The sequence below is a fragment of the Solanum lycopersicum genome, chromosome 1 (genome assembly GCF_036512215.1).
Source record: "Solanum lycopersicum chromosome 1, SLM_r2.1".
In the NCBI taxonomy this organism is placed as follows: Eukaryota; Viridiplantae; Streptophyta; class Magnoliopsida; order Solanales; family Solanaceae; genus Solanum; species Solanum lycopersicum.
Genome location: NC_090800.1, coordinates 69,113,428 through 69,185,516, shown reverse-complemented (window position 1 = coordinate 69,185,516; position 72,089 = coordinate 69,113,428). Strand labels below are relative to the sequence as shown.

Here is a 72,089-nt window from a genome sequence, read left to right as displayed (position 1 = left end):
ACCATAACTTTTTATACATGATGAGTTAGGTTGCCTATAAGACATTGAAGCAAAGGTATGGCAATTTTCTTTCCAACTCAAAAGAGTTTGCTAATTTTTGAGCTCGTATGAGAGAGACTGCCGCTTTGAAGTCAGGTTATGAATTTAAGGAAAATTACTCAAAAATATGAGGGATATTTTGGTCTTTTCCTTACCATATCATATTGAGACGAAATTTGGTAATATTTAGGGATCTAAAATTATTTGGTTAACTTTTCACAAATCCAATTTACGCTTAGGGTTTTGAGAGGAGTGTAGAAAGAGGAGGAAAAAAAGAAAAGTCAAGGCGTTCATCAAATTTTCTTGCGAATCGAATGTTCTCATAGTGTTGGATTTATTCATGTCACACCCCAATCCTACATCCTCGCTGGGACTGACACTCGAAAATCATTGATGGACCCTAGTGAACCCTTGGCATGAGCTACTTACTTAGTGGAAAACTTAAATACAAGAAATAGTCTAAAAAGGATTACTCATGCAATGTATTAAAGAAATATTAAACTTAGACAAAATGGCAACTCAAGTCTTAGAGGCATTCAACTGAAACGGTAAGACTAAAGAACTTAAACTATTCATCTATGAAGCCCCTAAAACAAAGAGTGATGTCAGCACAAGACCCCCGATCATCCTAACAACTAAAATACTAAACATAAAGTAAAAGGAGTCTTCCGGATAGCAAAGAGGCTCACCAACTGACTCTGAGTTCAACTGGATTAACGAGGTGCTAGATGTTGATCCTGATTACCTGTGTCTGAATTATACAACGATGCAATCCAAATGGCGTCACTACATTAAATATGAGTATTTGAGGAGAATACTAAAACATGACATGAGCTTGAAAGGAATTTGAAAAGGGCACTTATCTTGACTTTACTCAACTCAAAGGCAAATTGAAACACCAATAAAAGAGCACTTTATACAAAGCATTTAGAAAGTAAAAAAACAACTCATTTTGTTAAAGAAATGCAATAACAACTCAATTTACTCATATAATTAAGTAATATAATTACTGGAGGAATTTCTCTAACCGAAAATCACCACTATGAGCCTAAGTGGTGATACAAAGTCTGCCCACTCTGCCAGAATTTTCCTATACTTTGCCATCATATAAAACACCTTAACTAAGCGGATTGACTAGTTTATGCTAAAAACTCTACCTTTCTACCCGTGATGGCTTCATGTATTATGGAGAATTGAGTTAATATGAACTCACATCCCGATAACACTGCTCAATACTACTCTCAAATATTCTCAGATCATATATTTTAAAACAAAACTATTTATGTGATTTAAGATAATTACTCAAAAACTAGCTTAAGGGCTCTCTTGGAAATCAGTGTTTCCTTTCTTGCTCCAATGTGAAAATATTTAACTTGTAGGAATGCTTTGTTCTTTTAAGATCATTACTTTTTTTTACTCTTACTCTTTACTCAACTCAAATCTTAAGTCTTAAACGTTTTAACTTTGTTTTAACATTTAAGATTTGAGTTGAGTAAAGAGTAAGAGTAAAAAAAAAAGTAATGATCTTACAAGAACAAAGTCCTAGAGACTTACAAGAACAAAGTCTGTGATGCAGAGATTCATTTAAATATTTGGTCGTGAAATTAATTTTGAGTAAGAATGGTTCTTTCTCCTTGACGCGAGGAATAATATTTCCATCATGAGGAACAAGTCCGTGTCGCAGACCTGGTAAACACATTTGCCCAATTTTTCTTCTTCTTTGTTTTCTAGCCCTTATTTGCCTAAACTCGATTCTTTTTCCCAAATTATCTTTAGATCAGATACCCGTTAAATTTACCTAAGAGACTAACTCAAAAAGAACTCTATAATTTGACACAATAATCTAAAAAACTCCTCAATCTTAGCCCAATCAAAGAATGAAAACAATTTCAAGAACACATATCAAGAATATCAAACTTTCAACCATTTTAGGATGAATTCATGCAAAAATAAACATGTTTGGCACGTGGGTGAACGAATCCAACTTTATAAAAGTCTTACATACCTTGTAGGATCAATTACTTAATGAAACCCACAATCAATTCCTTACAAAAATGATGAAATCTTGATTTTTCTTCTCCTTTCCTCCTCTTTCTCTTCTCTCAAAGCCTAATAGAAATTCTCAATTGCATAATCTAAACTAACTCAGTTAAGACATCAAGTAATTTACTAAAAAGGATTTAATTAAATGGGTAATGAAAAGACTAAAATACCTTTTGAATCTAGTTTGAGTTTCCTTATCTAGACAACCCCACTTTAGATGGGCATATCTACCTCATACAAACTCGAAGTCGCACAAACTTGGCAGTGTTGGAAAAATAATCCAAATATATTTACTACGGTATCTTGTAGCAGACCTAGCTCATCCTTAGCTAGGAGTTATTACCGTTTGAAGTTGACCGAAAAGTCAAACCTAACATAAATTAACTAATTTTCTAAATTTTCTTTCTTTCCAAAAATGATTCATTCTAATTCTAGCTCTTTCTAGTCGTGGCGGTGTTACAATATATATCCCTTGAGAACATTAATCCTTAAATGAGATTACTCTAACTGGACTAAGGGTGTAACATCTAACATACAACTCTAACACCAAATAAGAAAATCTAACACATCCAATCTATGAATTAAGGAGTACTAAGAAGAGAATTAGTACCTAGGTCTGGAATTTCTCCAGGCTCAAAGATATGTAGATATCTCTTTTTCATATCCTCCTCAGTTTCCCAAGTAGTTTATCAAGAAACTGATTCCTCCAAAGACTTTGACTGATTCTACTTCCTTAGACCTTAACTTGCAAACTTAGTAATCTAGAATCTAAACCTGAATCTCCTCATAGGATAAGCTATCCTTGATACCAATATCTTATGTTTGTATGATAAGTGAAGGATCTCTCATTCACTTATTAAACATGGGAATATGAAATACCAGATGAACTGCTGCTAACTCTTGGGGTACTTTTAACTAATAAACTACATTACCAACCCTTTTGGATATTCTGTATGGGACGATTTATTGGGGAATAAGATTCCCCTTCTTACCAAACAACATAACACCCTTCATGTGTAAAACATTCAAGTATACCCAATCGTCTACCTCAAACTCTAACTACACCCTCCTAACATTAATGTAGGATTGTTTATGACTTTGTGTTATTTTCAGCCTTTCTTGAATTACTTTAACTTTCTCCAGAGCTTGATGAACTAAATCTGGTCCTATTAACTTTACTTTACTAATTTCAAACCATCCAATAAGAGATATGCATATTCTCCCGTAAAGAGCTTCATGAGGATTCATTTGGATGATACAGTGGTAACTATTATTAAGAAAATCCAATAAGAGGTAGGTGATCATCCCAATTACCTTTGAAATCAATCACACAAGACCTCAACATATCATTTGAGGTCTGAATAGCGTGCTTTACCTGAGTATCCGTCTGAGCATGAAATGCAGTAATTATGTTTACTTTTTGAAACCAAGCATTTCTGAAAAGATTTTCAGAACTGTGTAGTAAATTGCACACCTCTACCGGAAATAATCGAAACTGGAACCCCATGAAGTATAAAAACCTCTTGAATATACAACTTAGCATTATATTTTGTGAATGATTAGTCTTTACTAGTAACAAATGTGTTGATTATGCTATTCTATTATCATCACCCAAATAGAATCATCGTATTTGTGTGACCGTGGTAAACCTATGATGAAGTTCATAATGATAGACTCCCACTTCCATTCTGGAAGTTCTATATTATGAGCCTTCCCACCCAAACTTTGATGATCTACCTTAACTTGTTGAAAATTCAATCACTTAGAGACAAACTCTGCAATAACGTTCTTCATACTACTCCACCAATAAACCTCTCTCAAATTATGATACGTCTTTGTGGAACCCATTCGGATAGAATATCTTGAGCTATGAACTTCCTCCATGATCTTCTTTTGGATTTCGTCCACCCTTGGTACACACAATCTACCTTGATACCTCGGCACACCATCTCCCCCTTTTTCAAAAGCCTTTACTTTTTTGCTTATGAACAATGATCTCCAATTCAAGAAATCTGCTTTTCTTTCACTTCTGACATTAAGGATAATTCAACCAATTTCACCACCACTACTCCTCTTTCTGAGGAATCCATTAGGTGAACTCCTAGGCGTGCAAGTCTACGCACATCCTTTGCTAGCTCTTACATATCTTCAGCAAAATATGTGGTACTACCCATTGACAACTTGCTCAAGGCATCATCAACAACAGTAGCCTTACCGCAGTGTTAAGAATACTCATGTCATATTCCTTGAGTAATATTAACCACTTTCTTTGTATGAGATTAAGCTCTTTCTGGATAAACACATATTGAAGACTCTTATGGTCAGTGAAAAAATCCATATGAACATTATAAAAATAATGGCGACGCATTTTCAAAGAAAACATTCTGACAACAAACTCTAGATCATGGGTTGGGTAGTTCCTCTCATGAACCTTCAACTATCTTGAGGCATTTGTTATAACCTTTTCATTATGCATTAAAAACAACCCAAACCAAGTCTAGACGCATGACAATATATTACAAAACCTTGAGTACCTTCTGGTAAGGTCAATACTAAGGTAGTAGTCAACCTCTTTTTCAATTTTGGAAAGTTTCTCACAAGCTTTGGACCATTAAAACATCATTGTTTTCTGAATTCACTTGGTCAAGGGGATGATATAGATGAGATCCCCTCAATGAACCTTCTATAATACCCAGCCAAGCCAAATAAACTCTGAATATGGGTAGGATATGCGTCTAGGACAAATCTACATTGCCTCTATTTTTTTTAGTATCAACTTAAATTACCTCTCTACACAAAATGTGGCCTAAGAAGTCCACACACTAGAGAAAAAAGTCACACTTAGAGAACGTGGCATACAACTTTCTATCCTTTCGAGTTTGGAGAACTATTTTGAAATGGCTAGCATGATATTACTAATTCCTCGAATAGAGTAGTATGTCATTAATGAAAACAATAACAAATAAATCTAAAAAAGGCTTGAACAATATATTCATAAGGTCCATGAATAATGCAGACGCATTGGTCAAACCAAACGGCATAACTAGGAACTCATAGTGACCATAATGCGTACTGAATGTTGTCATTTTAATGTCACATTGCCTTACTCTTAACTGATGGTACCTTGATTCGAGGTCTATCTTATAGAAACATGTAGGACCCTAAAGTTAATCAAAGAGATCATTAATTCTTGTAAAAGGATACTTATTCTTGATGGTAACTTTGTTCAACAAACGGTAATCTATAAACATCCTAAGGGAACCATCCTTCTCCCTCACAAATAAGACCAGGGTGCAAAGGTGAGACACTTGGTCCAATCATAACTATATCTAGTATATGTTTCAACTCTTTTGACTCTACTGGTGCCATTCTATATAGCATAATAGAGATAGGATGACTATCTAGCAGAATACTTATGTCGAAATCTATGTCTCTCTCAGGAGGGACTCTAGTAGATCATTTGGATAAATTTCTAAAAAACTCACTCACAACTGGAACTAACTCAATAGGAGGTGTTTCAACACTAGAGTCATTAACTCAGGCAAAGTTATAGACACAAACCTTGGAATCTAACCTTCTCTCCTTAAGGTACGAAATGAAATGACCCTTAGGCACTAATGAACTGCTACTCTATTCTATAAATGTCTCATTAGGATTTTGGAACCTAAAAACTCATGTTTTACAATCAATGGCAGAAAGAACATGCATGAAGCTGGTTCATACCTAGAATGACATCAAATCTACTATATCACTTCAAAAATCTAAGAAGTATCTTGAATCCTAAAATAAGTGTCATGAGGTCTAGACATTGTTTTAAGGCTTATATTAATCTTTGTAAGTCATTTATAAAGTCTAGAGACCAAAATGTCCAAGAATGTCCAAAACTAGTTTTAGGAGGTACTAGCGTGCCTTAGCCTATTTGACTAGCTTTTAGGAGTCGGAAATCCATGGAAATTGGTGGAAGGGTAGCTAATATGTGTCTCAGTTAATTCATGGTCGAAATATGAAGAAGTACCAGGACCTAAAAATTAAAAAATGAGAGTTTATGGTTGGGTATCTGGTGCTTTTATACAATTCTAGGTTGCGCTTGTTTCTGGGCAAGCTCAAGTCCAAGTGGACAGGCCCTTACTTGATTACCCAATTATTTCCACCCAACTATTTCCTCATGGAGCAGTTGAGTTGGAAACCAAGGAGAGTGTGCGGTTTAAGGTGAATGGACAACGAATTAAAATCTATTTTGAGCATTCTGGATCGGCAAATGAAGTGATCGAGGCATACCATCTTGATGAAGTCTGAGTAATCAAGTGTGTGCAGTCGTACTGCGACATCAAATCAGGCGCTGGTTGGGAGGCAACCCAATACATATAGTTTTCTTTCTAGTAATGGTAGCATTTTATACTAATGGGTTTTAAATTTGCAGGTAGCACATCACTAGAAAATTCTGCAGAAAGTCACTCCGCAACAATCACTGTCAGATACATCGACGGACCATCACGCTTGCGACGGATCATCGCATGAATCCGTCGTTCCAGGATTTTTCATTTATTTTCAAAATTAGGGCACCCACGACGGAACCCATGATGGACCGTCGCATCTGAGATGGACCATCAGCGGGGACTCATTGCGTCACTAAAAAGGAACCCGACCCGACCCGGCTGGGAAATTTTTAAAAAAATTCAACCTATAAAAAAACCCACCCCTTCATTTGAATGATTTCTTTCCCTCTTTTCTCTTATTCCCTCCCTTTCCAACTTCCTACCTTTCTCACTATCTTCTATATCAAATGATCCATATCATTTCCCCAAATCCCCAATTCTTAAAATCTCCTTTCTACTGGTCGGAGTCTGCTGCTGTGTTTCTGCTCTTGATAACCAAGTGCCTCACTTGCTTGTTTTTCTCCTCTTCTCAGGTATGTGTCTCTGATTTCTACCCATTTACATTGCAATATTGTTTTTCAATTACTATTAGCCTATTTTTTTGGTGGGTCTTTGTTCTTTGATCAAATTTTGTCTGACCTAGGTTCAGTGTCCTCGAATTGCCTTGTTAAAACTATAGAAATCGGTTCTTTAACATTGCTAGTTTGATAGCTACTTGGGTTAGAAACATGTAGGTTAACATTAAGTATTCCATTTAGAGTCACAGGGGATGATTGTGGCATCCTCAGTTCTATCACTGAATGACAGAACGAGACCCCGATGACGAACCATCGTACCCACGACGGACCGTCACAGGGTCTGTTCCAACACCCCACTATTCATTCTCTCTAACTGTCCACCAACGGACGTCCTGCACAACCGTCATGATTGTCAGAGACCCTTGTCCTAAGGGTCTCTAACTTTCTCTAAGTGTCCACTAACGGACACAAGCGACGGACCGTCGTTCCCACGATGGTCTGTCTTGCACAACCGTCATGGTTGTCAGAGACCCTTGTCCTAAGGGTCTCTAACTTTTTGTAAGTGTCCTCTAACAAACATCTAAGATGAACCGTCATTATCCCGACGGTCCGTCCTGCACAACCGTCATGACAGTCAGACACCCTACTCCTAAGGGTCTCTATCTTTTTCTAAGTGTCCTCTGACAGACATCTACGACGGACTGTCATTACCACGATGGACCGTCCTGCACAACCGTCATGACGGTCAAAGACCCTTGTCCTAAAAATCTCCATTTTTTTCTAAGTGTTCACTAATGGACATCTACGACCGACCGTTGTTCCTATTACGGTCCAACGGCACACCTTCTAGGTCAACTACACAAGAAGAAGGAGCGTCTAGTTCCTTAGGAGTTTTATGGTCGGAGGAAGTCTCCAGGTCCATAGATGTCCTTGCACCCGCCACGGCCGCATAGTCTACCTCGTCTGATGCGGCTGACAGTCCAAATTCCACTCTAGGCTCACCGAATGGTGCTCTTGCCTCGGTTACCGACCAGCCCAACCGGTGGTGTGTCGACATGCAATACCAAGTGTATTTAGACGCCAAGTTTCTAAATGATAAAGGTGTCATGACACGGACCCTTACACTGGAGAGGTGGGTCCTTACGGGAAGTCTCCCCACCATGCCATATATCCACAATTTCTTCACTAGACACCAGCTAGAGTGGACAACTCATTTTTTGGGCCACTACAGTGAGGAGTTGCTCCGAGAGTTTTACGCCTCTTATGTGGCTACTCTCTAATCACAGATCGATAGGCGGGCTGCTCCTGCCAAACAGGCCCCACTTGAGCACGTCAGAGTACGCGGCATACAGGTTGACATCTCCCTGCTAGCCATCTGCCGGTATCTGTACGGCGAGGATGTTGATGCTACCCTGACCCCTCTCACTGCCGAGTTTGACTACCGGTGGCAAATAGTTAAAGATGACCAATCTTGCATGAGCCATAGTTGAGAGAGACCACCAATAGGTGGATGGCCATACACTTATATATTGATAGAGAGGGTGCCAACTGGGTCATGGATCCGAAGGGAGCCATCAGGAAGGCTAACTTGACCTTCACGGCTAAGTTTTTGTGATTGATTGTCCGCCACTGCCTCTCCTCCACGGCTGCTTAGCTTCTACAGACGGTCATGCACAAGAGGGCTTTCAAGGTCACCACTACTTACCCTTTTTCGTTCATGATATTTTCCTTATGCAGGTTCGCAGGTGTGCCCATCTGACACATTGATCAGCTCAAGACTCCGCTGGGCACTGTTCATATCGGCCTCATCAGGGATGAGGCCAATGAGTTGTCTCCACGCTGAGGGCCCCGTCCAGAGTTGCCTCCACTTGGTGAAAATCTGGCTGATACTGTAGCACATTCTTGAACGGCTATGCAGGCTACTTCAGCAACCACTGACACTAACTCGGTCGAGTCTATCCCGGGTAGTAGCAGTGCCCCTAGATCCTCTCGCTCAACCCCTTTCCCCGCTCTTGTCCCGCTTGGTAGGGTCCAGAAACTAGAGTCTCAAATGGCAATACTTCTGCATCACATCCAGCCTTGGATGCAGAGGTCTATTGCTGAGGCAGTGGAGAACATGGATCATAAAATATCAGCACACAGAGCGGAAGATCACTGAGGTTCATCAGCGCTTAGACGCTTTTGAGTTACGGGTGCTAGCCCGGCCAGCCCCTCCGGTGGACGTGTCGACCCTTCAGGCTGTGGTTAAGAGTCTGCGAGAAGATATTGATATGATCCTAGAGGCTAGGGTACCTGAGTATGAGACCCCTTATGTAGAGCCTGCTGAGGACACGGTGTTGGTGGATTTATTCGCCACTTCTGAGATTCCACCACCTCCCCTTCGAGAGCATACACCGAGAGGAGGATACAGCTAGAGCAAGGAAGAAGGAGTGTCGTGAGATGGAGGTTGCGAGGAGAGCCTCGATTGGTGATGAGTAGGCGCGTCAGATTAGGTCTGTAGAGTCAGCTTCTAGGGCATCTAGCTCCACAAATGTGGAGACAGTGGGAGGCACTACTGATAGTGTTGTTGCTGATGAGGACACTACTGAGGGTGTCCAGACTACATATGTAGTGGGTTCGGAGGAACCGGACCCACCAGCTTGCTGATCGCCAGTGCTTTGCGCCTCAGGTTTGCTTCACCTATCACTCTCGTATTTCAGTTTTTTATGCATTGGCGACAATTGCATATCTTTTTGTTGGAGGTGGGGTAAATGGAAAGTGAGTGCTAGAGTGAAGTCTGAGTATCCCAATTCACGATCCTCTTTTGGGGTTTTCTTGACTGTGTTCTTTTTCTCCAAGAGATTGATTATTTTTATTGTTGAACCGGCATGTTTATATCTTGTGTACATAGTATAACTTTGAAGCATGATGGCTAAAACAAAAATAATATCCTGATGTAATGAAAATGATGCATGGCTAGGCATGGTAATTGATAAATGTGTGTCTCTAAGCATGACATAGAGATACACCATTGCATGACCCTAAGTCTAAGACTCGAACTAGGTGTCTGATAATCTGGTAGAGTAATGAGATGTCAAGTGAGTGTGTGGAAAAATTGAATAGTCCACTATTTGTACTGAGCCAGAACTTGCCTGGTTAGTCCTGCTAAAAGTAAGTTGTAATAGACAATTAGGAAAGAATGATAGGCCCTTGTTCAATATAGACAATTTTTAGCCTAAATAAAAAAACCGAATGACATTAATACCTTTTTGATCTAAATAATCTGAGCTTATAGACCTTTCATTTTCACCCCAACTAATCTTTTCTGGGAATAATGTGTTGGCCCTGGTCCCTCCTTGGACATGTTCACCTCAGCTTATGCCAAAAGCATAAGTTGAGGGTGTCTAGTGCAGTAAAAAACATTTTTGTGGCCCTGACCCAATTTTGGATATTGTGTACTTTGACTCATGGCAAAGCCATGAGTTGAGAGTGGCTATTATGAGGAATGCTCTGGAAAGTGGGGTTGAAAGAACAAAAAGAGAGAAAGAACAAAATTAAAGTGACTCAAGAACCAGTTAAAATAAAAGTGAAACAAAAAAATACAATAAATACAAGCAAGAAAGGAAGAGAGTCACTTACACAAATGAAGAAAGAAGGGAAAATAGCAAGGTAAAAGAATATGAGAAATTGTGAGAAAAATGAGGATGTTGTTTTGAAATGAGGACACTAGTTGCAATACCGGGAATATTAGCACCTCGGTGAGAAATTAAAGAGGATAGGTGTCAGTGCGTGGTGAGTATATGTCATCGTCTGGTTCCACATAATTTAAGCCTAATAGTGATAACATGCATAAACATGATGAGACTGATAGCCAAATGATTGTGAAAGCTAAAATATGGATACTATTGTACAAAGATTTTGTTTGAGTCATAGTGCGTTGCTTTAGGACAAACAACGAATTTAAGTTGAGGGTGTTGATGTATCATGGTTTCATGGTATTTTTAATACTTTTTCCTTAAGTTTAGTGTGTGTCCAAAAGCCTTTTTGTATTGAATTTTATGTAAGTTTCTCCTTTTCTACAGGAAATCTGTCCAAAGATGTACGCGGAAGTTTTTGAGCGTGAAATGCAGAAGAGACCACCTATGGATATTTTGATGGTCCGTCGAGCTTGTGACAGTCTGTAGGTGACATCGTAGTGAGGAGAGAAGCTGCAGAAGGAAGATGGGGAAGTCTGACCTAGTGTGGGATTACAGAAGTCCACGACGGACCGTCATATCCACGATGGTCCGTCCTGCTGGTTCGTCGTAATTATAAGAGAGTAGTCCCAGTACCCAAATTCCAAGAAGTTTCAGTATTATGGAATGGAGACCTTCGATGGACAGTCATGCTTGGAATGGTCTGTAACACCTGTTCATTGAGGGTAATGAAGAAAGCAGAAGAAGAATTTTTGAAGTATGGGAAGACGGAGTCCATGACGGCCCATCGTGAACACGACAGACCATCACGAGGTCCGTCGACTCAGACGCACTTTGACAGATTTTCAGTAATTAGAATCCTTCTTTTATTAGATTTTTGTTTTTATTATTAATAGTTCGAAAAACCTCGTTTGGGGTTAGACTTTTTGATAGTTAGACCTTTGGATAATCTTTAGTTCTCTTATTCAAGTATTGATGGATTAATTTCAGTAATTGATACACTTTTTCTGGAATTGATTGTTGGTGCTTTTGTTGATTAATCAAGTAAAATTTTGGGTTTTATTGTTTCTCATTAAAGTAAGTTCATGATTTCTTATATTAAATATTGAATAGTGTGATTATGACCATGGGTAACTAAACTCCATAACTAGGATTGTGGGAACCATGGGTGAATAATGAAGTAAAATCTAACTAAAATAGCAATCCTAGAATAGTGTCTTGCATGTATTGATAATCCTTTCGTTTAGAAGTCTTTTTAACGGATGGCCAGCGTTAGAACTCGTCTTAATGCTACTTGCTGGACCAAGGAGGTAGATAATAGGAAAAGAATTATCAACAAAGATTTAGTGTACACTATCTAATAGGCTAGTGTCGATTGGTACGAAGTAATAACTTTGTCAAATATCAAATACAATGCTTAATATAAGGTAAAAGTAAGGGTTAGTATAGAAAACCACGTAGCCGGACCATGGTGCGGAGTAAAATTTTCTAGATGCCGCACCAAAGATTTAGAGATACATAACTTATCACTTTACATGCAAGATACTAGGAAAGAATTGTTATAGTTAGAATTATCAAGTTAGGAACCTGAAGGGAACACTTAAGCCCTAGTTACTGTTATTAATTGATTAAGCTCCAAGATTTGAATCTGTTAGTTATTTACTTTAATCTAGTTAATTATTTTCATTAATTTAGAAATAAAAACCCCCGTTTATTGTCTTCTTTTTTCTAGAGAAATAATTGACTAAATAATAGTAATAATAAAATAAAGTTAAGTCTGAACTACCTTCCTCGTGGGAACGATCCCAACCTCATTAGTTGGGTTCTTTACTTGATACGACCGCTTTACTTCTTATTTGATAAGTAAGTTTGAGCATATCAAGACACATCTTATCTAACTAGGCTAAGGACTATAAAGGTCTCCAAAGAAGACAACAGTTTCGGTCTATTGCAAAGAGTACCTTTGAATCTCAATTTTGAGGAAAAATGTTGCAAAAGATGAAGTTGCTTAGTCCAGAAAAAATGATTGATGATCTTATGTATTACAACATAGAGGTCTGGTGTAAGGTTTACTTTAATGCTCAAGTAAAATGTAATTTTGTAGATAACAATTTGTCTGAGTACTTTAATTCCTTAATCTTGGCACCTAGACACAAGACAATTGCCACTATGCTTGAAGAGATAAGAGTAAAGATGATGATAAAAATAGCCAAGTTAAGAGATTTCACAAATACTTGGATGTGTGATTTTTCTCTAATTTGTTTGAAGTTACTACAAGGGAATATTGATAGGCCAATGAATTGTGATATTGAATTTAATGGAGTTGATGGGTCTGAAGTGAGAGAAGGACCATTTCAACATAGTGTGGATCTTGGTAGGTGGATTTGTAGTTGTAGGGTATGGCAATTAAAAGGCATACCATGTGCACATGTTGTGGATGCCATTTACTTTAAGAAAGGTGAACCCCTTGACTATATTGACAACTGCTATAGTAAGGCAACTTATTTGAGGATTTATGACAATCTCCTTCAACCAGTCACAAACATGTGATGTGGCCCGAATCTACTAACCCATAGTTGCACCATCTAAAATAAAAGGCATGCCTGGCACGCCAAGTAAACTTATAAAGAAGGAAGCTGGTGAGAGTAAAAAGTCTGGAGTGCTACCTAGAACTGAATTTTCCATGACATGTAGTAACTGTAATGTTAGAGGCCACAACAATAGAGGATGTCCACAAAGGGTTGAGTCATCAACAAGGGAAGAACCACCAAATACAAACAAGGGAAAGGGCAAAACTTCAGGTTTAGGCAAACCAAAGGTAAAATGTTTAATTTTAATTTTGTATATGATATGAATCTCATATGTAATAATTACATTTATTTTAACTATATGTATATCGAAAGCACAAACAGAAGGTGAGCATTCTACAAAGAGGTCAAGAGGAAGACCACCTACAGAACCTAGTGCATCTCCAGGACCTGCAAAGTGGTCGAGAGAGACCATCTGCTGCAGCACCTAGTGCATCTCCAGGACCTGCAAAGAGGTCAAGAGGAAGACCACCTGCTGCACCTAGTGCATCTTTAGAACCTAATGCATCTGCGACACGTACAAAAGGTGCAAGAGGAAGACCACATGCCACATGTAGTGCAGCTAATGCATCCGCAACACCTGCAAGGAGTGCAAGAGGAAAACCACCTGCAGCACATAGTGCACCTCCTACATGTCCATCGCATGATAATAGTAACAAAGGAAGAGGAAGGGGTAGGGGAAACATAAACTCATATAAAAGGCAAGCAATCATTGGAATGGGTGTGTTTCAAGCTGAAGATGGATTCAAAGCTCTTAATGTAAGTGTTTTCTATTGATTCAGTTACACTATTTTTTTAATGTTTAACTACAAACTCAATTAGTATTATTTCATACTTCGAATACAGCCTGGGATGTCTAGTTGTAAGTCTTCTCTATTAGTTCAACAAAGGTGAAAAAATTTGCTGATTTTTTTTTGTGATATTGGTTACAAACCAAGTACTGCACCCAAGTTGAAATGGAATGGAAAAGCAGCAATCACAACAAGAAAACTTCAACAAATGAGAGAGGAACAGAGAAAATCAAGAATAAGTAGTTCAACCAATCCAATCTAGGAAGTAATGATATTGCAGAGTACTATTTTAAGTAGGCATGAAAACATTTCCCATTTTGAATGATGATGTATTAGTCTTGAACATCAAATTTTGTTTTTGTTTTGGTTTTTTTTTGTAATTTGACCATATGTGATACCTGTTTTACATTCGATTATGTCTATTAAAGGTCATTTCTCTTACAAAGTGTTTTATGCTTATCCTTATTCGTTGTAGTATAGAAACTCTTAAAAATGGTGTTAGGTCTATTAAAGGCATGTTTTACAATTGGAAATATTCATGTATTGATATACAAAATTTCTAATAATACATATGGCAATCAAAAGAGAGTTTCAACTCCTTTTATTACTAACTGCTCACATACGTTATGACAATTCAATTAGTTCAATACTTGAATGAACCCTACTTTGAAATAGGTTGTTCATGAACAAGGCTGCAAAACAAAATAATGTACATATAATGACCTTACAATTAAACGTACACCATTTCAAATTTCTTCATTTGAACTCTTCTCTTCTGTCAAATTATCAATCAGAACTTGTTACTCATTGATTTGAATCTGTCTATTCCAAACTTCATCTTCCAACTCTTTGATTTGTTCACCAATTTTGGGAGGATAAATTGGGATTTTGGATCGATTTTTTTTCATCTTCCAACTCTTTGATTTGTTCACCAATTTTGGGAGGATAAATTGGGATCTTGGATCGATTTTTTCTCTATCTCTCCATCGAAAAAAATTACAATTGTTCGACTGGAAAAATAAAAACAATATATTAACGTTATTAACATTCACATCAGTTAAACAAAATCAAATAACTGAAGAAAAGTAACATACACCATAGTAGGGGCATTACGAAAATAGTCTACCGGGATTCGACTTCGACCAAGAAGTTAGCATATGCTACAAACTTCCATGTTTGAATCGTACTATGGTTTTGAGCATTGGGTATGATTCTTCCATGCATAGTTTATTCAATTTCACGTTAGACATTACTAACCCTAATAAGAAAAAACGAAAAAAAATCAATCTGTCAAATTGGGGAAAAATCAAGGTGAAATTCGAGAAAATTGCAAACCCTAAAGTCAATCTAGTTGAAGAAGTTACGAAAACGTTTGTTAATAAGAGAAATGGTGGATGAAGAACAAAGAAGGAGGGAGCTTTTGTTCAAGATGAACAAAGAACAATGGTGGATGAAGAACAAAGTGAAAAGAATAAAAAAAATAAATGTATGGCTAAATAAAGAGCAAAGTTACCATTGGGAGGCTTATTTGGACTCCACGTGGACATTTTTTATCACGTTGTTACGCGCCTCACGGATTTGAGTTCACGCATGTGACCAAGTCAGCGTCTGAGGGTGAAGTAATATATTAAAAAAAGGTTCAGGGGGGTCATAGGATCCCCGCAAAGGTTAAGTGTGTAGTTAGAAATATGGCTAAAGCTTGAGGGGGCATTTGACCCTTTTCTCTACATTTCTTACATGCATAATGTTCATTATTATTTTTACTAGTAATATTTAAGGTAAGAAAAGTTTTTTTCTCTTTTCTCTCTCGGCATGTTAGTGTGCTTTAACTTTCACCTAGCTGGAAATGGGGAGGGGACGACCACGACGAGCAGCACAAAGGCTTCGTGAGGAAGAGATAAACCATGGCATTTCTAGTAGTAATAAAGAGGTGCAGGCAGCTATGAGGGTAGTAAATGTAGAACAACAACTACAAACACCAGAGGGACCACCACAAATTCTGATGACTGTTGCAAGCAAGGATATGGGGAAAAAGTAGTAGATGAACAATGGCCAAAGCTGTCACAACAAAAAGGAATTGGATTTGGGTTACAATAGGTTTTGTTGGGAAGCAATGTAACAGTAACACAAAGTAAACCAAACAATACGTAGATAAAGCTAGAACTGAATGGAGAAGATGGCAAGAAGCAGTGGGCATATTTGTCCTCTACCGATCGATTGGCGATTAGAGGTATGAATCTAAACTACATACCATTGGTAATTGTGGATGGGGGAGAATGTAGTGGAAATTTTACCTGAAGATGTAGCACAAGACGATGAGAAATGGGCTCCATCAATAGTAGTATATGTGGTGGGAACAACTCCATCTATTGGAGCCATGGAGAGGTTTATAATGGGACAAGGAACATTCCGCAACAAACCTATAATTTTATATCATATAGATGGTTATTTTGTTGTAAGATTTGTAAATGAGGAGAGAGGGACATGGTACTATGCTAAGGACCTCATCACTTGTTGAGAAGGCCTTTCATAATGAAACCATGGGTTCCGGAGTTCAATTTCAAGGAGGAGATACTCACTACCATTCCATTATGGGTAAAGCTTCCAAACCTACCTCTTAACTGCTGAAAATTATGTTGTTTTGAGTAAAATAGGTAGCAGTTTGGGGAAACCTTTGTATGCTGATGAGTGTACAACTCAAGCTAGCAGAATCTCATTTGCCTGAATTTTAGTGGAAGTAGATTTAACTAGACCCCTAGCAAAAGAGATTAAATTACAGGATCCAAAAGGAAGAATAGTGGAGCAGAAAGTGTGGTATGAATGGAAACCAATGTTTTGCCAGAAATGTCTACAAGTGGGACACTCATGTGTAGACAAACCAGTAGCTCTTATACAAAAGAAAGGTTAAGGACAGAGGCAGAGGAAAGAATGGATACCCATCGCAAAGAAGGAAAAAGGCAGTGACAAAGTCCAGGTTCAGGATAACCAGCAAAGAGATATCAGACCATGAGATTGATGGAGCACTACTCGGACAAAGAGAAAGACAGACTGTCAGGCATAGAACTTCTATCAGAAGAGAAACTAGGAACATTCAAGACATAAGAGGAGGATAGGAACTTGAAAAAGGGTGATGATCTATGAGGGAGGACAAATGAGTAGATAAGTAAGTGGTGGAATGGCGATACATCTATACAACCATCAGAATCATGATAGTCACATGAAATGTAAGGGGCTTTAACCGGGTGATGAAACACAAGGAACTGGATTGTTATAAGGAATAAAGTGAGTTTAATAGTATTATGTGAACATAGAGTAAGCCAAGATAGAGAAAAGCTTATTATTAATAAAAGCTTACCAGGATGGGAATGATGCACAAATAAAAACACAAATGTAAGAGGAAGGTTATGGGTGATCTGGAATTCCAAGGAAATAAGCTTCACAAAGGTGGCAGATGCAGAAAATATATACATGGTTTGGTAGGTATAAATAATACACAATTCCATCTAACTGTTGTGTATGGACTACATACTATAAGTGCCAGGATACCATTATGGACAACAATCCAACATATGAGCAGTAAGATTAATGAGCCATGATTGATTATGGGGGATTTTAATTCTGTACTAACACACGAAGATAGAATAGTTGGAAGCCATGTTCAAGATGTAGAAATAAGAGATTCCAAAGATTGTGTGACGGATTCTAATCTGGTGGAACTTCAAAAAGGAGGAAGGACTTTTACTTGCACTAATGGGCGTGCATATAGCAGAATAGTCAAAGAAATAGTTAATGATGAATAGGTGTACAAGATTGAAACACAAGTTATTTCTATGGAACCTTAATTTTCAGACCATTCTCCTATAGGCTTGATATTGGAGGAACAAAGGGATACAAGAAAGAGACCTGTGAGATTCTATAATTGTGTAGGATAACATCCAGAGTTCAGGTGTAGGGTGAAAGATAGCTGGAAAATTTTAGGAGGCATGAAAGTGTTATGGAGGAAAGAGATGCAACAATCAAACAAAAAAGAGTTTATGGGGGTTCCTGAGAAAGTACAAGAAATCAGAAGAGAGCTCTTAGATAAACAAAGGAGTATGGAAACATGTCCAATTCCACAAGACAGTACTGCTGACGAGAAATCACTAAATGAAATATTGGCGAAGTCGAGCATGATTGAGGAGAGTATATACAAGTAAAAATACAGGGTACAATGGCTCAAACTGGGGGGACGAAAACAATACTTATTTCTTTGCTAGTATGAAAGGTTAAAAAGCTCATAATCAAATCAACATGCTAACAAAAGAGGATGCCACTGTTATTAGGGAAGCAACATGTATCACAAAGACAATGTAACAACCGCATGCAAACTACACAACCAGACATATTACAAGATGGACCAACTCTTACAAGAGAACAACAATTATTCCTCATTCAACCATTCAACGATATTGATGTGAAGGCAACACTTATGAGCAATGGGGATCCAAACCACTAGGAGAGGATGGTTTTAACTCTTACTTCTTCAAAAAATCTTGGTCAATCATTGGGGACGAGGTAACAGCAGCTGTTTTGAAATTTCTTCAAACTACTGAGATGTATTTCCCTATAAATAGAACCTCTATCACATTTATTCCAAAGGTGAAACATCCTAATTCCATATAAGAAGATAGACCTATTTCTTGCTGCACTACTTTGTATAAGATCATTAAAAAGATGCTCACAAATAGACTTCATTGTGTGATGAATTATCTAGTTGATCCTGGACAGACTGCTTTTATACCTGGTAGAATATAATGTTGACTGATAATGTGGTTCTTAGTCATGAACTGGTAAAAAGGCATGGTAGAAAAGGAACCTCACCAATATGTATGTTGAAGATAGATATGCAAAAGTCCTATGATTCTTGGGAGTGATATTTTCTGGAGGAGGTTTTAGCTGGTATGCAGGTTCCACAAAAGTTCCTAGGATGGATATGTAGGAAATACGGAAGCAAAATAGTATCTTTAAAGAATGCTCAAGTTTATTATAGGTTACTTAAGGCCACTTGAGATGATTACAATCATCAACTACATCACTATTTATACTACTCAAAATAGAAAACAAAAAGTCTTGCACAAATAAGTAAATACATGTATCACAATTTACTAGATACATGTACTACGAAATTCTTAAGTTGAAAAATTAAGAAACAATTTTGGAAGACTAAACATTGATGCATTGATTCCAACACTCCACCTTAATGCATTTGCTTGATAACTCTAATGCATTCTCGAAGATAGCAAAATTTTTCTCTTGAAGTGTTTTGGTGAAGATGCCAGCAAGTTGTTCTCCTGTCCGACAATAATGCAACTGAATTTCACCTTTTTCTTGCGCTTCTCGGATAAAATGATACTTTATGGAAATATGCTTTGATCTTTCATGTCTGACTGGATTCTAGGCAATTGCAATTGTTGATTTGTTATTACAAGAACAATCCCTTTTTTTAGTTTTTACCAATGTCTTCAAATATTCTCCTAAGCCAAATAGCTTGGGAATTAGCCTTGGATGTTGAAACACATTATGCTTCGGCAGTGGATCGAGCAACAACACTTTGATTTTTTGATAACCAAGAACAAATACTTAATCCAAATAAGAAAGCATAACCAGAAGTACTTCTCATGTCATCTATACTTCCAGCCCAATCACTATCAGAATAACCAATTAAGTTCAAATCTCCACCAAATTTGTACATTATCCCATAATCTATTGTTCCTTACAAGTAGCGTAGAACACACTTTGCAGCTCCAAAATGCACTTGGCTTGGTCCTTGCATGAATCTGGATGATAAACTAGCAGCAAATATAATTTTTGGCCTTGTTGAAGTAAGATATAGCAAACTTCCAATCAAGCTCCTATAAAGTGAGCTATTAGCTTTCTTTTCTCCATCATCTTTTCTGAACTTCTCATTTGCTGCTAATGGTATGGCCACAAACCTGTAATCCATCATTTTGATTTTTGAAGAATACTTTTAGTATACTTCTTTTGAGAAATGAAAATTCCTTCTTTCACTTGAGAAACTTTGAAGCCCTGAAATAATTTAGCAACCCAAGATCACTCATTTCATAAGCTTGTATCATAGCTTGCTTGAAATTTTGCATCATCTTTACATCATTTCCTGTAAAGAGCAGATCATCCACATAGAGACAAACAATGATAATGCTGTCATGTTCTTTCTTCACATACAAAGTGGCTTTACTTTTACTTCTCTGAAAATTATTTTTTAGAAAGTATGTATCAATTTCATTGTACCAGGATCTTGGAGCTTGCTTCAACCCGTAAAGAGCTTTTTTAGACTGTACACCTTCTCTTATCACCCTTGAACAAAAAATCCTTGAGGTTTGTCAACATAAATCTCTTCATCAAGTTTTCCATTCAGAAATGTAGATTTAACATCAAGTTAAAATATCTTCCATTTCTTTTGTGCAGCAACAACAATTACAGTTCTAATTGTCTCAAGACGAGGAACTAGAGAGAAAGTCTCATAAAAATCAATACATGGTTTTTATGTGAAGCCTCTAGCAGCCAACCTTCCTTTGTACTTTTGAATATCTCCTTCCTGATTGAGTTTGATTTTGTAAATCCATTTTAGACTAACTTCTCTTTCCCTGGGTATAGTCACAAGCTCCAAAGTATTATTTTTTTCAATCATCCAAATTTCTTCTTCCATGGCTTTCTTCCAAACATCATGCTTTATTGCTTCTTCATAATTTTCTGGCTCAACACCGGCAAAGTTACATCTTTGATAAATGTCACTCAACATTTTTGTTCCTCCTGGAGGCGGTTCTTCATCATCTAAATATGGGATTTCTCCCCCTTGAGAGAGATCTTCATCTTTCTTATCCTCTTCTTGATTTGAAGATATGATAGTAGTATTCTCTATCTTTTTATCCTCACAATTCCATGTTGTTTTTTCATCAAAAATGATATCTCTACTAACAACAAGTTTGTTAGTTTTGACATCGAGAAACCTATATCCTTTTGTCACATCACTATAACCAAGAAAGATACATTTTTGACTTTTTCATCCAATTTTGTTCTTTTCTCAGCAGGTACATGAGCATAACAAATACACTAGAAACTTTTAAAATGACTTACAAAAGGTTTAATTCCATTCCAAGCTTCAATTGGTGTCTTGTCCTTTAGTTCCTTTGTTGGACACCTGTTAAGGATGAGAACTGTTGTATCCACTGCTTCTGCCTAAAAATATTTAGGCAGCCCTTTCTCATTCATCATTGTTTTGGCCATTTCAATAATTGTTCTATTTCTTATTTCAGATACATCATTTTGTTGAGGAGTATACCTTACTGTAAGTTGCTTCTGAATGCCTTCATTTTTGCAATATTCTTCAAATTCTCGACTTGTGTATTCACCTCCTTTATCACTACAAATGATTTTGATGCTGCAACATTTTTGCTTCTCAACAAGGGTTTTAAATTTCTTAATAGCAAATGCTTCTGACTTCTCTTTCAAGAAATAAACCCAAGTCATTCTTGAGAAATCATCAATCAAGATTAGAGAATTTTTGACTTCCAAGAGATGAAGTTTTCATTGGTCCGCAAATGTCGGTATGGATTAGTTCCAAAAGTACACTTGCTCTCCAAGACACCTATTCTCGAAAAGACTTCCTATGTTGATTTCACATTATATAACTTTCACATGGATCCACCTCAGTATGTATCTCAAAAAATCCTTGCACCATGTCCTTTTGCTTGAGAAGCTTAAAACCATGAAAATTCAAGTGACAAAATCTTTTGTGCTAAAGCCATGAATCATGTATAATTTCAGTTTTTAATGCATTGTAATGAAATTGCAAAGGGAAGTTTCTTTTTATCATCTTTACTTCAACAATGACTTGATTTGGCTCAATTTTATCATAAATCGTACAATAATTATATGTAAACACAAGAGAATAACCAATTTCCATTAGTTGACCAACAGTAAGCAAATTTTCTTCCAAGTAAGAAATATAAAGAACATCATAAATTTGCTTACAACTTTCTTTCATGTTGATCGAAATAGTACCTTTACCTTTCGCATCAACTAAGGCTCCATTCCCCATTCTCACTTTAGTAGTGATGCTATTATGAATTGAGAGGCAAACCTTTTCGTCTCTATTCATGTGATTACTATAACCACTATCAACATACCATTCATTGATTTTTGTTGAAGCATCATATTTAGATGCAAAGAAGAAGTTATTGATTTTTGTTGAAGCATCTTTCTTCCTCCTGTTTTTCACAAGAAATTGTTTGCTCCCATTTCTTATGCCAACAATCCTTTTTAATGTGGACAAACTTTTTACAAAATTTGCATTGGGGCTTGTATTTGTGACAATATTTTTTTAACAACCCAAAAAAAGACCATGCTAAGTAATGCCTAACCTATCTAGAATGCCTAGATTAGACCAGGTTCACACGGATTGCTGCGCATGGAACCAGACCTGTAAACCTATGCACCAGCCAAGCCAACCAACTTGGTGAGTTAGTTGAGCTAGGCAAGCTTGGGTACAACCATGTAGGACACCCAAATATTAAGATTCACTCGGATGAGTCTTAATCGGACTTGAAAGGGGTAATCTTAAGTTTAGAGGGTCTAGAGGTAAAATGGTATTTTTCAGACTAAGGGTAGTATCGTAATTACCCTAGAGATTTAATTAATGAATTAATTAATGTGAGTAATGGACAATTCGGGTAAGGTTGATTCAAATTTGACCCTTTTCGCGAGTTAAGTTTCACCTTGTTTCGATTCTGGGTGGAAGTAATGTTAAATCTAATTAATTTATACTAATTATTTGATTTAAGTAAGGGAATGATTATTCATTTCACCTAAGCCTTTAAAGACAATCAGATTTTTAATAATAAATGGCAAGGAGTCCTAGTTTGACTAAGTCTTCAACTAAAACTCCTACTCCTACACTTACTCCCATCTCTCTCCAATCTCATTCTCACGTCTCTCCACACTTTTTCTCATGCTCATCATAAGCAAAAATAACAAATATTAAATTTCATCACTCTTGAAGAACTTGTACACTAAAACTCAAAAGAAAAACTAAACTAAAAATGAAATCTTTTTTCAAACAGTTTGCGCGTGAATTTTTGTTGGAGAAGCATTTGTATTTCATGAGAGTTGGCAGCACGTGAGATCAGGTTTTAAAGGTGTTAAACTACGAAAAAGTTATGGGTTTTCTTCCTCTTGGTCCCTTTCCCAAGAGACCTGTAAGATTCAGTCGAATTCTAATCCAAAAACTAGGAATATTCCCCTTTGCATGTCCCTGTCACTAGCTCCCAAAGATTTTTGTAGGTTGGGTATGATTTCTTGAAGAAATTAGGAATGTAAAGTGTTTTCGTGATGATTATGTTCATGTACGTATGTTTGGAATTATGTGATGATAAACGTGTGCAAAATGTGTGTGCAGCCGTGTTCTTAGGCATGGTTTGGAACATGAAAATGGCATGTTCAAAAACCTTGTATTTTTGTATAAAATTACCTGGAAATAATGCATATAATAATGTACGAAATGATTAAAGAATTTGCCATAAAAATCCAATGTATACATGTTGAGAAAAAGTGGATTGAAATGATGACCAAATTTCCAGAAATCTGGAAATTGTTCTCGGCATGGGCAGCGTGGAGGAGTTTGATTTTTAAATTTTTTAAAGAGGTGAGCTCATTGGGAATTAAACCCAAGACCTCATCATATTCAAGCTACTAAAAATTCAATAATAAAAATGAGGTAAGGGGGATTCGAAATGGGGTAAGGCTCAAGTGAAAGAATGAAAGAGGCAGAGAATTAAAAATTGAGGTGTGTGGGGATCGAACCCACAACCTCTCGGATAGGGGATGAAGTTAGGAGAAAAATTTTAAAATGAGGTTGTGGGGGATCTATGCCACAACCTCTTTATCTCAAACGAAAAGGGAAAGAAAATAAAGGGAAAAAAAAGAAAAGAAAAAAGAGAAGTGTGGGCGTTGGGGCTCGACCTTCGGTCCCAAGCCCAAAATTTTAAATCAGAGTTTAGTACAAGACTAAGCGTTGCCCAAGGGATTTGAAATTGGGTTCCCTTGACCAACTCCGTATTGATACAAAATTCTTACGTGAATAAATATGTAATGAATGCTACCTATAGGAATCAAACTCAAGACCGTGGCATACTTACAAGATGCATAAGTCTTGTACCACATAATATTGGGTAAATATGAGTCACTTAGAAGAAATATGAACACAACCTCATGGCTTGTACGTATGGGTTCATAAGTCCAGCGTACTTTTAAAAATATGTGAACCTAAGATGTATGTGATGAAATGATGTGGCCCCAAGAGGGTTAAGAATGAGTGTGAAACACACTAAAGACCAAGTGCATTGACATATGACGAAATGAACATTCACGGGGGTGAGTAATTATGAAAATCTAATATGCTAAAGTTAATTAATGTGGTGACTATATGATAAGAGGCTAATATGAAAGACGAGATCAATCTCAAGTGAGCCTAAGTAAATGTTACCGAAAATCGTACTCACCTATGAGAGTGTAAGATTAATAAAGAGACCAGTCTCTGAGAAATACTCTAATGAAAGTATTGAAATTAAGGCACACTTAGTACTAATGATGAGATGAGAAATCATCTAATGAGCAATGATGCCCTCATGCTAGAATCCAGCTTTTATGATGTGTGAGATTAATATAATGGAACTTTATACGGAGCACCGATAGGCTAACTATGAGTCGCGATTCCCTCTTTGGGAAGGCAGAGGTTCATGTAAATCTCATGAGATAAGACTGTCCGTTTAGGCGGGTATGGGTCTCCTTATATCTCCTAGTCTTTGAACCTATGCAGCCAACATAGGGTTCTAGCAGGGTTCATTTCCGTATACACGCTAGCATGTTTTGGTTTCACTTTAGCCGATGATCCAACCTCTTTAGGGTGTGGGGTAGACATGGATTTCATGGAGATCACATGATCTATGTCGGTTAAGTTAAAGTTCCCAAATAAAGAATGAGGCGAACCTCAAGTAATGCACACAATGAAATGAATTATACCAAAGGTTTTTGGATAAGATAATCAAGAGGTAAACTAGAATAAAGTAATGACAATAGGTCATTCTTAGTCATTCCACAGTGAACCCGACGAAAGTCTTAAACAAAATCCTAGGTATATGAATGAATGGAAATGAAGTATGTATGAATGAATAAAGCAGACTCTGTGTTTGCTAAAGAAGGCTCCCAAGTTGAGGTCCCATATGTTGAGCCCTCAGTTGCGAAGTCCTAATGCTAAGACCGTGATTCCAAGGTCTCATAGAATAGAATGAATGATATGTGATGCATCTGTGTGCTATATGAAATATGTTATGTGTTGTGTACAATATAAAAAGAATGATAATGCATGTTACTCTCATAGCATGACTTTCCTAATCTGATTTGGCAAGTTCAACTGACTTAGATTTCCATAATTCATATCGTTAGGAGAGAGATATTCTTAATTATGCATGTCCTTGGTGTGTACTTGCATATACCCATACTTAGTACAAGTGTGTACTAATCCGATACAATCCTCTACTTTTAGGTGCAAGTACAGGTGGATGCAGGAGCTTACGAGACTATGTTAACACTATCCAGACGTGGAGCATTCATCCGGACTTGGTAGGACCTCATGCTTTCTAGGATGCTTATATTTTATATTATAGCTTAGATGTAGGCATGAGCTAGTGGAGGATGTTCCAGTAGCGTCTCTTTCTTACTTATTTCAGACATTGTATTGGTGCCATTTTGTCAACTTTATATTTATGAAGTTATGAAATATTTCCTCCATTTGAATATCTCATTAGTAGATGGTTGTTGTGAACTGATGTGATATACTGCAATTCTTACTATGAAGTCTATGTATACTTCGAAGCAACAAAAGTTTTAAATTTTCCGTTAAAATTAAAACCTATACTATGTAATGATGAAGTATGTAGGCTTATCTGCGACCTTCGAGAGGTCAACGATGCCGATTTTGACTAGGGTCTAGATCCCGATCGTGACAATTTTTCTGCATTGTGATTAGTGTTTTTGCAAACTTTACAAAAAAGACTAGAGTTTTTCTCAGTTTTTTCTTCAACCTTCTTAGAAGAACCATCATGATCCTGCTTCTTTTTTGGCTTGTAATTTTTCTTCTGTTGATTTTTTGAGAAATTTTGAGAAGTCTCATTTATTGTAGAATGAAAAGTCGTCTCTTTGGGTTGATCTTCACGAAAAAATATTCACTTATCGTGTGCACGAAATGATCCAACTAGCTCTTTGATGGAAAGCTTAGAAAGATCTTTCGTCTCCTCAGTGATAGCAACAATGTACTCATACTTTTCTGTGACACTAATTAGAATCTTTGCACAACTTGTTGGTCAGAAATTGTATCACCATGATTTCTCATTTCATTAACAATATCCATGACTCTTGTGCATTATTCATCAATTTTTTCAGGAATTAATTCCAACAGGATAATGCTGTGTTAGAACTCTTTCTTATTCTATAATAATTAATGATTGTCTAAGTACACCTTTCAAAGCAAAAAAAAAAGGTGGGGGGGGGGGGGTAAGACAGGGGGGTCCTCTTTCCCCTTATTTGGTTGTCCTTGCTATGGATTATCTCACAAGAATGATGAAAAAATTGAGAAGAAATCTAGACATAAGTATCAGCCTAGGTGCCACAGAAAACACATCATACAACTTAGCTTTGTTGATGATCTTTTGTTGTTTAGTAGAGGAGATGTGTCATCTACTACCCTCTTGTATGAGTGTTTTCAACAATTCTCAAAGGTGTCTGGACTCATAGCAAATTAGGCAAAGAGTTGTGTGTATTTTGGAGGTGTGTCAGAAGATATGCAACTATTAATCCTAGATCATACATGTTTTGTAAATGAACCATAACCTTTTATATACCTTGGAGTTTCTTTGAGCTCAAGGAAACTGTCACTAGGTCAATGTCAACCATTAATAGAAAATATATTGGGCAGAATTACAGCATGGACCGTCAAATTCTTATCATATGCAGGCAGGTTGCAATTGGTAAACAGTGTGCTAACATCTATTCAAGCTTTCTGGACAAAAATTTTCCTACTACCAAAACAACTACTGAAAATAGTTGAAACAATATGTAAAAGGTTTTATAGAATAGAGAGACACAAGTTAAAGGAAAGGCACTTATTTCATGGACACACTCTGCTGGCCAAAAGTAGTAGGAGGAATGAATGTTACAGATATATAAATGTGAAACGAAGCAGCTATAATAAAGCACTTGTGGGATCTAAACAAGAAGAAAGATAATTGTGGATTGTATGGGTTCATACCTTTAACCTCAACGGTAGGAAACCATGGGAAGTAAAAGCAAACCAAGCTTCATGGATAGTGAGGAAAATTATACAAGTAGGACATTGGTCGGAAGATAAGGGTTTGCAAATTGCAAAAAGCATGGAGACGGATGATTTTAGTATCAAGAAAATGTATAAGAAGATAAGGGGTGATTATACAAGGTTCCTTGGAGGAGAATGATTTGCAACAACCAGGGTAGTCCTAAGTGGATCTTCTCAATGTACTTGACTATAAATAGGAGACTATACACCCGACATAGAATGGAAAAATGGGGGATTACTAATGACATCTTATGTCCACTCTGTTAGGAAGTAAATGAAACTCATTAGCACTTATTCTTTACATGTACATTCTCAAGAAGGCTATGGCAAAAGCTTCTGAATTGGCTATCAATGAATAGAGTTAGCAATGGATGGACTGAGGAACTGAGATGGGTTGTAGAACATGATTCAAGCAAAACAATACAAGAAGAGATCTAAAGAATGACCTTAGCTACAACAATCTACTACATCTGGCAAGAAAGGAACTACAAGATTTTTCAAAACAATGAGAGGAATACAGATATGATCACTAGAGTAATCATCCAAAGCCTACATTGTAGAGCTCGTATCATACCTAGGTTTATAGATTCTATGCACAAGTTTAACTTCTATCCTTAGATTAGAGACTAGCAGGAAGGGCCTTTTTGTTTCAGCTGGACTCAGAGAGTAGAAGTTGTCCATATCAAGAGTTTCCAACATTGTACATATTGCAAATCTGGTAATACTAAATTACAGTTACCAAAAAAATATGTTAATTATTAAATGTATCAAATACTTTTTTTTACATTTTATGTTATATGTGATACATTAAAGACATGTGGTTTACAATCATGATGTATCAGATACATTATTTACCAAAATTCAACAAAGTTGTTCATTACATGTATATTCTGTCAGATTAACAAAAATGTTAATAATTTATAGTTTTATTAAATCATCATCACTAAGAAATGAACACAAATTTAAACAATTTTTTTGCTCTGATAAATTTTGAACTGGAAATATCATATAGACATTCATTAGGTTTCATCATTGAACTAAAATATTATTTCTCAGTCAGAAATAGATTGAATAAATTAATAAGGTAAATAGAATGACATATGAAACTTTACTCAACAAATTGTGAGCCTAGTTTATTTAAAACGGTAAGGTAATATCCTAACAATTCTTTTACGATTGAAAAAGCAAGACAAGTTGCATTGGATATAAATAACCAATCAAAAGCAATGAAATATCGGAAATTTCTTGGAAATAAAATTGTAATATGCACTCAATGGACCACTAAAAGTTGAAGTACAAGAATATAATGGTGGAAAGAAAAAAGAAGGGTAATTTCTTATTCACCCCAACACGACTTGACTTCATTCATTCATTGGTGATGAAAGGTAACATTCGTTCAATAGTAGTAGGAGACCCATCTAATTATTTAAATATTTTTACCATAAATACTACTTATATACATGGAGAGAGACGAGCGAAAGAGAGAGGTGAGCGAAAGAGTCAACATGTATCTATTGGTACTATATATATACACACACTAATTACATGCTAAAATGTAGATACACAAAGAGAGGGTGAGAAAGAGAGTCAGTAAATCCCAAATATATACGAGTCACACTTAAATACAATATATTTAAAATAAATTATATAAAATTTGATCCGCATATATCTGAGTGTGCCAAATACATATATCTGATAAATTAAATGTGTTACAAAAGGTAATTTCAAAAATTAAAATAAACACGAAGAGTTCTAAACTAGTACAATTTGTATTGTTTGCTCATAATATTAATATGATCCAAATTTTCTTTGTGCAGATGGATAGTGGGTCCAAATCCATAAATGAGAAGAACTAAATAATTACCTACACTAATCACTCCAACCACTGCCTTCTTTCCATTTTAGTTGTTATGTCATGCTCTTTAAAATTAAATTTAACTAATTTTTAAAAATAAATTTTATTATATTAATTTAATGCTTTAAAATAGTTTAGCTATTCAAAAATTCTATTAAAAGTATCCCAAATTGTAATTTTTTTCATAGTAATATAATGAAAAATTATATTTTAAGAAGCGGATGGAACTCTATTTAAAGGCTTTAAGTCGAGCCTCCTCCCTACAATAAAAAATGTTACTCAAAGTTGATATTTTTTGGCTCTAATAAAAAGATTGACAAGTAAAAAGTAAGAGAGAGTATAACAAGTATGCACTTTTGTCAAAATGTTGTGTTGAAACACATACCATATATGTGATATTTACTTAAATATTCGTGTTTACTCTACTCAACACACCCTAAATGTGTTTAACTCTATTTATTGTTGAGGCTGGAGTTTGGTGACCTTTTCCTAATTTCTGTTGGAATTCGTCACCTCCATGTCACAAGCCACAGATAAAGGTGCAGAGGCAAAAGAATCGTAATTTTTTTTGCCACCGACAACACGACTTGACTTTATTAATTCGTTGTGATGGACCCTCCTTTCAAATATCAAGTTAGATATACGTATCTTTGATATCAAATATCTTCTAAAATATAGATACATATATGGACAAAGCAAGCGAGAGAGGAGAGTTGCGACAACATATATCTTTTGATACTAGATACACATATCTTTGATTCTTGGTATATTTTGAAATACAGATACATAGGAAGATAGACGAGCGAGAGAGAAAAATTAAAAGGCGAATGAGCTAGATAGGAGAGAGGCGAGTGAGAGTGTCAGTATATTTCAAATACATACGAATTATCACATTTGGCTACAACGTATCTAGAAAAAACTGCACCTAATTTGACTCGTATATATCTGACGAAGTAAATATAGTACAAAAGATAATATCAAAAACTAAAATCGATACACATATTTAGACCCTAAACTAATGAGATTTATCTTGTTTGCTCATAACACTACTAAAAAAAGATCTTTAGTGGAAATTAATTCTTAATTGCCGCTAATATATACTTTTAGCGGCAATTAACACTCTATGTATTTATTCCTAAAGCCTTTAGCGACATTGAATCAAATGACACTTAACTAATGCCCGTAAAGACTTAAGCACTCTTTATAAATATGTTTATTTATTGCCGCTAAAAATTGTTTTTGTTGTAGTGTAATAGTAATATGGTCAATTACCATAAATGTGAAAGGTACTCATATATATTCAAGAGATAAGAGTCAAAAACATACATAAACTATTCACTTTTTTGAGTTTCATATCTAAACTATTGAGAATATGAGTTTCATACCTAAACTATTTTTTTTAGTTTGACAAACACACCTCACTGGTATGTGGAATGCAATCTCTCTTTTATTTGAAAAACCTTGACACATGGTATCCTACATAGACAAAATATTTTACCTAGATAAAAATTAAATAATAAAATATTAATATTAATTAAAAATTAAAGATTAATGTTTTACTATCCATATAAAAATTAAATTATTTTTCTTACCTCACTAATCAACTCCTCCGTACCCCCTCCCCGACAACCCCCATCCTTCTTTTTTTTTTTTAAATCATTTATTAAAATATTTTTAAAAATTTCATACTTCATCCTCCCTTCCACTTCAACAAAAAAAACCACCCATTCATCCCCTCCAAAAAAAAAAAATACATGTATATGGCTGAAAGGAATCCCATTGGATTTCTGGAGCTCAAACTTCTCAGAATAATTAATGCGTTGACTAGAGTAGGCATTAAGAAATTAAATTTCCTATTAATATTAGTAGTTGATTGGAATGCTCATTACAAGCTTTCATTTTTGAATTGGTACTTGTTTGTTTATACGTTCCTCTATACACCAGACTAATTAATCGAATCTATGGCATCATCTTCTTCTTTTGCGAGTAATTCACAGTACTCTCCTCAATGGAAGTACGATGTCTTTGTAAGTTTTAGAGGAGAAGATACTCGGAAAAATTTTACGAGTCACTTGTACCAAGGTTTGGAAAATAGGGGAATATTAACCTTTGTAGATGATAAAAGGCTAGAGGATGGAGATTCCATCTCAGAAGAACTTGTGAAAGCTATAGAAGAGTCTCAAGTTGCAGTAATGGTTTTCTCAAAGAATTATGCTACGTCAAGGTGGTGCTTGAATGAACTAGTGAAGATTATGGAATGCAAGGAGAAAGAAATTGGACACATAGTCATACCGGTCTTCTATTATGTGGATCCATCACATGTTCGATACCAAAGTGAGAGCTTTGCAGAAGCATTTGCCAAACACGAATCGAGGTATAAGGATGATGTTGAGGGGATGCAGAAGGTGCAAGGATGGAGGAATGCCCTTGCTGCTGCCGCAAATCTAAAAGGATATGATATCCGTGATTGGTGAGTTGAAAACACGTAAATTGAAAAGGAACCATATGTATGTTGTATTATTATAGGACAAACCTCAAAAAATTGAGTCAAAACAGAATCTTAATTATATTTTTTGCATATTTTGGAATTATATATTTATATCAGTAATTAAGAAGGAATACTATTCTGATTAATTAGGAGTATTCTACTAATTTTTATTCCTGATTCTTTGTCTGTATATATCAACAATATTCTTTTCTTTATATATAGGATTGAATCAGACTTCATTCAGCATATTGTTGACCAAATTTCGTCCAAATCATGCAAGACTTCAGTATATTATTTGCGAAATGTTGTGGGAATAGATACTCATTTGGGAAACGTAAAATCCCTACTAGAAATGGAGATCAATGATGTTCGGATTGTGGGGATCTGGGGAATGGGCGGAGTTGGTAAAACGACAATAGCAAGGGCTATTTTTGATACAAACTCAAACCGTTTTGATGCTGCTTGTTTTCTTGCGGATATTAAGGAAAACAAGTGTGGAATGCATTCTATGCAAAATATCCTTCTCTCAGAACTGTTGAGGATAAAAGGTAACCACGTGAATAATAAGGAAGACGGAAAGCACATGATAGCTCATAGACTTCGGTTTAAGAAAATTTTAGTTGTGCTTGATGACATAGATCACAGTGACCATTTGGATAACCTAGCTGGAGATCTTGATTGGTTTGGCAAAGGCAGTAGGATTATTGTAACAACCAGAGACAGACATTTGCTGGGAAAGGATGATGCAGTATATGAAGGGACTGCACTACTTGACGATGATGCTATTAAATTGTTCCATCAATATGCTTTTAAAGAAGAAGTTCCAGATGAATCTTTTGAGAAGCTCTCATTGGAGGTCATTGATCATGCTAAAGGCCTTCCTAAAGCACTAAAAGTGTGGGGTTCTTTCTTACATAAGAGGGACATAATTGAGTGGAGAAGTGCAATAGAGCAAATGAAAATTAAATCCAAGTCAGAAATTGTTGACAAGCTTAAAATTAGCTACGATAGACTGGAGACTGTACAACAAGACATATTTCTAGATATAGCATGCTTCTTACGAGGGTTTGAAAAAAAATATGTCATGAAAATTCTTGAGAGTTGTTATTCTGGAGCAAATATTGAATTGAGTGTCCTAATTGACAAATCTCTTGTGCTCATCGACTGTGATTGGATTCAGATGCATGACTTAATACAAGATATGGGTAAATATATAGTGAATATGCAAAAGGATCCAGGTGAACGTAGCAGACTATGGGACGTTAAAGATTTGAAAGAAGTGTTGGTCAACAATACAGTAAGTAGACTAAACAACACAATAATATTCAATTTCTAGTTTTCAATTATCAAAATTCATTTATATTATGTTATCAAGCCATGAATTTGTATAGTAGCCGCTTAATATGCTTAATCTAACTTTTATTCTTTGCATTAACTTGAAATTTGATCGATACATGGTACATAATAACTCAATTAGTAATCTTTTAAGAATACATTAACCAACTATTTACTCTGAGTAACATTTTGTAAATAATTATTACAATTTTGTTATATCACTGCATTCATGAAAAGGTTTTTGACTTGACTCTAAAAACTAAGAAATCTGATGAGAAGATTTGGCGTATTTTAGATGACATCTGAAGTTATAATTTGTGGCTTGTGATCTTTTTATCAGGGGACAGTGGCAGTGGAAGTAATCTGGTCAATTTATATTAAAAAACTATGGTTAAGCAAAGAGACACTGAAAAATATGAAAAGACTTAGGATATTAATAAGTCAAGATGTAAGTCATGAATGGCTCCAAGAGTACCCCTCCGAGAGTGATTCAGAAGACGTTTCCCATGATTCCAGTTGCCATGATGGCTTCATTGAGTACCTGCCCAACAATTTGCGTTGGTTTAGCTGGTATCTCTATCCTTGGAAGTCATTGCCAGAAAATTTTGAACTGCAAAGGCTTGTTCATCTTGAACTCCGGTTTAGTTTGTTGCATAAATTATGGACGAAAAGAAAGGTACATTTTATTTAAAATACTTTTTATTTTTGCATAATACTTGAACTCCCCTGAACTTGGAAAAGTTTATTTAGTGTAGACATAAATTTGTGTGGTATTTGTCGTCATTTGTCCTCCCCACGAGTCTCGGGTTGAGATCCACACTGCGACATGTAAATTAAACAATTTCCTTTTGTGTTTTGAATAGATACTTTTGCCGTCTCTACGAAGGCTAGATCTCCGGTACTCTACAAGCTTGATGGAAACACCAGATTTTACTGGGATGCCAAATTTGGAATATTTGAATTTGAGTGCATGTGTGAGTCTTAAAGAGGTTCACCATTCCTTGGGATGTTCCAGAAAACTCATCTCTTTAAAGTTGTACCATTGTGTAAACCTTGAGAGGTTTCCATGTTTAAACGTGGAATCTCTTCAAAAACTATGTCTAATAGATTGCTTCAGTTTAGAGAAATTTCCAGAAATCCTTGGAAGACCGAAGCCGACACTAGACATTTCTGTTGGAGGCTACGAGATAAGGAGGGGTTGGCCTACAGTGCTAAATTAAAGAAATTTGGGAAACCTTGTAGCTCTTCCAAGCAGCATTGGCATGTTGAAAAGCTTGGTGAAGCTAAATATATCGGGTTGCTCTAAGTTTGAAAGCCTTTCATTGAGTTTGTAGATGGGGTGTTCTTTGTTTTCCCTGACGTGAATGAAGGGTTACACTCATTGGAAGATCTGGATCTCCGTTACTGCAACTTAACAGATGGAGAACTTCTAGAAGACATTGGATGTTTATCCTCTTTGAAAGAGTTGCCTCTAATCATAGCCCAACTTGGTCCTCTTCGATATTTGGACTTATCAGAGTGCAGGAGGCTTAAAAAGTTTCTAGGTGTTAATGTAGCTGAATGATTACGCTCATTGGAAAATCTGAATCTCATGTGTTCCTGCAATTTAATGGAGGAATTCCGGAAGACATTGGATGCTTATTAATGAGAAAGGAGTTATTACTTAGTTAACTAAAATTAGTTATAACAAATTATAGTTAGGATTTGTTAGATTAGTTAGTTAGTATTTTAAGTTCTATATAATGTAATGTTTTAGTTGTTTTTCTTCTAAGAATTTTTGGATTCATTTCTAATAGAAGTAAAAGATATTTTCTTCCAAGTTTTCCTTTCTTCTTCTTCATCTTGCTCTTCTTCATCTCGTTTAATTGTTTCTACATGGTATCAAAGCAACCAGCCATTGATATGGTCTGAATTGAAAGTTTAGCAAGGCAGAATTAAGGTTGTAGATGAAGCTCAACAATGGCTGTTACTGTCGACAATGAGTTACCGGAAAAACTTAGTCACAATCATCCTCTTTTTTTGAGTACTGCGGACACTTCTGGAGTTGTATTGATCTCCATTCAACTTACAGGTGCTGAGAATTATTCCGTATGGAGCAGATCGATGAGAATAGCCATACTTGGAAGAAACAAGTTGGGGCTAATCAATGGAAAGTGTAGAAAAGATAGATTTGGTCCTAATTTGAGTGATTTGTGGGAGAGATGCAATGCAATTGTCCTCTCATGGATCATGAATTGTGTTTCAAAGGAATTATTAGGTGGAATTGTTTACTCTACAGATGCATGTTCTGTTTGGGGAGATCTTAAGAAGAGATTTGATAAGACGGATGGATCAAGGATCTTTCAACTACATAGAGAAATTGTTACATTGGTACAGGGTACGAGTACTATCGCAGAGTATTTCACAAAATTGAGATTGTGCTGGGCAGAATTTGATTGCATTGCACCTTTTCCTGGTTGTAATTGCACAGAATCGAGAGGTTTTGTAGAATTCATGAAGCAGCAGAAGTTGTTACAATTTTTACTGGGTCTTAATGAGACTTATGAGCAGGCTCGAAGTCAGATCTTGATGCTAGTTCCTCTTCCTTCTGTTAATCAAGCCTATTCAATGATGATTGAAAGAGAAAGCCAACGAGTCATAGCAAACTCAGCTAGGAATGTTAATAATCTGGAGATAGCAGCTCTTATGACTGCTCGTCAAGTTCCTAACAAGTTTAAAAGGGACTGGAATGCTCAATGTGATCATTGCAAAATGATGGGTCATACTAAAGCCAATTGTTATAGGTTAATTGGATATCCTTCCAACTTCAGATTCAAGAAGAAAGTTGGGCAGCAAAGTGATTCTTATGAGAAGGAAGGTGAAAATCGAAGTCATGCTCACAATGTGAGGGATGAGGAAAGTCGATCACACAATGATGGATCACAAGCTCGAGCAGCTCATGTGAATTTTCGTACTGATCAAGGCTACAATAACTATCCTAGAACTGATAATCTTCATGCTGATTGGAATAGATCCCATATTCCTTCACAACAACACCTACAGATGATGCAGCAATATGATAAATCATCACATCTCAATCAGTCTAATCTGGGACAGCACAAAGCTGATGATATACCAGAACCTTCCTCCTCAAATATGTGCAGATTATCTGATTCGAATATGGGAGGTAATTTTTCTAAAGCATTTGCTTCCTATGCATGTAATGATGATAAAGAATGGATAATAGACACAGGTGCATCCAACCATATGATCTCTCATAAAGAGATGTTGAATTTTAGGAAGCCTATTGCTGATTATAACAAACAAGTACATTTGCCAAATGGAGGGATCGTAGAGGTATCACATATTGGCAGTTGTGAATTGATGGATGGAAGATCTGTGAAAAATGTTTTATACATTCCAGATTTTAGATATAATCTGCTTTCAGTATCTCAGATTACTAAGGAACTACAATGCTCAGTTCATTTTTTTCCTGATTATTGTGTGGTCCAGGACCTCTCAAGTGGGAAGGTACTGGAGATTGGTAAAGAAAAGAATGGTCTCTATATGATGAGTCACAGAGGGAGTGGTGTTGATTGCTCACCAAAAGGAATGGTTGCTTCCAAGAATAAGCTGGACATTCTTCTTTGGCATAGAAGGATGGGTCATGCCTCTGTAGGAACTATGTGTCATTCTTTTAATATTGATCCTAATGAATGCAAAAGGATTTTAGACAAATGTGATGTGTGTCCATTAGCTCGACAAACCAGATTACCCTTTCCAAATAGTGAGAACAGATCCTCTTGTATTTTTGATTTGTTACACTTGGATGTATGGGGACCATTTCATGTTCCTACTTTTGATGGTTATAAAATGTTTCTGACTATTGTGGATGACCATTCTCGTATGACTTGGATATTTTTGCTGAAGTTAAAGAGTGATGTGGTGGTAGTGTTAAGAAATTTCTTTCAGCTAGTCAGTACACAATTTGGAAAAAGAGTCAAAGTATTGAGATCAGATAATGGCACTGAATTTGTCAATTCCAATTGTCATGCTTTGTTTACATCTCTTGGTATTGTACATCAGAAAACATGTATTTACACACCTCAACAAAATGGGGTGGTGGAGAGGAAACACAGATATATTCTAGAACTAGCCAGGGCTATCAGATTTCAGGGTTCTATACCTATTATATACTGGGGTCATTGTGTGCTTGGGGCTGTGTATATGATGAATAGATTGCCATCTATAGCTCTCAACAACAAGTCTCCTTTTGAAGTGTTTCATGGTGTTAAAGGATCCTTAACACACCTCAGAACAATAGGTTGCTTGTGTTATGCTAAGTGTTTACCACCTGGAGATAAGTTTGAAGCCAAAGCTGTTCCTGCAGTACATATGGGTTACTCTAAAGTTACAAAAGGTTATGTGTTATATAATCTAGCCACTCATAATTTTTTCATATCTAGAGATGTTAGTTTTAGGGAGGATTCATTTCCATTCCAAAATACATCTCCCTCTTCTAATATTTTCTTGGACATATCTCCTACTGAAGATTCTCCTATTAATGACTCACATTTGTCCCCTCCACATAATGTTCTTGATAGCCTGATAATGAGGTTGATGATGTTGATATCTCTATAATGCCTACTGGTGTTAACTCTATGCCTTTGAGACAGTCACATAGAGTTAGGAAACAACCTACATGGATGACTGATTTTGTCACATATGCTGCTTCTACTTCATTACATCATCCTTTATCACATTGTTTGCATTATGCAAATTTATCCTCACAGTATCAGTCTTATTTGTGTGCTTTCTCTAGTATCACTGAGCCTAAGTCTTACAAGGAGGCATGTTCAGATCCTAAATGGATTTCAGCTATGAGAGAAGAGATCCAAGCACTTGAGGCCAATAAGACCTGGCTTATAGTACCTTTGCCTTCTCACAAGAGACCTATTGGCTGTAAATGGGTTTACAATATAAAGTTTAAGGCTGATGGAACAGTGGAGAGATATAAGGCTAGATTAGTTGCTAAGGGTTACAATCAGAGGGAGGGTCTTGATTATCAGGATACATTCTCACCTGTTGTGAAGATGGTCACAGTAAGAAGTGTTTTGTCAATTGCTGCAGGATCTCATTGGCATATACATCAGATGGATGTGTATAATGCCTTTTTACAAGGTGACTTACATGAAGAGGTGTACATGTCTTTGCCTGAGGGTTTTTCTAGCCAGGGGGAGACTTCAGGAATGGTGTGTAGGCTAGTAAAATCATTGTATGGATTGAAACAGGCAAGTAGACAATGGAATGTAAAATTGACAGATGCATTAGTTGATCTTGGTTTTAATCAGAGCAGTCTAGACCATTCATTGTTCATAAAGAAACATCATACACAAATAATAGTGATCTTGGTGTATGTAGATGACATGTTGATAGCTGGAAATGATTTGGTGTTAATAGAACACACCAAACAAGAATTACATGCTAGATTCAAGATTAAGGATCTTGGAATTTTGAGATATTTCCTTGGCATAGAATTCAGCAGATCAGAAAAGGGCATACTGATGAACCAAAGAAAATATGCTTTAGAATTGATAGAGGAGATGGGATTGACTGCAGCTAAACCATCTTGGACACCACTAGACATCAACTTGAAGTTAACAAATAAATTGCTAGATGAAGCCATGGATGTTGCAGATGATCAAGTATTGGCATACAAGGGTCCATACCAAAGATTAATTGGAAGATTGTTATATTTGACACTAACTAGGCCTGACATTGGATTTGCAGTACAAACTTTAAGTCAGTTTCTGCAGTGTCCAAAGAAATCACACATGGAAGCAGCTCTTAAAGTGGTTAGATATATAAAAAGGGAACCTGCAATGGGAGTGTTGATGAGCAGCAAGAAAGACAGAGAATTAACAGCCTTCTGTGATGCAGATTGGACAGCATGTCCAAATACAAGAAGATCAGTGACAGGGTTCTTAATCAAACATGGAGAATCTTTGATCTCTTGGAAGTCAAAGAAACAAACAACAGTATCAAGAAGTTCAGCTGAATCAGAGTATAGAAGCATGGCTTCTACTGTATCAGAACTAGTTTGGATCATTGCATTATACAAAGAATTAGGAGAAGAAATACATCTACCTGTAAAACTTTTCTGTGATAGCAAAGCAGCCTTACAGATAGCAGCTAATCCAGTTTACCACGAAAGAACAAAGCACATTGAAGTCGACTGCCATTTTATCAGAGAAAAGATACAAAAGGGATTGATTCAAACACTATATCTAAAGACACAAGAACAGCAAGCAGACATTATGACAAAGGGGCTGGCAAGAGCACAACATGAGCATTTGGTTTCCAAGCTGGGAATTTTGAATATATTCACACCTACCAGCTTGAGGGGGAGTAATGAGAAAGGAGTTATTACTTAGTTAACTAAAATTAGTTATAACAAATTATAGTTAGGATTTGTTAGATTAGTTAGTTAGTATTTTAAGTTCTATATAATGTAATGTTTTAGTTGTTTTTCTTCTAAGAATTTTTGGATTCATTTCTAATAGAAGTAAAAGATATTTTCTTCCAAGTTTTCCTTTCTTCTTCTTCATCTTGCTCTTCTTCATCTCGTTTAATTGTTTCTACACTTATCCTCTTTGAAAGAATTGTATCTCAACAGGAATAATTTTGGCTATTTTCCTCGAAGCATAGCCTAACTTGGTTCCCTTCTGTCAACTCCATTAATGGAGCTTGTAAAAAACGCTGAGTATTAGAAATACAGAGTAGAAAGAGTAAAGAAGAAACTGTTTCATTAATTCATTATTTCAGAATACATTGCCTTTATTTATAGGTAGTTTATTCATCACGCCTTTTAGCACGAACAACCTCCTAACCAACTCTACTGACTCAACTTAACTCTAACTAACTTTACTAACCATATTTAACCATGGTAGCTTGTACTGTGGTTAGCACTCCCCTCAAGCTCATGGTTTAAAAAGATTCAGCACACCGAGCTCACTCATTAGTAGTTGATGCTAAGCTTTTCCATGTCCTTTTGTGAGTAAGTCAGCAAGTTGAACCCTTGTATTTGCATACTGAGTTTTAAGCAACCCGTGACAATTTTTTTCCCTTACGTGATGACAGACGTATCTATGTGTTTGGTCCTTTCATGAAAAATAGGATTCGCAACAATTCAAATTGTTGCTTTGCTATCACAGACCATAATTAGCGGTAGTACAATTTGAACTCCAAACTTTTTAAACAGTCCTACTAACCAAGTGACTTCAGCAACATAGTTTGCCGGGCTTATGAATTAAGCTTCAACTGAACTTCTGGACACTATTGCTTGTTTCTTTAACTTCCAAGAGATTAGTGCTCCTCCAAACTTGACTAAATACCCAATTAGTGATCTTGTTGTCTCAATACAAGATCCCCAGTCAGAGTCACAGTATGCAAGGAGTAGATTGGTGTTTTCAGCTGGCATAAATAGTCCAAGACTAGGAGCTTCTTTTATATAACTGACTTCTCTTAATGTTGCCTCCATGTGAGAATCCTTAGAATAATGCATGTATTGAGTTAGAACTTGAACTGCAAAAGACAAATCAGGTCTGGTCATAGTCAGGTATAACAACCTACCTACTAGACTTTGATATCTTCTAGGGTCATGTATTATAGGATCTTCCTATTTCTCTGACTTCTAATGCACTTATCATACTGTACAAAAGTCAACAATAAGTTTTAATGCATAGTGAATACCTCTACTTGATCTAGCACATTTAATTCCAGGAAGTACTTGGGTTTCCCTAGGTTTTTCATCTTGGAATCATTTCTGTAGACCATCCTTAGTAGTGTCTATAAGAGTTGACTGCTTCGGTTGTTGACAATTTGTGTTTAAAAACTGTATTGCTGATTATCAGAAACTTTGCAGAAACACGAAGTTACTAAACTTTTCAATGAACCAGTAAAGAACAGAAGAGCATAAATTAATTCACAAAAAATTAAAATCTGTAAAACATAGTAGAATCTGGAAAAACAAAATAGGAAGATGATCAAGCCCACTAAATGCACATTTCCCCTTAAAGAAATTATTCTCCTATAGTATCCGAGATTTGATTTGGAATATGTCCTCCCATGATAGAATAATCTCAATCACCAGTGTCTTGATAACCAAAATACTGGTGTCAGCGAGCCACTTAACGGCAGTAAAGTACACCGAAATTATTTGTGCATGAAAGAAGAAGAAATCAGAAATTTTCGTAAGTAAACATCTAAAGAATAACATGTATTTATAGGCAAGAGGAACTACTTCCGAAAGGAAAGTTTGCAACCTTTCAAACGGTCATGGTTGTTCCTGAAAGTTGCAACCTTTCAAAACAATCATTTCCGATGGAGAGAAATTCAAAATAAAATGGGAAAGAATTTGAATCTGAGTCATGTCTGAACGTTTCGCTTAATTAACTAATTAATTGAAACGTTTTTGGCTATTAATTTAATTTAATTAATTAATGAAATAATTTAAACAACATTTTGTTCAAAAATAATCTCTCGATCATTTTCCAAACCCAAAGCCCAGAGGCAACGATGACGGCGCAAAAAGGGGCCCCTCTTTCCAACCCTTTTAATAATTAACAGAAGTTTTTCTATATTAAAACTTTTCTATTTTTTTTCCACCACCGATTAAGGAGAAGTGCCTTTTTCACTAAAGCATAAGAGGACTTTTCAAAAAACCAACTTTTCAAATTCCTCTCTTTTCATCTTCCCTCAATTTCCTATTAACTCTTGTTATATACCCAACACCAGTAACTAGTAAATTATTTACATAGACTAATACAATGACTATGTCTTATAAAGAGTGAGTAGTCAAAGTGGCTTTGTTGAAATACTAAGTGAATCAATACATAGTTCCTTTGTCTAGGGGCTTGTTTAATGCCATCAAAAGACTTGTGGAGTTTGCAGACCTTAGCATTGTTCACCCCCTGTCTAGCAAGCCCTGGAGGAATGGAAATGTGTACCTCCTCACATAGATCACCATTGAGGAAGGCATTATGGACATCCATTTATTGGACAGACTAACCTTTAGAAGCAGTCATAACAACAGACCTCATCGTAACAATCTAATTGCAACAAGGCTGAATGTTCACCATAGTCAAGCCCCTCATTTTGGTTGTAGCCCTTGCCAACTAGCATGGCCTTTAACATCTCTGCCTCACAAGTTGATTGATACTGAATTTTGTAAATCCACTCCATCCAATGAGTTTTTTTTCGGCAGGTAAATGTGAAAAATGATAAAGTTGATTTTTGAAATATCATAATTTTTTTAATATAGTTTGTAGAATGGTCTAGTGTAGTACTTAGAATAATTATCTTGAAGATATATCTAGATATTCTAGAGAAAGTGCTACACTAGAACTGTTTTGAAGATATTTTTGTAGTAAATGATAGGATAGTCTAGAGCTTCTGTATCTAGAACAATCTATAGGTTAGTATAAATATGAGATGGTATTGTACATTTGTAATCAACCCAAACAAACCAAGAACAACCTAATAAAAGAGTATTTTCCATAAACAAGTTCTCCTTTCTAGCTTTCTCTTCTTTAGTTGAATCTTTTAATCTTAGTTAATGATCTTGGGCTAGCAGAAGGTTTGCTGATTATACTTTTCTTCTACTATTCCCTACATGGTATCAGATCCATAACCATATGTTGGTTTTTGGGTGTTATTTCATGATTGGGTTAGAGGTAGATTCAATTGGTTTGTCTATATGAGTTTTAGCGACCGTGTTAATGGACTTGGGATGGAGTTGTTGAACCAGTCCAATTACAAGCTATGGAAGACATGTATGGAATTATAACTTGTGAGAGAGGATTTGTGGAATATTGTTAAGGGAATGACACAAGTCCTTTTACTGACGAATCGGGAAACAGTAGCATATACAAGAAGTGGAAGCAGGTTAATGGGAAGACGGAGTTCATTCTGAAGAGGACAATTTCCTCCGGTTTATTTGATCACAATATAAAGTATAAATCAGCTCACGAGATTTGGAGGACCCTCGATCTCTTGTTCAAAGAGAAGAATGAAGCTCGATTGCAGATATTGGAGAATGAATTGGCTAACACCAGTCAAGGTAACCTTTCTATCGCCAAGTATTTTTTAAAGATTAAGAACTTATGTTACAAGATATCTTTGTTGAATCCGGAAGAGGCTATTTCTGAAGCACGAATGAGAAGAATAATTATTTGTGGGTTAAAACCTGAATATATTCCATTTGTGACATCAATTCAAGGATGGGCTCAACAGCCATCCTTGGAGGAATTTAAAAAATTATTTTCGTCACAAAAATTACTAGCCAAGCAGTTGGCTAGTGTGTTTGCCAAGGACGGAAAAGGAGATGCTCTTGTAGCCGACAAGAGAAACTTTTAAGGAAAAATAAGAGATATGTCACACTCTTGCTCCTCATATGGTTCACACTCACCTAAAGATAAGGAAAAGCCTTCTAACTATTATGGTAAGAAGCCTCTCAGATGTTATCGTTGTGGCGAAATAGGGTATACAAAAAGATATTGCTGAGCGAAGAAAAGCAATATGACTCAAAAAGTTGCTGAAGAAGAAGAGTGGGAAAAGTGATTAGTAGCTGAGGCTCGAAAAATAGATGCCATGATTTCCATCAATCTTGAAAAAGATTGGATCAAAGATCTAGAATATGATATAGCCGATCACGTGGTGAAGAAACAAACTGATGTTTTCGGCATGAAGCAAGAAATTTTTGCAGATATTCCAAATGTGAATTGTAGCTACTATTGAAGAAATAAAAGAAGAAGATCTTGAACATGCAGTATCTGCAACTACATTAATGACGATCTTTTAAAAGAAAGCATTGAGAAAGATGTATTGGAAGCGGAAGTATATGGTCAATTATTTGCAATATCAAGATCACTAATGACTGAGAGCACATTCTGAAAGCAGATAGAGAACGTAGAGATCAAATAGAGGAAAAAGATGATATTGAAGTCTTAAAGACAAACAATATAATTTTTTAATGTTCTGAAGTTGTCAAAATATCTATCGATGGGATGACAATAAAATATGGCAGTGGATCCTATGTTGGTGTTGAGACTTCACAGGAAATTGATGGTGTTTCTCTTGATGATATAATTGTCGAGAAGTTAAGCAAAATGGGGAGTGTGAGAACTCAACGAGGAGATAATCTACATGGATCAGCTGACGCTGAAAAATATTTATTATTTGAAGAAGGAAGAGGAGTCCGAAAGAAAATGCTGAGATTTTTACCAAGACGTGGCTCAAAGTTTCGTTTGAATTCTTCTATAACAAGTGTGGGGTAGTTGTTGGCACCCAATTTCGGACCTCCACAATATAAATTAATCATTTCAAGATTTTTTTTAATTTCAAACGATTTAAAATAATTAGTTTTTATAAAATTTCTAAAAAATAATAATATAATTTGCAAGTTATTTTAAATAGGTTTGTAACTTTTTATAATTTTAAATTTTGTGTGTGTGTGTGTGTGTATATATATAGTTTATAATTAAGTTAATTATTTTATTTCGTTAAGATTAAGAAGCTCATTAATTAGTTTATGTTAAATCATTTTATTTTATTTTTAGCCGAATTCACTAATTAACTCAAGTTTTGGCTAAATCTTTGATTCATTGGCTATAATTACAATTTTGGCTATTTTTCCCTAGCGGGTCTTCTCTCTGTGTAAGACCCATTTTTGGGGGCCTTTCATTTCAAACCCCAGGAGGAATTGACATAGATAGACAAGTGTTACATCCAATTGGCAATATATAGCCCAATATTAATTAGCAATTAATAAACAGATAAAAAATTGGCACATATTAGCCTAAAAGTAACATATCGACATTTTAAATTTATTTTTAAATAATAAAAGATTTTTAATATAATTTCTCTTCTAACTTTCAGCAATTACTCCTTAAAACTACAAATACGATAATTTGTAAAAGGCAAGATAAAGAATGTATAAAATCTCAATTTTTTTAAAAAATAACCTAGACAATCAATATAAATAAAATTAGTAGGATTTGAGTTACTTACGGTGAAGAGTCCCTGTTGTGATTGATCTTTAATGGAAATAATTTAAAGAAAAAGATAGAAATCCTAAACTTGAAAGAGGGTGAAAATAAAGGAAAGAAAGAGAACTAAAGAATACGTAAAAAAAAATATTTGTTGACAAATTATAAGGAGAGAGGAGAAAGGAACAATAAAAACATAACTGCTAGGAAATAGAGTGAGAAAATCAGGGGGAAAATCTATTTTTTTTTAAAAAAAAAAAGAATGTAGTTATTTAATGCCAAATAAATATTTAAAAAATATTTTTTTGCTAGAAAATTTAAAGTGGGTTATTTATTGCCAATAAAGTCTATAGGTTGTCTTATTGTGCCATTTTTTAAGTATAAATTTAAGGAATCCCATAGTGTAATACAACATTCTGTCCCGACAAATTTTAGTATTTACTAATAATCCCTAAAATTGTTGTGGCGTGATACATTAGTATGTTGTGATACATGGTAAATGATACACAGTAACTTAAAACTGTTAAGATTAAAAGGGGGGAAAATGGAACATTTAAATTTGTTATCTAAATCATCTTAAATTACGGTAACAGTTCATTAATAAGCATTAATTCAGCACGTAATTGGATAACAATTTCAAATTTTGAAAATTCAACATTATATCATCTAGTTTGAAGACATTTTTATGAACATCCAGTTATTAAACTTATTGACTGATACATGATAACAATTTTCAAAAACTCGTGATACATAGAAAATCATATGATACAAATCAAATTCATGTATCAATGCATCGTCTAAACACTATAACACACTGAGTCGATATGTATCAGCAAGCACACTTGATGGCGCAGTTATTACACTTATTGACTGATACATGATAACAATTTTCAAAAACTCTTGATACATAGGAAATCATATGATACACATCTAATTCATGTATCAATGCATCGACTAACACACTATAGCACACCGAGTACTTATGTATTAAACTTATTGTCTGATACATGATAACAATTTTCAAAAATTCATGATACGTATGGGATTCCTTTACTAAATTTTTTACTAATTTCAACAACGGTTACTGCTTCTTTTCTCTTTTTTGGTGTATTTTGTCAACCTTTGATTTAGATGATTCGCCAAAATCTTTGTTTGAATCCTTCCGAACATTCATAGGATCATGCAAAGACTTTTTTCTATTTTCTTTCCAATTTTCATCATCCGAATCATAAATCCTTCTATTAGTAAAAGGATCCATTAATATGATGTAATAGAACAATGAACAAAGACAAAAAAAAAAGAACGGATGATGGAGTAAGAAGAAAAAGAAGACCTAGAGACAGCTGATGTAATATAGCAATGAACAAGAAAAAAAGAAGAAGAAAATAAGAACAGATGATGGATTAAGAAGAAGAAGAACAACTATAGACGGATGATGGAGTAAGAAAAAGAAGAAGAAGAACCAGAGAACAATAGTACAATTTTCAGAAATTTCAAATCTTTTGAATTTTGAAAATTAAAATTTCATATTAAATGTTGTGAAACGTTTTTAATTAAAATTAATAATTCAAAATTCAAAAAGTGATTCAGAAGATTGGGTGTTTTAGTGAAGAAAAAAAAGGCATGATATTGGGGAAGTGTGTGTTATAAGAGAGAGAAGACTATGCATCTCTAAACTTCTGCTAAAATTTTAAAAAGAAAGAAATTATGTAATATTTAAAAAAAGAAGGAAAAATTAGAGAATACTAAACTTATAGTTATGTATTTAAGTAATTTTTCCTTGTTTTAAACCCCAGCCCAGCAAAAAGATGACAAAAAGCCCACAATTCCAATTCACTAAATAACCCAACCGACCCATTCCAAAAATATCCAATAAATACGTCTAAGACTGGTCAACAGAACGGGATGTATCGGTATCGTTCAGGTTCGTTCCGTTTCGGTTGCCTACGGGACGGACGGAATAGTCTGAACTGGTACTTGGAACGGGACGGAACCGTGATTTCGTATCGGTGTACCAGTACCGGTTCCGGTCCGGTCCGATCCGATTCCGATCCGGTTTATTTAATATATATATATTTTTTTATATTTTATATAATTTATATTTATATTTTCTATAAATTATATTTTATATTTTATATAATTTCTATATATTAAAATTAATTACCCACCACACCTTCCCCTTCCCTGACACTTGGCTGCGTAAACTATGTCCTCTACTAATAGTTGTAAATTAAAATTGTAATTTGTTACAAATTTAAATAAATAAATTGATATTTTTTAATTTTTGTAATTTTTTTATCCTTATTTTAATTTAATTTTTTTAAAATTACAAATTTTATTTATTTAATATTTACAAGACACAAGTTACAAATATAACTTATAAAATAAATATTAATGAATATAAGTATTAACTTATAAAGTATAAACTTCAAAAGATTTAAATTTTGAAAAGTTTATTAGACTTTACTTGCAAACTTAACAACAATAAAAAAAATTTAATAAAATATCTTTAAAATAAACTGAAGTAAAAAATTATAGTATAAATTTAAAAACTATTAATTTGTACTTAGAAAAATAAAAAAAATAATTATATTTTCGTAATTCCAAAAAATATCGTCCCGTTTATCCCGTCCTGTTCCATCCCGGTCCACTCCGGTTCGTTCCAGTTCCATCCCGATATATAGGGGAACGGGACGGAACTGATTATTCATCCCGGTAATTCCGGTACGGTTAATCCCGATACCGGTCAACATACCGATCCACAGGTTCTGTTCCGGTGCGTTCCGGTGCGGGGAACCAGTTATGGTCCGTTGACTACGGTCCAAACAAAAACAACAACATCACCCTACCCCTGCTACTCTTCTTCTTCACGAGAACCAGAACGCAAATTCAGCAAATCGATCCAATTTGAAACCCAAAAATCCCAGGGAATCCAGCGACCCGAGTCCAGTCGTTGGACCTCTCTCCTCACCTTATCATCCGTACACGAATCTTCTAGGTAGGCATCTCCTTGCAAGATCGTCCTTGGCTCAAATCGAATGGTTCTCCTTCTCTATCCATTGGAGATTTGTACCAATTTGAACTGTCATCTTATCCTCCAAGGGATTTGAATTTCGAAATAAAATCTATTCTGTTTCCCCCCTCTTTTTCACACCTTATTTCATCTATAAATAGTATCTTCTTCTCCATTATGAGGTTAGAAAAAAAAAGTTAGAAAAGCAGGGAAAATTTGGGTGAAAAAAAAATTGTTGGCGGAGAAGGTTGGAAAAAACTTGGAGAAAAAGATGGAATCAGTTGGCTTTAGATAGAAAAAATAGAAGAAAACTGAAACTACAAAATAGAAATAGACAAAAGAATTTAACACGATAGTGTTTGCATTGCCGGAGTTTTGGGGTCAATTGTTTACAATCCAAGTTTCCGTTGGAGTTTTTAGTTTGTGGTGTTGGAAGAAGCTCCGTTACTAGCTCGTTTTTCAGTTCGCTGCCTCGGAAAAGGTAATATCCTTTTACCTTCGTTAAGTTCCTCTTCACCTTGTTGTGTCCGGTAGTTTGAAGTTTTCTGTTTTGATACTCTTCTGACTTTTTTTCTTAATGGTGACATAGAGTTGTTGTTTTAATATTCAAATATAGCTAAATGTTATGTTTCTTTGTGATAAGAGTGTATTGTTACGTAAGTTTGAATCATGGCTCGATATCAACATTAAATTTAGTCACTGGCTCACTGCTCTACTGGTTTTATAAATTGTTTGTCTATAGTTTGAAAGAGATTGGTTATTATCTGCCTTATATGTATTAGTTTGAGAATCAAATGTTAGTCTTCTTTTTACAGAAGGTTGATTTTTGTGGTCTGATTTCCTAGTGTAGCTTCTCATGCATTTTTTTGGAGTGTGTGTGTGTGTGTTTGTCCCAGGAGGCTTACATGTTATGTCAACCTTAAGAAACCATATTTATTGAATGAGATATTTTAAGTTAAAACACAATTTGTTCAATATTTTCCTGCTAATTTTATTGGATTCAATCATGCTTGATTTGCTCAGTTTCAACTTCGTCCATTTGTTTATCACATAGCTAGTATAATATTCAAATAAATTCAAAGATTTAGGAATTTTTATTACATTTTGACATAAGACCATGTGTTGTGCTTGATACTCCTAGATAATAATACAATATGGTTGGTTTGTTAAATGCATGTTCTGCTTCTTTGTTATTGTATAACTTATTAAATTTGATTTGTGAGTGACACCATCCATAATTTTTTTTTGGAAAAATTAGCAAACTAGTCACAATCCCTAACTTAATTAGTAAAAATATCTACACTTTAAAATAATTATTGAAAATGTCAAAATGTCAATATTTTATAAAGTAATTTGTATTCAAATATTATTTCTCAAAACAGTCCAACTTTGAATCAAATTCTACATCCATTACTCATTTACACTTCTTCCTATGTTTTAGTACCATTAAATTTATTTTTCATCTTTTACTTTTCTCTTTCATCAATTTTTTAGTTTTCACCATCTCCATCATTCACTTTTCTCTTTTTTTTCTTTCATCAAAATTTCACTATTATTCTCTCTCCTTGTCGAAGAAGAACTAATTATTCAAGTGCGTAATAATTTGTTCAGATCTATCAGTTAATCAAGAAATCTCTCAATTGATAAAGGCATGTTTGAATTCATCATTTATTTTGCGAGAATTTGTTTTCAAAATCACAAATTATGTTAAATTTTAGGATTGTATGTATTGAGGATTTTTCGTCATTTTTTTATGTGAGTTTGTTAACAAACTCATCAAATATTTATGTATTTCAGATTTTTAGTATTTACAATAATTTTTGTCGATCTTTTTTTATGATTTGTTTTTATATTCCAAATTTAATAGAATCCACATTAGCATTTAGGTATTGAGTTGTTTCGCAAAAGTATTTGAAAGTATTTTGAATGTTCTGTAGTTTGTAGTCAAATTTGTTTTTACAAAATGATAATCTAAATACAAACCTGTATTTTGATTATTTAATTGTGAATAAATACGAAATCAAAGATAAACTAGTTGGTATAAACATATAATGAGCAAAATAAAATACAAAACTATGAGACTGATGCAATTATGATGAATACATAAATAAACTGTATTTTGCCTATTTATAATCGAGAATGAATACGAAATAAAAATAAAAATACAAAACTTTATAGTATACATTCAGAAGAATACAAAATCAAATATAAATACAAACTTTATGGTATACATTAGGACGAATGCAAAATCAAATCTAAATACAAACTATTTGGTATACAAACTGATATTGGAAATAAGCAAAATAAAATACATATGTAAGATGGATGAATATATATATCATGAATATATGAGTATTGTATTCTGAATACTAGAAAATTTCTTAAAAGAAGATACATAAACTTCATAACCTTAACATGATGACCAAATAACTTCATAAAATTTCAGACATTTTTAAAGATAAATTATAATTTCATAACGTCAAAATGATGCCTTAGTAGAATAAACTGCTTCAAATATGATAATGTATGGTAAATAAATGTGTTTAGAAACAAAATAAAATATTAAGAAAATTGAATATTGAATTTTTAGAATAATGGTGATAGGCATGTTTTTTAGAACATGGTGAAAGAAGAAGAAAAAAAATGAAAGTTGGTATATTTTGATAAATTGTCAATTAGTTCTTTGTTTTTGAATTTTTGTAACCGATAAGACTTTTAAGCAATTCTTACTTTTTAATTTTTTCTTTGTCTCCCCTAAATTTCTCCTTTCTGTTTTTAACAATTTTTTTTTGACAATTTTACTAAATATTGAAAGTATTGACATTGAGTCCTATTAAATGTCAAAATATTGACATTTTGAAAATTTTTCCATTATTTAATTATTGATCTACCTTGTTAGTCTAGGATATGTACCGAAGGTGACAAAAATTGGGCCAAAGGTCCAAAAATAGGTCCAAATACCGCTCCAGAACGGATAGAAACAGGATTTGGACCCAACTCTCTCCCTCCCTCTTTACTTTACCGCTTATTTTCTTGTTCGTATTCGCTATTAGTTTTAGAGTCGGAAAACTCAAATCCCAGCAAGATACCGTCGTATTTTAACTATTTAAACTAAATCAATTGAATCCAACCAATGGTTTTGAAATAATAAAGTTTGCAAGTTAGACGTCTCACTTAGACTATATTTCACTTCCAACAACTTCTAAAATTTTCAATTCAAATCAAGTTATGTTTTTAGCCAAAAAAATTAGTCGTCAAATAATAGCAAGTTAACGAATATTTTAGGTGTCGTAAAAACCTTACGAAAATATTAATAAGAACCCCCGACCCCCCTTTAAAACTCTTTCAAATTGATATCCTGATTTAGTCAATTGAAAGAATAGTTTTCTTGATTTTCCAAAAATTAAGCAGCGACTCTAAACTAGTCTTAAACAATAAAATATTATTTCATAAATGAAACAGTAGTTTCCAAAAATCACTTTAAGGGGGAGTGTGAAAAATGATAAAGTTCACTAGAACTTTCTTGAAGATATTTTTGTAGTAAATGATAGAATAGTCTAAAGCTTATAGTATCTAGAACAATCCATATGTTAGTATAAATATGGGATGATATTGTACATTTGTAATCAACCCAAGCAAACCAAGAATAACTTAATAAAAAAGGATTCTCCATAAACAAGTTCTCGTTTCTAGTTTCCTTTTCTTTAGTTAAATCTTCCGATCTTAGTTAACGATGTTGGGCTAGCAGAAGGATTTCTGATTATATTTTTCTTCTATTATTCTCTACAGTAAATCCACTACTAACCAAGTGTGATAACTCTCCAAAACTTCTATCTCCTGCTGCATAGCCTAAACCCATTGAGGTTCAAGGGAAGCCTCCTTGAAGGAAGAGGGCTCTGTGACTACAGAGAAAGTATGAACACATGTGAAGGAGACAAATGATTACAAGACGCATGGTTTGAAATAGTATAAGCTCATGAATTGGTCTTGGACTTAGTAGTAAAACCCTGAAGCCACAAGGGTGGTTTGACAATTCTAGAGGACTTCCTAACAAGAGGATTTGGAGTAGGTTGTGGGAATGAAAGGGTTCTGCAACAGATGCAAGAGAGGCTTCAGAAGTAGATGGGGAGCACAGGCACGGTAGTGGGAGGTATGAACTCTACAGGAGTAGGGATTGTAGGATGATCATGTGATGAGGGAAGCACATCATCAAGCAGGACTTTGAGTGGAGATCATAAAGAAGATACTCTTTCCGAGAGGAGGAGTAGCCTAAGAGGACTGCAATAATGACCCTATGGGAGAATTTGTCAAGAACCTTAATACAAGTAACATAACATATACACTCAAATGTTCTTATGTGAGACAGTGATGGATCATGTGAGTGAAACAATTCAAAGAGAGACTTGTAAGACAGTAGTCTATTGAGGATGTTCACAACAATAGTCATACACTGACCCCAAAACCACAAAGGGATATCAACCTGAAATCTTAAGGCCCTTGCCATGTCTAGAATAGTTGTATGCTTTCTCTCAGCTACCCTATTTTGCTGAGGAGTATAGACACAAGTAATTTGATGTGATATGCCAAGAGATAAAAACATGGATTAAAAAGCAGAACTGAAAAAATCACTTCCATTATTAGTTCTTAAAATTTTTACAAAAATAGAAAAAAAGTTCTAAGTTTGTACAAACCAATTTCTAAGTACTACTAGTGTGTCTGATTTAAAAGCTATGAGAAATACCTAGTTGAACCTGGAAAAATCACCAACAAGAGTTACAAAGTACCTCATGCCATCATGAGTGGGAACTCTGTAGGCCCCCAAATGTCACAATACACTAGTTCAAACAATTCTTTAGAAGTGTGACTGCTAATAGGAGAGGGAAGCTCTGACTGCTTAGTTAATGGACAGATAGTACAAGGATGACTTATTACATTTTCTAAACCATCTATACTTGATGATTTCTTCACTGTTTCCACAGGATCATGTCCTAGTATTCTTTGTTAAAGAGTGTTGGAGGCAATATTACTAGGCATAGGTACTACAGTCCATGATGTATTTGCTGCTGAGTGTTTGAAATCTTCTTTGAGGTTGTACAGCCCTTGATCTTCTCTACCAATCCCCTTGATCTGTCCACTTGAGAGATCATGTAAAACACATAATTCAGGGAAGAACACAACCATGCAGTTAAATTTCTTTGTTAATTACGACATAGATAACAAGCTGCACTTAAAGTCAGGCATAATGAGAACACTTCCAATTACATGATTCCCAAGTACAGTAGTATTACCAATACGTGATACTCAAACAACATTCCCAGTAGGTGAATTAACCTGCCTTCTTTCATATATAGGAACAATAGTGCATTGATTTAATAATTCATCCTTAAATTCTATGTGGTTAGTAGTTCCTGTGTCAATAATCCACTCCTTATCTACATGCTTGGATACTAGTGCAGATAAAATTCTACCGCTGTGGCAACTTTTGCTGATAAATCTCCACTAGAATCACTTCTTTTAGCTAGGAGTTGCATGATCTGATTGTACGGTCTACTGTGATGAAAGTTGCAGGAGATGCATACTGCAAGTTTTTGGGCACATTTAATTCAATGTGTGTATATCCTATAGGATTAGGAGCTTCAACATGATTAAAACAAGAAATTACAGTACTAGACTTCTTCTTTGATTTTCACCCAACTGGATATCCTTTTATCTTGAAGAACTAATCCTTGATGTGTCCTCTGAATCCATAGACTTCACAAAATTATGAGTGACTTCTGAGGTTTGTGTGGGTTATACTGTCTGTCATAGTGACTTCTACCTTGATTGCCACCACTCCCTCCAGATTGATGTCCAAACGAGGCATTATCATACTGAACTCTTCCAGAGTTACCATTGCTTCCTCCTTTCTGACTCATCATAGCAATGGTCTAAACAATCTAAGGAAGAAAGACTTCATGACCTGCACTTGCTAAGTATGGCTTTTATGATCTATAACCAGAGAAAAAACTTTGTTGAAACAAGGAGTTGGAGACTGCATCAAATTTGACACCTAACTATTGAGTAGGTTTCATTCGTTCACATTAGGAACTCTAGCACTCTTTGATAATCACAATGCTTTTGAAATTTCTTAGATTCAGGGCAACTTCATCCTAGACAAGGCATAATAAAATTATACTCATTTCAAAGTCCTTTGAGTGAATTATACTAATCAGTAACTAGCATTGTTCCTTGAGTTAAGATGTGACTTTCTTTATGAAGCTAAAATACATGAGCTCCATTCATTTTGTCAAAACTTTCCCTTAGATCACACCAAAATATATGTGCATCACCATTATATACAATATCACTAAGTATTTCAGGTTTAACAACATTCATAATCCATGAGAGAACTACATCATTACACTTCTCCCTGATATTAGACAGTTCAACAGTAAATTTGTAATTAGGGAATCAACCATCTATAAAACCTAGCTTACTCTTTCCTACAAGTCCTATAAGCATAGATCTACTCCAAATAACATAGTTCTCTGAGCCTGTAAGCTAAAGAGAGATGAAAGAGCTACCTGGAGTGTCATTTGTTTGTAGATTTAGCAGGTGATTGCGGTTAATAGTAGGAACTATGTAGATCATTGATTCACTAGTTGAATTTCCTTGTGTTGTGTTTGATTCCGGATTTTTAGTTATTCCAGATATGTCTTCCATGGATCTTAGCTTGGAAGAGTTTAATGCGTATTAGTGACTCGAAGGACTTTCTACTTTGAATCAAGGCACCTCTGCTGCTTTCAACATGCTCACTAGAAGACTCCACTTTCCCTAGGATCGCACAGGGCTCTGATACCCTGTCAACTCCATTAATGGAGCTTGTAAACAACATTGAGCATGTGCATGAACCCTAATCCGCCTATGATTACTGTGATCGGCGGCTAGTCATCTCAGATGACTAGTCGCCCTTTAACTATCACATCTCTTACGAATTTCCTCCTTTATGTGAACTCAATCCATTGACATGTACGAACAATGAAAAGTGGGGTAAAAATCCATACATAACTCAGTCTAAATATGCTGATTCATGTAGAGTGGTGGAGACCCAAATTTTGCATAAGTCACTTATTGAGCCCATCCTCCACAAGCTAGTGAATATGGTTAATAGTTATCCAATAATTAAATGGACTGAGGTAGAACTGGATCGCATGAATATAATTCAAGACCTAAAATATGCCATTATTGGTGAATTCTCGTATGGTTGGCCAAATCCAAAGGTACTTAGAAAGGTAATCCCTTTACAATGTGTCAACAAAGGGGATTGTAAGATTGGTTTATTTCGCAGTCGTCATGTATTTATAAGACTGTCTCTAATGGAATACTTTGTTAATCTGATATCCAAAGGAGATTACTACATCACATGCAATGAAGGTTTTTATTTTATAATGAGAACCTTAATTTATGATGTCAGATTTAAGATTGATGAGGAGACAACAAAAGCAATAACATAGATCTCTTTCCCAAATTTGTTGCCTACCTTTTTTGTGAAAGAATCCTTGTTTTCATTGGCTTCAGCTATAGGCAAGCCATTGCAATTAGATATGGTAACCATCAGTAAAACTAGGCCAAGTTGTTCTAGGATTAAAGTGATGGTGGACCTTTTGGCAGATCTTCCACATTCTATGATAATGGATATTGAGAATGAGGAAACCGGGGAGGTTAGATTTGAAACAGTTACCATCATATATGACTATATACCAAAGTATTGTGTAGAATATAGATTACATGGTCATAATAAAGAAGAGTGTAGAATAATTAATCCTGAGTTGAATTTGATGAAGGATGGTGATACGATAAAACAAAGAATATGGAAGAAGATGTGAGGTTATCCTAAATAGAGTGACTCCTATTCAAAAAGGTAATGCTAGAATATTGCACTACTAAAAAAAGGCAAAAAATAGACCTAGAAATGGAGACCTCAAAAATAGGTCAATAATAAGAGACCTCAAAAATAGGTCAATAATAAGAGACCTCATGAGGTCGCCATTTAAATTAATATCTTTTAATTTTTTTAATGTAGGAGAGACTTCGTGAGGTCAATTTAATGAATATATTTTTTTTAGCTGACTTATTTAAAAATTTTAAATTTTTAATCTAATTCTCATAAAATTAGAGACCTCATGAGGTCTCTTAAACAAAACCAAAAACCTAGCAAAAATTAAAATAGCTCTCTTTTTTTCCTCTCTCTTAATTTTTCGTCGACCGCCTCTCTCTCTTTCTCACTGACCTCGTCGACCCTCTCTCTTTCTCGTCGACCCTCTCTCTGTATCGTCTCTCTTTCTCGCCGAATCTCTCTCTCTGTATCAACCCTCTCTCTCTCATCGCTCATCGCCAGCTCTCCGCCGCCAGCAGTCGTGCTTCAGCAGGTGGAGGTCGCGCCGCCTCCATCTCCGCCATTTGCAGTCGCCTCAGCAGCAGCGTTCCCACTCCAGGTAAATTTATTTATTTTTGGTTATTGAAACTAACTGTGTTAGATTATTGAGATGAGGTGTTTGAGGTTCATTAGATTAGCTTTTGGCCCAGAAGCTTTAGTTCACTCAGTGATTCTTAAAGCTTTACTATTATTATGGTATTAAAAAAAATTGGAACTTTGGACTGATTCTTGATGTGAAATTTCTACAGGGCAGCTGCTGCATTGATGATGGGTGATGACATGCACAAATTGAGCAGAAGTCGTTTTGAAAGAGGGGATTTTGGACTGAATGGTGGAGTTGGAATAACAAATCCAGGTTCAAGGCAAATTTACTTGACATTTCCAGCTGATAGTACTTTCAAAGAAGAGGATGTTTCCAATTATTTCTTGTATTATTGGTTTGAAAAATTCAATGTATTAAAGTTGTTCCCCTCATTTTGAAGTTTTGGTTTCTTTAATCTTGTTATTCTTGATTTTCTAGCACTTATGGGCCTGTTCAAGATGTGAGGATTCCATATCAGCAAAAGAGGATGTTTGGTTTTGTTACATTTGTTTATCCGGAGACTGTGAAGACCATTCTTGCCAAAGGAAATCCTTATTTTGTATGTGATGCTAGGGTGCTTGTCAAGCCTTACAAAGAGAAGTGACCTGCATTTTACTGACCTACCGTTGAGGTCTCTTTTTCGGTCTCTTTTTTCCGAAAAGAGACCTTGTGAGGTCTCTTTTCCAGGTCTCTTTTTGGCCTTCTTTTAGTAGTGTTGTACAGTTCCAAAGTTATGGGAAATCCATGTAACTGGATAGTTGTGAAAGACAGAAGAGTATCACGAAACCACAACAAACCATCAAGAGTAGGGTGAGAACTACAAACGCTAAGGATGTAGTAGTTGGTAACAAATTTAATGCACTAATGAGGTCGAAGAAGTGATTAATATCTCTAGTACATTAGAGGTTAATGAGGCAGCCCCAAAGATTGATGAGAACATATCTGTTAATGATTCTGGCAACAAGATTCTAAGGCAAAATGCGAAAAATATGCAGCAACATGATGTTTATGATAAATCAAATAAAGTGGAGCATAAAGTCAATGATAAGACATCTTTTGGGGAATTACTACAATATGTTATTGCAAATGCAAGAAACATCGCGATGAGTCCGGAAGGAGAAGTTTTGACGCCAAATGTTGGATTTATTTCCCAACATGAGGATATTACAGATTGTTTCAACAAGCTATTGATCAATCACCAACAATTGAAAGAGTCATTAATCACAATCAGAAATCAAGTAATATAGTTAATGGTGGAGAAATCGATGTATAAAAGAATGATGCTACACATAAACTCATTCCACAATAACAGAAAGAAAGGTGTAGCACGTGGATAATCAAAGAGGACGTAATGAAGATCATGACAAACATTCTATGTATGTTCATTAGCTACGGAAGAACCCTTTCTGAAATGACACTGATATTGAAGAAGATAGACGAGGTGATACAAATCAAGATTTCATGAAGCAAATTCAATGGCAATTTTTGAGATACCAACAATACTACATTCAACGGACAATCAACTATTCCATGTGAGATTTGAATCCCCAATAAGTTTTGCATGAAATAATTTCTTATACTTTTGAAGACGAGTTGAAGATTGATCGTATTATAAATGACGATGAATAACATAACAAGAAGGATGATGATGAGGTTGATCTGAATATGGAAAGAATTGCTAGGGAGGCATATGTCACTCCTAGAGCAATTAAATCTTCTAGAAAAGAAAAAAAAACAAGATAACATCAAAAACTATTCAACTTACCAGAGTACTACCAAAGAGGGGAACTTGCAAAACCATTCATTAATTATCATGAAATCCTTTATTAGGAATATCAGATCTGTGAAAACCTAGAAAGATTTTCAAAGGGTACGAATGTTGAACAAACATCACAAGTTTACATATATTGCACTTCTTGAGCCATTCCAGAATGCTAGACACATTAACAAACATAAGTGAAGATTAGGGATGAAAATGGCAAGATCGGATGGCAATGGTAAGATATGGTATTTTACTAGTGATGGGATGGAAGTAGAGATAATTATGGACACTGTACAACAGGTCACCCTAAAAATGTACAACCAAGGTATTAACAGGATTTCCTTTACAACTTTCGTATATTCCAAATGTGATGTTGTGGAAAGATTTTCATTGTGGGATGATATATACCATTTGACTAATAGGATCAACGACCCTTGGATCATTGGGGGAGATTTCAATTTAGTTATGAATGAGGAAGAGAAGATTGGGGACTGCCTGTGGTCACTGCCGATTATGCAGACTTTGCATGTTGCATTGAGAATTGTAACCTCATAGAAGTCCACTTTAGAGGTGGTCTTTTTACATGATGAATGGAAGGACTGGAGATGATTGTATTCTTGAAAGACTTGACAAAGTTCTATAAAATCAAGAGATGCAAGATTGGTTTTACTTTCTTGAAGTTGAACATCTCACTAGAACAATATCCGACCATGCTCCTATGTTATTAACTTTTGAAGAGAATGCTACCCAGTTCAAGAAACCTTCAAAATTTCTCAAGTTATGGAGAAAACACGAGTCCTTTAAGGAGGTTGTGTCTCAAAATTGACATGCCTCTTATTCAAATAACTATTTCTTGAGCTTAAGGAGAAATTGAAGAATGTAAAGACAGCACTGAAGTAAGGAAGATTTTGGAGAAATTTTCAAGCAACTATCTATTGGAGAAGACATAGTCAAAATAAAGGAGCATTTTCTAAAAGAAGACCCTACTGTTATGAACAAAATTATTATGCAGAAGGCACAAGCAAGAATTCATGAAGTATCTCCATTTTGAAGAAGATTATTGGAAACAAAAGGCTGGTTTTGATTGGTTTAAAGGAAGCGATAGGAACACAAGAATCTTTCACATCTTGGTAAAAGGAATAATAAACAAGTTGCAATTGAAGAGGATTCAAGATGATAAAGGAAATTTTTAGGAAGTGGATGGTCTCATGGCCTCGGAAGCTATTAGGTTCTGTTATAATCAGTTCACACCCAAGGGAGAGATGCTACTGATTTCTCCCCGTTGAGACACATTCCAAAATTTTCAAATGAGGGTGCTAATTCTAATTTATGATCAACACCAACCATATAAGAGATCAGGAAAGTTGTTTTCAGTATGGATGGGGACAGTGCTAGTGGCCCAGGAAAATTTTATCATGTTTGTTGGGATATAGTGAAAACTAATTTATTGAGATTGGTGCAAGCTTTCTTCTCATGTCACAATCTTCCCAAATCAATTACTCATACTAATTTATTTCTTATTCCTAAAAAGAATGATGCTAATAAATATTGTAATATGAGGCCTATTAGTTTGAGTAATTTTATCAGCAAAATTATTTCCAGGATAGTTCATGATAGAATGGAGACGATTCTTCCGAAGTTGATATCTACAAACCAATCAGGGTTTGTAAAGGGAAGGAATATTATTGAGAATGTTTTACCAACTCAAGAAATTGTGACAGATATTAGACTAAGGGGTAAACTAGCTAATGTTATCATAAAGCTTGATATGACGGAGGCTTATGATAGAGTTTCATAGTTATTCGTTGTCAAAGTTCTAAGAAATATGGGGTTCTCTAATATTTTTGTTGTATGATATGGAGACTTGTAGCAAATAACTGGTATTTATTCAATGGGCAGGCACATGGTTTTTTTCACTCAACTAGGGGAGTAAAATGATGTGCCGCAAAATCTTGGCACATTTGATGCTTGAAAACTAAAAATTAATACTATAATTGAGTGCATTTATATATGCTTTGATGTGTTTGTTGAATGTGCAAATAGATTTGTGCTTTTGAGGGAAAAAAATGATTGTGATATATGTGAAGACCATGAGCACCTAAATGGGTCATGGTCCTTGTCACAAACTGTGGTGCGAGTCCTGAAGTATGTCCAGTATGAAGGTATGGAGGAGTTGATACTGGGTTGTATCAAGTAAAGATCACGGACAACCTCACGGACCGTGGTCCTCATAACAGTCTGTGGTTGTGCTCGTGAAGTGTGATTCAATGTTTGGGCCTTGGGTAGATTGAGTGCATGAGCAACCAAGTGAAGATCAGGAAGACCCCATGGGCCGTGGCCACCATAATGGAATGTGGTGGTGATCATGAAGATGATCCAGTACTTAGTTCTAGAGAAGCTTAAATGGGAAGTGACCAAGTAAAGACCACAGACAATCTGACAGATCGTGGTACATATGACGGCCTGTGGAGTCGCCAATAGTACCTATCCAGTTGACCTTGAAGATCCAAAGTTGCTGAAATACGAAGTGAAGACCATGAGGGGCTTCACGGATCGTGAAGCCCTTGATAGATCGTAGAAGTGGCCGTGAAGTGCCCAACATTTTAGTCCTAATTCCAGTAGGAATCTTTTTAAATTACTATTTTTGAATTAATTAGGTTATTTTCATGTTTTATTTTATATTATCTTGATGAGAGAACAAGTTTCCTTTATTCTCAGTTTGTGAGTTTGGATTGGAACATTGAATTAATTTTGACGTTTGGATTTATGGTTCTTGAATTATCGAAGTGGCTTGTTGATTTGCTTATTCTCGTAAATACATTCTAAACATGTTTTCGTTTGATATTTCTGAATGTTACGTGAAATCATGTCTAAATACCACAATTGGGGTTGTGGGATCCATGACATCATTCTAATTGTAATTTCATAAAACGAGTGAAAAATGATTTATGTTTACAAATTGTAATTTAGCGTTTGTTATTTATGTGTTCTGATGAGTGCACACATTAGAGTGAGCTTGTATCTATCATTTGTTAGGAAGAAAAATGATACTTAGGAAAAAGTTAAATTAATCTGACAAAATAGAGTCAAGGTTTAAGTTTGACAGAAAAGAACATTAACACCATTGTATGCGAGGGTAAATCATGTACAACTTTAGAAACGAGAGGACTTGAGTGAAGATTATTTGAGTAGACTAAGAAGTGTTAGATATAGCTAACTCGCATGTATTTTGTGGAAGTGAATTTCATTAAACTCAACTATTAAAGAAAATTGGACGCAATGTTATGGGGAACACAATCCTAGTTTCAGCTAATTATTGAAACAACTTCAGAAATTTTTTTTTGTTAATTGTTGAATTAGACTTTAGTTTACAACTTTGGTTACCAAATGTTTAATACTAAACTCATCTTACTTTTCGTAATTGTTTATTGTGGAATAAGATAGTTGAATAATTTTTTTATTCATTTCTTTCTATTTCATATATAAGACTCTATATACATGAGAGATTGTAGAATAAAATCATCTAGATCCCATCAAATTTGGGATTCTAATAAATCATATATTCTACTAAAAAGAAGAAAATGATATTTTAGATTACAACAATTATCTTTGAGATCTTAGGGGATCAAATCTTGATCTAGAGAATATACTCTATCAGCCAACACTCCCCCTCAAGCGGGTGAAAAGATATCTTCCATTCCTAGCTTACTTATTAGATCTTGAAACACATTAGTTGACAGTCCTTTTGTTAAAACATCGGCCACCTGGTCTTTTGTAGATACAAATAGCGTACAAATGAGTCCGCTATCTAATTTATCCTTAATGAAATGTCTATCTACCTCAATATGCTTAGTGCAATCATGTTGTACATGATTATGAACTATACTTGTTGCAGATTTATTATCACATAGCCTCACAGGTCCTTCCCATCTTATCTTCAAATCATCAAGGATTATATTTAACTATAACAACTCTCAAACTCCCATTGCCATAGATCTAAACTCGGATTCTGCACTTGATCTGAATACTACATTTTGTTTTTTTACTCCTCCAAGTCACCAGATTTCCTCCTAAAAAGTACAAATCTAGAATTTGGCTTCTATTTACTAATGAACCACTACACCATTTTAGGTCTACGACAACACTAAATCTTGACAACGCTTATAAAGTGTTGCCTAAAATACTTTTGGGAACACTTTTAAAGTGTAGCCAATGATTTTGACTTTTAGCTACATTAATTTTAGCAACACTTCTAAAGTGTACTCTTTAATGGGATAAACAATACTTTATAAGTGTTGTTAAATATGATATAATTGACAACACCTATTTATATATATGGCCACACTTCTAAAGTGTTTTATTTTTACAATTGAAAATACAACACATTATAAGTGTGGCCTTAAAATTTTCACTAAAATATTATATTCCCTCCAAACATTTTTAACTCTCCCTCCCATTTCTATTTGAAAAAATTCTTAAGAAAACATTAAAACTCTTTTCCCCAAATTGAAGAACACGGTCTCCATAGCTCTTCCTCAGAAGCTGCCTCATTGCAGCGATCAAGTGAATGGTCGGATCTGGAGGAGGAGTGGACGAACTGAACTTCTTACAGAAATGGAGATGACGAGTTAAGGATTCTTCCGCGTTGATCAACCTCTCACATCGCATCATCTCATCCTTCACTGCTTCTGCACACAGTCCGCATATCCATTTTCCTTGATACCACTCAAGGATCGTCTCTATGTAAGCCAGAGTACAGTCCTCCGTCAATCCACAACAATCACATTTCACGAAATCCACCTCGATCGTCGGTGCCGCTAGTTTTCCTCCCTCCGCAGTGAAGAGGTTGTTCCATCATATTCTCGTTGAATCATTCCCAAATTGAGTTGTTCCTTCATATTCTCACAGAAACTTCATCACATTGAAATGATTTTGTTTAAATAGGGTTTATTAGTTACTAACTCCTCTTGTTGATGCAGTTAGTGAAGGATGTGTCTTTCTGATATAGCTATCAAGTTTACTTCATCAAGTAAAAGTGCACAAAGAGAAAGCTTTATCCCCTTCGAGATCACATCTTAAGAAAGGTAACACCATTATCATTTGTTCTGTTCATCCTCTGTATCTTATATCCAATGAAATACTAGTTTTGCTAAATCTAGATAGGACGTTGATAATAACCTTATCTATGAAAATCTACTTATATTTGAACCATTCTACATAAAGTACCTTATAACTGTTATACTTGAGTGATTTCATTTAGTGAATTCTATCATGAAGCATGGACCGTTGTGGTCATGACGGGCCGTCGTGGTCATGACGGGCCGTCGTGGTCATGACGGGCCGTCGTGGTCATCCATCGTGGTCATGACGGGCCGTCATGGACTCCGTCGTCCCATACTTGCAAGTTTCTTCTGCTACTTCTCTGATCTTCATGACGAACATGCAGGACGGACCGTCATGGCTACGACGGTCCGTCACGCTTTCCATTATAGCTGAACACGTTTTTTCTGCTAATTCTCTGATCTTCATGACGAATATGCAAGACGGACCATCATCTCTACGACGGTCCGTCACGCTTTCCGTTATAGCTGAAATTTCAAATTGATTAATTGATTAATTTCTTAATTTTGTGTTCTTTCTTGATGGAATAGATTTGTTTACTAGAGGAATTGATATTCAAGCAGTTAACGTTGTTTGCGTGCATCATGGTTATTATATAACACCAGATATTTTATATTGTTTCTTATGAAGTTTGAACCCTAATGCAATATCTTATTTGTGTAGGGAAATGGAGGTGATCAAATTTGAAGTGGATGATGAAGAGTTTTTGAACTATTGTAAAATTTTAAATACATATTTGATTTATTGTGTACACATTTAGAATATTGATGTATAAGTATGGGTATGTACACAACACATACTATCTTTTGGTTGTACATGAAATATTTCTCGAAGTTTATTTGAAATATATAGCTTCAATTTAATTATTAATTAGTTCATTTTGTGTTTTAGGTCACTTGTATGTATGTAAATATATTATATATATTTGTGCTACATGTAGGCTTATAAATGTTGAAGTTACACTTTGTAAGTGTTGCTCTAGGTAGATAAAAAGTTACACTTTGAAAGTGTTGCAATAGATGACCAATAAAAGGCAACACTTTTTAAGTGTGACCAATAAATCTGAAAAGGCAACGCTTTTAAGTGTAGCCAAAGATGGCAACATTTAAAAAGTGTTGCCTGATGTCAAAGGTTACACTTCTTTTGGGAAGCCCCTAAAAAGTGTTGCTGGATGTCCAAAAGTGTAGCCTTTTATCAAAGGCCACACTTTTTGCCGGTTTAGTCTACACTTACGTGGTGTTGCTGTAGGCCGAAAATGGTGTAGTGAACCAACATAGTCTGCATCAGTATAAGCCTCTAAAACCATGTCTCCTCCTCTTTTGAATAGTAATACTTTTCCTGGACTTCCTTTAAGATATTGTAGAATCCTGTTGACAGTTTGAAGATGCATTTCTAGGATCATGCATAAATTGGCTAATTGTACATACAACAAATGTAATGTCCGACCTTGTATGATACAAGTAAATCAATTTTCTTACAAGCCTTTATCTACCACATAATCTTCTGGAGCATTGCAGAATCTATGATTATATTCAATTGGTGTAGCCACTGGTTTACACCCCAATTTTCCTGCTTTCTTCACCAAATCAAACACATATTTTTGTTTTGAGTGTGCCACTTCAATTCCCAAAAATTACTTTAATTTCCCAAGCTCTTTGATGTCAAATTTCTTGAGTAAACACCTCTTCAAATTCTGTAGCTCATCTGAATCATCACTTGTTACTATGATGTCATCAAAATAAACCAATAATACTGTCACCTTTCCTATTTCTGAGTGTCATATGAACAAGGTATGGTCTCCTTGACTTTGTCGATACCCTAACTTGATTATAACCTTTGTAAATCTTCCAAACCATGCACGAGGTGATTGCTTTAATCCATAGAGTGCCTTTTTCAGTATGCACACCCTTCATTTTTTGCTTTGAAAACCAGGGGGCATCTCCATATAGATCTCCTCATCTAAGTCTCCATGTAAAAAGACATTTTTTACATCAAATTGTTGTAGGTTCCAATTAAAAGCTGCAACTAGTAATAATAAGATTCTCACTGTATTCATTTTTGCCACAGGGGAAAAAGTCTCCAAATAATTTATTCCATAACTTTGTGTATAACCTTTTGCTACCAAACGTGCTTTAAATCTTTCTATGAACCCATATGACTTATATTTCCCAGTAAACACCCATTTGCACCCGACCAACTTCTTCCCTTCTGGTAATTCCACAATTTCCCAAGTTTTGGTTTTTTTTCCAACGCTTTCATTTCAACCTTGATAGCTTTCTCCCACTTTTTGTTTCCTAATGCTTCAAAGAATATTTGGGGATAGGAATTTCGTGGAGGTTATAGAGAAGTTTTTTGTTTTGGGGATAGATTTTGATATGTCACGAAAAAGCTCAAAGGGTGTTGTGTGCAAGTTTTGGTTCCTTCTCTGAGGGAAATGGGAAGGTCAAGATCATTAGGTTGGTTAGGTTATTCATGATCAGTTTGGTTTGGTGTTTCTGATGGTTCACCAGGTTCAGGATGTGTACTAAGAGCAGTAACCTTAGGAGATGATTGTTGTTGAGTAGTTTTATCAGTTAGCCTCTTTCTTCTAGAATAAACATGCAATGGTAGATAATTTTCTAGAATTCCATTATTTATATCCAGATTAGGAGACTTAATGCGTTCATTTGGATTTAGAGACTCAGTTGACCGAAGAAATGATGACTCATGCAAGGATTTGACACGACCAAAAATAGAAAAATCAAAAAGTGAAAAGTCTAGAGTTCCCTCTCACTTCAATGACTCCCCCTGATTGTAAAAATGACAAAAATAGGATTCGATCTCATCAAATGTAACATTAGCTGAAACAAAGAATTTCTTCGATGATGGTTCATAACACTTGTAACCTTTTTTAGTAGGAGAATATCCTATAAAAATATACTTCAGAGCACGTGGGTCTAATTAGCCTCTATTTTGAGAATAAATATATAGACGCTATGGCAAACCCTATTCTGTATTCTGTTTTTGCCTCTCCGTAATAAAACTGCTCCCTTTCTTCCCCGTGGATGTAGCCAATTTATTGGTGAACCACGTAAATCTGTTGTCTTGTTTTTCACGTTTATATTTTCTCGTATTATCACGAATTCCGCACAACAAATTGGTATCAGAGCCTCTCGGTTAATTGGTGTTTTTTGGATAATTCGAGATATCTGCTTTGAACGTGAAAATCGACAAATTCACAGGGAGGAATAGTTTCAGTTTATGGCAGATCAAGATGCGGGCTTTGTTGAAACAGCAAGGCTTCTGGGCGCCGTTGTCGAAAGACAAGATCGCCGTGGTTACTCTTGAGATGGCTTCTGAAGGAAAAGGCGCACTCGATGATCATGCTGTGTCTCGCGGATGACGTCATCACGGAGGTCTCAGATGAAGAGAATGCTGCTGGTTTGTGGTTGAAGCTGGAGAGTTTGTACATGACAAAATCTCTAACCAACAAGCTGCTTCTGAAACAGCGTCTATTCGGTTTACGAATGACTGAAGGTACACAACTCAGGGAACATGTAGAGCAATTGAATACTTTGTTACTAGAATTGCGTAATATCGATATGAAGATCGAGGATGAAGATGCTGCCCTGATTCTGTTAGTGTCTCTCCCAATGTCGTTTGAGAATTTTATTCAATCGTTCATTGTTGGGAAAGATACTGTGTCGCTGGAAGAAGTCAGATCAGCCCTTCATAGCAGGGAATTAAGGCATAAGGCTAACGGCACAAGTACAGACATACAGCCTTCCGGTCTGTTCACCAGCAGCGAAAAGGGAAGGAAAAACGGCGGAAAGAAAAAGAAGCCGATGTCAAAGGGTGCAAAGCCAGATGATGTTTGTAATTACTGCAAAGAGAAGAGACACTGGAAATTTGATTGTCCGAAGAAGAAGATGAAATCGGATAAACAATCAGTTTCTGCTGCTGTTGCTGAAGAAGACACCAATTCTGAAGAAGACATTGCCCTAGTCGCAGATGAGCACACTCATCATTCAGATGTGCGGGCTCTCGATTCTGGGGCATCCTATCACATCTGTCCTAAGAGAGAGTGGTTCACGACTTATGAGCAGGTAGACGGAGGCAGCATCTCGATGGACAACAGCTCTGTCTGCAAGGTGGTTGGGACAGGCTCGATCAAGATAAGGACACATGACGGTAGCTTCTGCACATTGAACGAGGTCAGGCACATTTCATTGATGACAAAAATCTGATATCTCTCAGTCTTTTGGACAGTAAGGGATTTACCTGGTCGGGAAAAGATGGAGTCTTGCGGGTCTGGAAGGGTTCAAATTTGATTCTGAAAGGTGTCATGCGTGGAACTTTGTATTTTCTACAAGGTTCCACGGTTACAGGTTCAGCCCATGTTGCATCATCAGAAGTTCACCAGAAGGATATGACTAAGTTATGGCACATGAGACTTGGTCATATGGGTGAAAGAGGGATGCAAATTCTGTCAAAGGAGGATCTTCTTGCTGGTCATAAGGTTAAGAACCTAGAGTTTTGTGAACATTGTGTCTTTGGAAAACTACATCGCAACAAGTTTCCAAAGGCCATTCACAGAACAAAAGGCACACTTGATTATATCCATTCTGATTGTTGGGGTCCATGCCGTGTTGAGTCTTTGGGAGGCTGCAGATTTTTTGTGTCCATTATTGATGACTACTCAAGGATGACTTGGGTGTACATGATGAAGCATAAAAGTGAAGCTTTCCAGAAGTTCAAGGAGTGGAAAATTTTGATGGAAAATCAAATAGGGAAGAAGATCAAGAGGTTGCGAACTGATAATGGGCTGGAAATCTGCTGGTCTGAATTTGATCAATTCTGTAAGGATGAAGGGATTGCTTGACATAGTACAATCAGAAATACACCACAGCAGAACGGTGTAGCTGAGCGGATGAATCAAACACTTCTGGAGAGAGCAAGGTGCATGCTCTCTAATGCTGGGCTAGATAGAAGATTCTGGGCAGAAGCGGTTAGTACAACTTGCTACTTGATTAACCGCGGACCACACACAGGCATACAGTGCAAGGCACCTATGGAGATGTGGTCAGGAAAAGCTGCTGATTATTCAAATCTGAAAGCTTTTGGTTGTACGGCTTACTATCACGTCAGTGAAGGTAAGTTAGAACCAAGAGCTAAAAAGGGAGTATTTATGGGCTACGGAGATGGAGTGAAAGGTTTCAGAATCTGGTCTCTAGCAGAAAAGAGGGTTATTATGAGCAGGAACGTTGTCTTTGATGAAAGTTCTCTGCTTAGAACCATTGTGAAGCCTACAACTACGTCAGAAACTGGGAGTCTTGATAAACAGGTGGAGTTTCAAGTCATTCAGAACGAGAGCGATTTGAAAGAACCTGAAGAGGAGGATCAAGAGCCACAGACAAAAACTGATATTCCAGAATCTATGCCATCAGATATCCATCAGAGTATAGCTCAAGATCGGCCAAGGAGGGTTGGAGTTCGACCACCTACGAGGTATGGTTTTGAGGACATGGTGGGTTATGCACTGCAGGTTGCTGAAGAGGTAGATACATCTGAGCCGTCTACTTACAAAGAAGCCATTTTAAGTCCTGATTCTGAAAAATGGTTTGCTGCTATGGGAGATGAGATGGAGTCCCTACACAAGACTCATACATGGGATCTGGTCATACAGCCTTCGGGGAGAAAGATTATTACTTGCAAATGGGTTTTCAAGAAGAAGGAAGGGATATCACCAGCACAAGGAGTCAAGTATAAAGCCAGGGTTGTTGCCAGAGGTTTCAACCAAAGAGAGGGAGTGGACTACAATGAGATCTTCTCACCAGTGGTCAGACATACTTCCATCCGAGTGTTACTAGCGATAGTTACACATCAGAATCTGGAGCTTGAACAACTTTATGTGAAGACAACGTTTCTACATGGAGAGTTGGAGGAAGAGATATACATGACTCAGCCGGATGGTTTCCAAGTTCCAGGGAAGGAAAATCACGTCTGCAAGTTGAAGAAGTCCTTATATGGACTTAAGCAGTCTCCAAGGCAGTGGTACAAAAGGTTTGACAGCTATATGGTGAAGTTGGGCAATTCTCGGAGCTCATATGATTGTTGTGTCTACTACAATAGGCTCAAGGATGATTCATTCATCTATCTGGTGCTTTATGTAGATGATATGCTGATAGCTGCAAAGAAGAAGTATGACATTCAGAAGCTGAAGGGTATACTTAGTGCTGAGTTTGAGATGAAGGATCTGGGAGCCGCTCGGAAGATTCTAAGGATGGAGATCATTAGAGACAGAGAGAGAAGGAAACTTTTCTTGTCACAGAGAAGCTACATTTAGAAGGTCTTGGCGAGGTTTGGCATGTCTTCATCTAAGCCTATTGATACCCCCAGTGCTGCCAATATCCATCTCACTGCCATGTTCGCTCCACAGTCAGAAGAAGAGAAGGAGTATATGTCACGAGTCCCTTATGCCAGTGCCGTAGGAAGTTTGATGTATGCTATCGTCTGTACAAGGCCAGATTTAGCACATGCAGTCAGTGTAATGAGTAGATTCATGGGACAACCAGGGAGAGAACATTGGCAGGCTGTGAAGAGAATTTTCCGGTACCTTAGAGGTACATCTGACCTTGGTCTCATTTATGGAGGTAATACTCAGTGCTTGGTTACTGGCTATTCTGATTCTGACTATGCTGGAGATGTTGACACAAGAAGATCGATGATTGGCTATGTGTTTACCCTTGGAGGATCTGTCGTCAGTTCGAAGGCAACTTTGCAACCTACAGTGAGTTTGTCTACTACGGAAGCGGAGTACATGGCCTTGACAGAGGTTGCAAAAGAAGGGAGTTGGCTGAAAGGGCTGGTTAGTGATCTTGGTCTGCATCATGATTAGGCTACGGTGTATTCTGACAGTTTGAGCGCAATTTGTCTAGCCAAGGATCAAGTCCATCATGAGATAACCAAGCATATTGACGTAAGGTATCATTTTCTAAGAAGTGAGAAGAGAATCAAGGTGAAGAAAGTAGGAACTGCTGATAATCCTGCTGATATGTTCACAAAGCCAGTTCCACAGAGCAAGTTTCAACACTGTTTGGACTAGCTCAACATCAGAAGCTATTAATTGCCCTGCGGGGCGATTCTGAGGAACAGGGGGAGGCCTGGCACTATCATAGTGCGTCTGAAGAATCTGTTCGGAGAATTCAAGTCAATGTGGAGATTTGTTGAATGCCTTGAATCGGACCCGTTACAACAGAAAGGACGGGGCTCTCGCTGTTGTATACAATGTTGTTGTATTGGGCCCTTAATTATCTGTCAATTCTGTATGTTGGGCCCAAGCCTGTTAGGGCGTAGCTTAGCACTATATATAGACGCTATGGCAAACCCTATTCTGTATTCTGTTTTTTCCTCTCCATAATAAAACTGCTCCCTCTCTTCCCCGTGGACGTAGCCAATTTATTGGTGAACCACGTAAATCTGTTGTCTTGTTTTTCGCGTTTATATTTTCTCGTATTATCACGAATTCCGCACAACAAATATGAACATAGGCAACACTCCCGAAGATTCTAGGAACCAATTTATTGGAAATTTCAATATTCAGAAAGAAATTCCTAAGAGTATCAAGCGGACTTTTAAAGTTCAGAATTCTTGATGGCATTCAGTTACGTGCAGTTGTTAGGACAAATTCCCCCCAGTACTGTTTTGGCACCCTTTTATGAAATAATAGTGATCTAGTAATGTCAAGTAACAGACCATTTCTTCTCTCTTCTATCCCATTTTGTTGAGGAGTACTGACACATGAAGATTCATGAATAATTCCCTCTTTTTGGAAGAAAACAGAGAGAGTTTGATTTAAGTAGTCTTTGACATTATCAGATCGAAATCTTTTAATAAGCACATCATATTGGGTTTTGATCAGATTAAAAAAGGTAGGAAGAATTCGACTAACATCTGATTTTTTTCTTTAGCAAATAGATCCACGTTACTCTTGTACAATAAAGACCACCTTTCTCACTAGCACACCCAATCATCTCCTTCGTAATATGTTTATGAAATAAGTAATATGAAGGGAACAAAGTTACTTGGCATTTGGAATCTTTGGTGAGTTTCTGGATAGAAATAAGTTTTGGATATAACTTTGGGATATGAAGGACATCTTTAAGTATCAAAGATTTCCCTAGTGATATGTCTCTTTGTCCAGCTACAGTAATAACTGAATCATCAACTATAGTTATTTTTTTATAGCTAGGAGAAGGAGAATATGATATGAAGAGATGAGAGGAACTGGTCATGTGATCAGTTACCTCAGAATCGACTACCCATATTGGAGAAAGTTTGTCTGAGACATTAGTAACAAAAGAGAAAGAAATACCTTTGAAGGCCAATGAACAACTAATTGCTGCAGTTGAGTGTGGATTTGTTTAATCAGCCTGAGGGTTGCTCGCTAAATGTGCCTGCTTTCCATCACTATTGTTTCTGTTTGGAGGTCTACCATTGAGTTTCCAGCATCTCTCTCGGGTGTGCTGACATTTTTTGCAATAGGTGCAACAAATATTGT

General features: G+C 35.8%; 3 protein-coding genes and 2 long non-coding RNA genes across 6 annotated transcripts; 4 read left to right on the top strand and 1 right to left on the bottom strand.

Annotated features, from left to right (window-relative positions):
* Positions 1-31,018: 31,018 nt before the first annotated feature.
* Positions 31,019-34,945, top strand: LOC101265578 (TMV resistance protein N). The gene is made up of 4 exons (XM_010323191.4): positions 31,019-31,777; positions 32,018-33,092; positions 33,471-33,806; positions 33,994-34,945. The coding sequence occupies exons 1-4, from the start codon at positions 31,269-31,271 to the stop codon at positions 34,348-34,350; spliced, it is 2,277 nt and encodes a 758-aa protein (XP_010321493.2). The 5' UTR covers positions 31,019-31,268; the 3' UTR covers positions 34,351-34,945.
* A 5,473-nt stretch (positions 34,946-40,418) lies between these two features.
* LOC109119622 (secreted RxLR effector protein 161-like) lies at positions 40,419-42,304 on the bottom strand. Its single transcript, XM_019212575.1, has 4 exons — positions 42,206-42,304; positions 42,064-42,117; positions 40,801-40,819; positions 40,419-40,693 (listed from the first exon to the last, which is right to left on the bottom strand). The coding sequence occupies exons 1-4, from the start codon at positions 42,302-42,304 to the stop codon at positions 40,419-40,421; spliced, it is 447 nt and encodes a 148-aa protein (XP_019068120.1).
* Positions 42,305-42,866: 562 nt separating this feature from the next.
* LOC138345808 (uncharacterized) lies at positions 42,867-43,525 on the top strand. Its single transcript, XM_069294741.1, has 2 exons — positions 42,867-42,942; positions 42,990-43,525. The coding sequence occupies exons 1-2, from the start codon at positions 42,867-42,869 to the stop codon at positions 43,523-43,525; spliced, it is 612 nt and encodes a 203-aa protein (XP_069150842.1).
* A 4,349-nt stretch (positions 43,526-47,874) lies between these two features.
* On the top strand, positions 47,875-57,229 carry LOC104647585 (uncharacterized). Of its 2 annotated transcripts, none has more exons than XR_011221452.1 (3): positions 47,875-56,643; positions 56,834-57,013; positions 57,106-57,229. It is a non-coding gene; the product is annotated as an uncharacterized lncRNA (long non-coding RNA). The 2 variants fall into 2 exon arrangements; XR_741671.4 differs by having other exon boundaries at positions 47,876-48,650.
* Positions 57,230-62,066: 4,837 nt separating this feature from the next.
* LOC138348841 (uncharacterized) lies at positions 62,067-64,413 on the top strand. Its single transcript, XR_011221451.1, has 2 exons — positions 62,067-63,513; positions 64,214-64,413. It is a non-coding gene; the product is annotated as an uncharacterized lncRNA (long non-coding RNA).
* Positions 64,414-72,089: the final 7,676 nt, after the last annotated feature.

Excerpts from the sequence above, each read along its gene's own strand:
- LOC101265578 (XM_010323191.4), top strand. The coding sequence starts at position 31,269 with ATGGCATCATCTTCTTCTTTTGCGAGTAATTCACAGTACTCTCCTCAA. Across the intron at positions 31,778-32,017 it reads GGATATGATATCCGTGATTG|GATTGAATCAGACTTCATTC; the intron begins GTGAGTTGAAAA and ends CTTTATATATAG. Across the intron at positions 33,093-33,470 it reads AAGTGTTGGTCAACAATACA|GGGACAGTGGCAGTGGAAGT; the intron begins GTAAGTAGACTA and ends TCTTTTTATCAG.
- LOC109119622 (XM_019212575.1), bottom strand. The coding sequence starts at position 42,304 with ATGTTAAAGGCCATGCTAGTTGGCAAGGGCTACAACCAAAATGAGGGG. Across the intron at positions 42,118-42,205 it reads AATTAGATTGTTACGATGAG|GTACACATTTCCATTCCTCC; the intron begins GTCTGTTGTTAT and ends CTATGTGAGGAG.
- LOC138345808 (XM_069294741.1), top strand. The coding sequence starts at position 42,867 with ATGAGTTTTAGCGACCGTGTTAATGGACTTGGGATGGAGTTGTTGAAC. Across the intron at positions 42,943-42,989 it reads TTACAAGCTATGGAAGACAT|GGAATGACACAAGTCCTTTT; the intron begins GTATGGAATTAT and ends AATATTGTTAAG.